The following is a 72089-nucleotide window of genomic DNA, read 5'->3' as shown; positions in this document are numbered from 1 at the left end:
ACAAAAGGAAGTCAGAGGATTTTTAGGGAGATTAAACTACATCGCCCGATTCATCGCTCAACTTACCAACCGATGCGGCCCAATTTTTTGGCTTCTTTGAAAACATAACCCGGGAGAATGGAATGAGGAATGCCAGGTGGCCTTTGATAAGATAAAACAATATTTGTCTAGTCCTCCAGTACTAGTACCGCCAACTCCGGGAAGACCATTAATTTTGTATCTGACAGTGTTCGAAAATTCAATGGGTTGCGTACTGGGGCAACATGACGAGTCAGGAAAGAAAGAAAAGGCAATCTACTACCTCAGTAAAAAGTTCACTGAATATGAGGCAAAGTATTCATCCATTGAAAAATATTGTTGCGCTCTGGTTTGGGTAGCTCGGAGACTCAGGCAATACATGTTGTATCATACGACATGGTTAATTTCAAAGCTAGATCCAATAAAGTACATGATGGAATCACCTGCACTCTCAGGAAGAATGGCACGGTGGCAGATCTTACTATCAGAGTACGACATCGTCTATGTGAGTCAAAAGTCAATAAAAGGAAGCGCAATAGCTGACTTTTTGGCGACCCGAACAATGGATGAATATGAGGCATTGAGATTTGGATTCCCGGACGAAGATTTGATGTGCATTACAGAAAAAGAATGCGAATCACCAAAAGAGAAGTCATGGAAGATGAGCTTTGATGGTGCATCAAACGCATTGGGGCACGGGGTTGGAGCAGTCTTAGTATCACTAGAAGGGAACCATTACCCACTCACTGCCAGGTTGAACTTCTTCTGTACTAATAACATAGTGGAATATGAGGCATGTATCATGGGACTTCGTGCAGCTATTGAACGAAACGTCAAAACTTTAGAGGTATACGGAGACTCAGCCTTGGTGATTTACCAAATCCGTAGAGATTGGGAAGTGAGAGACTTGAAATTGATTAAGTACAGTAATTTAGTAGCTGAATTGATCAAAGAATTCAAAGAAATAACTTTTCATTACTTCCCGCGAGAAGAAAACCAATTGGCTGATGCCCTGACCACCTTGGCTTCAATGTTCAAAGCAAGTAAAGAAGCAGAAATAATGCCCCTCAAAATGAGCATATACGAGGTCCCTGCACACTGTTGTAGCATTGAGAAAGAGGCAGACGGACGGCCATGGTTCCATGATATCTTAGAATATATCAAGAATCAAAGCTATCCCGAACAAGCAAATGAGAATGATAAAAGAACAATCAGAAGAATGGCAGCGGGATTTGTTCTTGATGGGGATATCCTGTACAAAAGAGGAAAGGATCAAGTACTTTTGAGATGCGTGGATGATGTTGAAGCCAGAAAGATACTTGAAGATGTCCATGAAGGAATCTGTAGGACACATGCCAATGGTTTCAGTATGGCCAGAAAGATTATGAGACTCGGTTACTACTGGTTGACGATGGAAAGCGACTGCATTAGTTTTGCCAGAAAATGCCACAAATGTCAAATCTACGGCGATAAAATTCATGCAGCCTCTTCGCCCCTTCACGTCATGATTTCTCCGTGGCCATTTTCTATGTGGGGCATGGATGTCATAGGGCCTATTTTCCCGAAAGCTTCTAATGGACATCGATTCATTTTTGTGGTCATTGATTACTTCACAAAATGGATAGAAGCCGCTTCGTTTGCCAATGTGACGAAGACTGCAGTTTGCAGGTTTTTGAAGAAGGAAATCATTTGTCGATATGGTTTGCCTGAAAGAATCATTTCAGATAACGCCATGAATCTGAATAACAAGATGATGAAGGAAGTATGCGAGCAATTCCAAATAAAGCATCATAACTCCTCGCCCTATCGCCCAAAGATGAATGGGGCTGTTGAAGCAGCCAATAAAAATATTAAGAGGATCATTGGGAAAATGACTGAGACGTTTAAAGATTGGCACGAGAAGCTTCCATTTGCTTTGTTTGCATATCGCACATCTGTACGAACATCTACGGGAGCAACTCCTTTCTCTCTGGTTTATAGAATGGAAGCTGTGCTACCTATCGAGGTTGAGATCCCTTCTCTACGAGTCTTAATGGAATCAAAGTTAGAAGAAGCAGAATGGGTACAAGCTCGATATGATCAGCTGAACCTCATTGAAGAAAAGCGTCTCAGGGCAATTTGTCACGGGCAGATGTACCAAAAAAGAATGATAGCAGCCCATGACAAGAAGGTACGACCAAGAGAATTCCATGAAGGAGAACTCGTGCTGTAAAAATTCTCCCAATACAAAAAGATCTGCGAGGGAAATGGGCACCAAACTGGGAAGGACCGTACATCGTAAAGAAGGCATTCTCAGGAGGAGCTTTGATCTTTACCGAGATGGATGAGAAAGAGTTTTCGAATCTAGTGAACTCAGTGCTGTGAAGAAATATTATGTTTAAGATGAAAACCCGAAAAGGGCATCTTAAAAAAAAAAGGGATCAAGACGAAAACCCGAAAAGGGCATCTTGATTAGTACAAAAATATTTGGATGAAAACCCGAGAGGGCGTCCTAATGAAACAAACCTGGCGGTCGAACGATAGGTCAAGCAATGAGGCTACAGTATTTGAAGCATTTCTGAAAGCTCGAAATCTTCTACGCAAGAAGCCGCACTCGAAAAGATTTTTGATTGAGGAACGAGGAAGAGTTCATGTGTTGAATATCTAGAGCATTTGTATCCGTTGAATACGATCCTTTCTTTCTTTTTGACATTTTTTACTCTCATTGGTTAACTTGCTTTGTTTGCCACATTTGAAATAGATGAATATGAAATATCATTTTTGTCCCTATCTGACCTTTTTCATGCATCTCATTTTGTGTTTATTTACATGATAAATGGTGAAATGACATACTCTAAACAAAAGAAATGTTAAGCATTACCTGGATGAAAATTTGATAAGCACAAGAGTCTCAAAGTAAGAACAAAGTTCAATCGGGGGCAGAAGAGTGATATCTGAGAAACGTCGATTACTCATGAAGCTTGAAGACAGGTATAAAGCCTGAAGAGAAAGTCGAGAATCAAAGCAATGAACACAGATCCTCAACAATCGTGGCTAAATGGACATCCGACAAACATGCTTAAGGAGCACTGCATAATCATGTAGGCATAAAAGCATTTAAGACAAACATGTGCATATCATGATAACATCATACATGGCATATACAGGCACCCTAGCAGAGCAAGAAATCTTGAATGAGAGTCGCACTGAATCAAAGGAAAAGACACCTGAGTTCTACCAAAGGACAGGTTTTGGTATTTTGATGTTTTTAATTCATGCTTTTCAAGGGAAATCAACTCATATTGCGAGAGATGAGTTGAGCCTTAAGAAACGTTAAGGTATTTTTAATTTTTGTTTTCAAAATCAACTCATATTGCGAGAAGTGAGTTGAGCATCGGGGCACGCTGAGGTATTTTTAGTTTATGTTTTAAATTGACTCATATTGCGAGAGGTGAGTTAAGCCTTTTAATTTTTGTTTTTCAAAATCAACTCATATTGCTAGAGGTGAGTTGAGCCTCGGGGTACGCTGAGGTATTTTCAATTTTTGTGTTTTAATTTCAACATATATTCCGAGAGGTGAGTTGAGCCTCAGGTCACGCTGAGGTATTTTCAATTTCTGTTTTCAATTTACGTTGTTCAAGAATCAACTCATATTGCGAGAGATGGGTTGAACCTTTTAATTTCTACTTTTTCAAAATCAGCTCATATTGCGAGAGTTGAGTTGAGCCTCAGGTCACGCTGAGGTATTTTCAATTTTTGTTTTCAATTTACGTTGTTCAAGAATCAACTCATATTGCGAGAGGTGGGTTGAACCTTTTAATTTCTACTTTTTCAAAATCAGCTCATATTGCGAGAGGTGAGTTGAGCCTCAGGTCACGCTGAGGTATTTTCAATTTCTGTTTTCAATTTACGTTGTTCAAGAATCAACTCATATTGCGAGAGGTGGGTTGAACCTTTTAATTTCTACTTTTTCAAAATCAGCTCATATTGCGAGAGGTGAGTTGAGCCTCGGGACACGCTGAGGTATTGTCAATTTTCTATATGTTCAACTCATATTGCGAGAGGTGAGCTGAGCCTCAGGACGCGCTGAGGTATTTTTAAGAAAATCAACTCATATTGCGAGAGGTGAGTTGAGCCTCAGGACACGCTGAGGTAATTTCAATTTCTGTTGTCAAAAAAATCAACTCACTTTGCGAGAGATGAGTTGAGCTTCGGGACACGCTGAGGTAATTTCAATTTCTGTTTTCAAAAATCAACTCATATTAAGAGAGGTGAGTTGAGCCTCGGGACACGCTGAGGTAATTTCAATTTCTGTTTTCAAAATTCAACTCATATTGCAAGAAATGAGTTGAGCCTCAAGACACGTTGAGGTATTTTCAATTTTTGTCTTTCAAAAAAATCAACTCATACTGCGAGAGGTGAGTTGAGCCTCAGGACACGCTGAGGTAATTTCAATTTCTGTTGTTAAAAAAAATCAACTCATATTGTGAGAAATGAGTTGAGCCTCAGGACACGCTGAGGTAATTTCAATTTCTGTTTTCAAAATTCAACTCATATTGCGAGAAATGAGTTGAGCCTCAAGACATGCTAAGGTATTTTCAATTTTTGTCTTTCAAAAAAATTAACTCATATTGCGAGAGGTGAGTTGAGCCTCGGGACACGCTGAGGTAATTTCAATTTCTGTTTTCAAAATTCAACTTATATTGCGAGAAATGAGTTGAGCCTCAAGACACGTTGAGGTATTTTCAATTTCTGTTTTCAAAAAAAAAATCAACTTATATTGCGAGAGGTGAGTTGAGCCTCGGTTCACATGCTGAGGTATTTTCAATTTCTGTCTTTGAAAAAAAAAATCAACTCATATTGCGAGAGGTGAGTTGAGCTTCAGATCACACACTGTGGTGTTTTTTTCAATTTATATTGCGAAAGGTGAGTTGAGCTTTTTAATTTCTGCGAGAGGTGAGTTGAGCCTCGAGTCACATGTCGAGGTATTTTCAAAATCTGCTTTTCAAGATAAGTTTCAAAAATCAACTCATATTGCGAGAGGATCACATGCCGAGTAGAGAATAAAGATTGAAGCTGATTGAAGACGTCAGATTCTGTCTCCTTAAAGTTGCAGTAGAGTTGATCAAGGGCATCAGATCTTGCCTTTCTGAAGTCGCAGAAGAAAAGACCACAAACCTTATCTCACTGAAGCGATAGAAGAGAAGATTGAAGTTGTAAATCTCACCTTTCTGAAGTTACAGTTAAGTAGATCGAAGCCATAAATTTCATATCCTTGAAGTTACATTGGAATAGATTGAAGCTACAAGGCGTATATCATAAGATGCAGTGGAGTGAACCAAAGCTACAAGATACGGTGGACTGAAAAGGGACTAACTAAACAAGAAGAGTTCTAAAGCAAGTCAAGACCTAGCAAGACCGGGCAAATTTGGTCTTCCTTGAAAGTCTTTGCTCTATTCCTGTTGCACGACAATGAGCAAAGAGGGGCAGCTGTAGAAGCCCAAATTGCCCGGGCCCGATTTCATCAAAACCCAACCGAACCTCTAAACCCACTAAAACCCTTAACCCATGACCCATTTACATCTACCCAAACCCATTACAAAACCCAAATATTAAACCCAATTCAAAAGCCCATTAAGCCCCCCCAAAAAAAACCTAACCAAAAAAAAAAAAAAAAAGAAAAACCTAACCCCCCCCAAAAAAAACTAAGAAACCCTAGCCACCTAGCCACTTTCCCACTTGCCCCATTTTTCCTCCCATTTTTTATATCCATTGTCTACCACCACCACCTACAAAATAGAAAAAGAAATAATAGAAAATCATGTAAAAGATGGCTATAAAAAGCCATTCAAAAATCATGTAAAAGAGGAGGGGGATTTTACAAAGATTGAAAAAAAAAACACAAAAATCCCTTCAAATTTTGAACACAAAAGAAACATCAATAAAAAGGTTACATCTTTTTCTTTTTTCCTCTTCTTTCGAATCTTTTTTTTCTTTTTTTGTGTTATTTTTTTCTTTCTTTATATATACATATATTGTTAAAAAAATTTTACCTTTTTCGGCCACCGTGGGCGGTGGCCGGCTGTGGCCGACGACGGGCGGCGACCGACGATCGACCGGTGACCGACCCCCCTTGGCCGGATTTCCTTTCCCCCCTCCTTTCTCTCTTCTTTCCCCCTTCTTTTTTTTAGGTATTTTATATATATTATGTATATATTTTTTAATGCCATTAGTTATATATTTCTTATGTATATATTCTTAAATACTATTATATACATATATATATTAAATACCATATTGTGTATATATTATCATTACAAATTATTACTATTGCTAGTATTATTATAACTATTATTATATTGGTGTATATTTTATGTACATATGTATATATATATATTTTTGCACATATCATTATTTTATATTATTGTTGTAAATTTTTATGTATATATTTTTTATGTACGTTTCCTAATATTTTCTTTTATTGTAGATATTATTATTACATACTTTTATTATATGCATATATATATATGTATTTTTATGTACATATTATTATTTTATATTATTATTATCAAATATATCATTTTTCCTATTTTATTATTAGTACATGATTTGTTTTTATTTTGTAAATATCATTATTATTGTTATTCTAATATTCTAGTATTCCATGTTAATATTTTTCATTAATGATATCATTTTTTTGCGTCCTTTATCTATTTTTAATTTCTCACTTTAGGAATATTTTTTCTCATGTTTTAATTAATTTCAAAAATAAGGCAATGTACCGATTTAATATTAAGCCATCGATTTCATCGCTATGTTGGGTGAAATTCGTCGGCTTGTGTTAAAAAACGGGACACCCTTTCTAAAATCGAAAACTAAAAATTCTCATTTTTCAATCGGATCACGATTAAATATTATATTGAACTCGTATTTTTGAAAATCAAATCAACAAATGTTTATGAGATACCAATTTTGGGCGTCGCGAGGTTGCTAATACCTTCCTCGCCATTAGTTATATATTTCTTATGTATATATTCTTAAATACTATTATATACATATATATATTAAATACCATATTGTGTATATATTATCATTACAAATTATTACTATTGCTAGTATTATTATAACTATTATTATATTGGTGTATATTTTATGTACATATGTATATATATATATTTTTGCACATATCATTATTTTATATTATTGTTGTAAATTTTTTATGTATATATTTTTTATGTACGTTTCCTAATATTTTCTTTTATTGTAGATATTATTATTACATACTTTTATTATATGCATATATATATATGTATTTTTATGTACATATTATTATTTTATATTATTATTATCAAATATATCATTTTTCCTATTTTATTATTAGTACATGATTTGTTTTTATTTTGTAAATATCATTATTATTGTTATTCTAATATTCTAGTATTCCATGTTAATATTTTTCATTAATGATATCATTTTTTTGCGTCCTTTATCTATTTTTAATTTCTCACTTTAGGAATATTTTTCTCATGTTTTAATTAATTTCAAAAATAAGGCAATGTACCGATTTAATATTAAGCCATCGATTTCATCGCTATGTTGGGTGAAATTCGTCGGCTTGTGTTAAAAAACGGGACACCCTTTCTAAAATCGAAAACTAAAAATTCTCATTTTTCAATCGGATCACGATTAAATATTATATTGAACTCGTATTTTTGAAAATCAAGTCAACAAATGTTTATGAGATACCAATTTTGGGCGTCGCGAGGTTGCTAATACCTTCCTCGCGCGTAACTGACTCCCGAACCCCAATTTTTCTCTGAACTTTCACGTAGACCTAAATTTGGCCTTCTTTTTGTTTTAAAATAATTTTATTAGGTGTCCGATCACACTTATAAAAAAGGATCGGTGACGACTCCCTTTGCTAATAAAATCAAAAGTTGGTTTTCAAATGTTTAATAAATCGCCACAATTAGCGACCAAGCGAAACTAAATTTTTTTTACGCCGCTACACCAATAATTATGCTTAAGAGAAATGTTTTTATTTAAAATAACTATCAAATTATTATTTAAAATTTTAAATAACTCACATTCCTAATGGTTTTTATCCAAAATAATTCATGTTCTGTTCAAAACAACTAATTTGTTTCGAATATCTTAGTTCATAACTACTCTCGTTAAGACAATTCCTTTTAAAAAATAGCACCATCACGAAAACACACATCTTTACGGAACAATACCTTTATGGAAAGCCCCTCCACCCAAAATTATTTTGCATATTTTCATTATCGTAATGTTTGTCAAGAGTTTGACTGGAAGGGCAACATCATGACTAGTACATAGGTCGATCTAGGGTAGCATTTGATGTCCAATATGGAGACATGAAGCTGTTATTACATCCACAACTAAGACCAATAATGGGCCTAGGGAGAATTTTTCCATCATACAAGTTACATAACATTATTATCGCCATACATCAATAAAGGGTTGGACACAATAATAAAACATATTGTATTTTTAAATAAGAATATAAATTTAAATTTTAAAAATAATATTATTGTGAGAGATATCACTAACCTTAAATATAAACTATAAAATCCATAAAATAGACATAAAAAGTACCAAAAAAATTATCATTCATACTAGTTTTGCACTAAGCAACGGCAACAAGCAGACAACAAGCAAAAGAAGTGAGGTGATACCTAAGGTTAAAACATTCTTTGTTGATCCATGCATGAAAGTAGATAATATATGTACTGAAACTAGGGTTTCAGAGTCAAATTAGTGGTTGAATCCATTGTATCATTGTTTTGCTGGTCTAATCGGTTAGATTAAAAAATTATTAAAAATTTATAAAAAATAAAAAGTCATGTTCAACCAATTTTTAACCCAATTCAATCATTATGATGTCTCTCTCTGAATCGATACCCCAATTGATTTTTGGTCTAGCCAGTCCAATTCAATTCAAACAACCAAGATTAAAACCATCAATAAATTTGACATGATATAAAATGTTTATATTTTATACATAAGCATTATTGGACTTGTTGCCAATAAACTAGAACTACCAATATCCTAATAAAGTTTAGAATAAATCAGAAATAACAAACTGACACGGTATTACACATGTGATAATATGTTTAGTGCATCAAATTTTGAAATAGCAAAACTTAATAATTGAACAATATATTAGCTAGGATTGCAATTTTTAAAATTCAAAAAAATACAAGAATTAAAATTGATAAAATTAAAGTGTATTGATTAAATCTATAATTTATTCATAGTATCGAGACTAATAGTAAAGTTTAACATTTATATACAGACAGATAAGATCTGTTTGGACAGCACAAAGTAAGTAATTATACTCTCTTGTAATTACAAAAAAGTATAATTCCCTAGACATGTATGACTGACAAAATGTAATTATATCGTAATTCCCTATGTCATGTTTGGTAGTACAAATTGTAATTACACAATTACATAATTTATATTTTTAAAAAATATTAATTACTATAAGAAAAACTATTAGTATGATAAAAATAATTTCTAAACTAGTAACAAAAATTAAAATCAAATCAATATATGCATTATGTTAGTAAAAAAAAAGTAGATGATAATACAATTACTAATAAAAATAGTAAGAAAAAAAAACCATCATATGCAATTTTATCTAATTGTTGTAGTGCATAGTTGTTGGTTCATTCCATCTTTAATATTTAACATATACTTCTTATCATCATTTGTTAGTTCTTGACCAAGTTTATTATCATCTAAATTTAAATCTACATCATTAAGATTATAAAGATCTCCTTCTTTCATATACTTTGAGTGATGTCGTGACATGGAGAGATTTAATGTCATAACATAACTTACTGAATTACTACGTTGCGACGTGAAAAAACATGGTATCGTGATGTCGGCCCGAGATTTTTCAAACTTCACAATTTAATCCTATTTTATGTTTAGGTTAACGAAAGATCTTTCGTAAGCTTGTATGGAACTCAGAAATAATTGTAATATATATTTAGAATGAGAGCAACAGTTGTTTGCATATGTGATTGGTTGGATTATGCTAGATTGTCTAAAATTATTCCGATAATATTTATAACATCTTGTAACTTGAATCCGACGATCGAATCGGACAAAGAGTGTTACTTAAAATACTTAAATTATACACTCTATTACTTATGGGTTTTATAAAATTGAAAGAAATTAACAATTAAAAATTTCATATTGGTTAAAATTTAATTTTATAAAACTATTAAATCTTAGTTAACGCATATTGTCATCATTAAACGATTATTCTTTTAAATTATTGGTTATATATAAATTATTTATTTTAATCACAAACATAATACTCATTTAAATGAACAAACTTGCTTCTAACCTTTTTTTTTCTAATTAAAATAATAATTTTAAAAATAAATAAACAAAAAAAATTCATTCATTCAATTAGAATAATCAATAGTGTATAAAATGGACTTAAAAAGACAAAATAGAGATTTATAACTTTTGTGAATGGGTACATTCCTTTTTAAACCCATCCATGTTTTATTAAATTATTTAAATTAAAGGTGTTCAACATTCTTGAATCACAATTTAAACCCTCTAAGAAATTCCTTTATTAAAATTACAAAATTAGATCCTAACATTTTTTATTTGTTCTAAAAAAGTCAACTTTCAATCAAAAATCAAATAAATTATTTAAGTAACTATAAATTTTACTTTTTGAAAATAATTACAAAGAACAATAATTTATTATTGTTATGTTCTGTAGTTTGATTTCATAAATAGATATGATCATAGAAAATATTTTTTTATTTTTATTACAATATTAGAAAATTTATATATATTACAATTTTTTTAAAATTAAAGACATACACGTGCGTGGAAAAAAAAACTAATAAAACTAATACACATTTTGGGAAATGTTATTTTGGGCTAAATTTTGAGTTCGAATTTCAAAACCCACCTATACCGAGTAGACTAGGCCTAATTGTCGAGTTAATGTGTTTTCAATGTCGGCTAAGCCCATTTTTACTCAACATTTTGGGCCAATTTATTTGAATAGTGAATGGATTGAATATTTATGTCTGGATTTCAAGTTTTTGGTTTCTAATTAGGTTTATTGCCCCATTAATTAGGTTTATTGCCCCATTAACATTCAATATAAGTAAGAAAATGTAATATTAATAATATTTTTGTAAAAAAATTAATTAATAATTAAATTATAAGGAAATTTTCAAAGTATTTGAGATCTCACAATCATTGAATATTTTATTTTTAATTTTTTTATTTAAACATTTCTTATAAAAATAGTAAAAGAAAAAAAAGGGCTTTTAAATAATTATTTTAATTGAGCTATTGTCAAGTTGATTTATGATATCAACTCATTTACGCATATCAAAAGGAAAAAAATAATAGAGTAAACTACACCATTAATCTCCCAACTATTAAGAAGTATTTGGTTCATCGAATGTAACATTACGATCCATAATGTTACATTCTAGAATAAGATTATAGTTTTTGGATTATTAACATTCTAGTCATCCCATAATCTCACATTACGTGTGTAATCTAAAATAATGTTTAGACCAATTTGCGGCTCATTCCTTAAGTTATTTTAGATTACAGTCAGTCAATTCCTTAGATAATTTAAAATTTTGGACCAATTTACACTTTATTTAGATCAATTTAAACTTTTTCCTAAAATAAAGTTTAAAACTAAATAAAAACAAAACAAAAATTCTTAATAATGAATCAGTAAATGTCATGCATTAAAATTAAAATTAAAATTATTGATTTTATTTATTAATATATTAATTATGATTATAATTATAATTATGGTTGATGTTGCAATCAATTTTTATGAATTCTTATAATTATGATTTATAAATTTATTTCTAACATCATATATTTATTTAATAATATATAATATTTAATAAAAAGTAAAAATTGTAATACTTTATCATGATTTTATGGAATTTGATACTAAAAATTATTAAAACTAAACTGATTAAAAAAACAAACTCTATAACAAAGGCATTTAAGTAAAATGTACTTCTAGTTAATTTTATATTCCATTAACCAAACACTTGAATTTTACATTCCACCCAAATGAACCAATAAGTTAATCTCATATTATGTCATAATCTTACATTCTCGTAATCCTATTACGGAATGTAATTTAAGATTCTGTAAACTAGATGCACCCTTAGCGTGTTTCTATTTTGGTCACCACCCAACAAAAAGTTCCAATTTTGTCACTAAAGTTTTTTATCGTTTTTGTTTCAATCACCATCTATTAAATAGTTAACAAAAATATCACGTGGCTTTTTTAATTAGTATAATAACACATTTAGTCCTTAGCATTTATACATTCTATCAATTTAATTCTAGTTCTAAATAATTTAACAAATTTAACTCTCCACAATTATAAATTCTATCACTTTAATCCTCAAACACATATTTCTCATAAATCGAAATTATAAGTCAGATTCAAAAGCTTTGGATTGAAGCAGAGACAACGAGATTGGAACATGGAGATTAGTTGTATATTTGAGAAAATCGAGTTTGCAATTAAACACCATTAGGTTAAGAACACTTCTAGAAGAAATTTTTATGAAACAATTAATTAAAATAAATTTAAAAGAATTAAAAAATTTAGAATAGAATTAACATTTACTATTTTAAAAAATAATTCACTCTTTAATTGAATTAATATTTTTAAAATTTTTATGGTTCTATAAATAAAATTTTTTTGTTTGGAATTAACCTGCGATTAAAACAAATAATTTTCAAGATATTTTTAATATGGTAAATGTTAACTCTATTACAATTTGGACTTATTTGATTCTTTTTAATAGTATAGGGACTAATTTGATTCACGAATAATAAAGGGATTAATTTGATCTAGTCCTTATAATACAAGGACCTTCTAGGTACTTTAATCGGTAAACATACTATCATGTGTATAATCCCATGTCAACTTATTATTTTCATATAGTAGTCACAAAAAATCACGTCATTTTAATTCATGGATCTAACTATCATTTGAGTCGTGATTGATATTTTAAAATTCGAAGAGTATAGATATTAATAAAGATTAAATTTACAAGGAAATTAATAGCAAATTTTGAAGTAATGAACTTAAGTCAAAATTAAAATGTAAAAATTTGATTAGTAGGGAAATTAATATATATATTAAATTTACAATTTATATAGAGTAGAAGAACCATTTTGTTAAATAGATTGGGATAAACTATTACAATAGTTATTTTTGGTTACCTTAACAGAAATTTTAGGTTAAATTCTACAATTAGTCCCTATATTTTTTTATTTTGAGTAATTTTTTATTTATTTATTTTCTATTATATTCTACTTCTCCCTCTATTTTCCTCCTCCTCATTTCTTTTAACGTAATTTTTTTATGTTTTCCATTTGTTAAAACTAGTCCACAAGCTCATCTTACTCAAAAAAATTAAATTGTTCAAAAAAATAAAAATATAAAGATTAGTTTTATCAAATGGAAAATATAGAAAATCACGTTAAAAGAAATGGAGAAGAGAGGAAGACAGATGGAGAAGCAGAAGAGAATAAAAAATTAAAAGAATATAAGAGGAAAAAAATTAAATTGCTCAAAATAAAAAAAAAATATAGGGACTATTGTATAAATTAACCTAAAATTTTTATTTGAAATGATGATTTAACTTGTTATGTAAACTTACCGTTAACAGTAATTAACGGCTCAGTAACTAAAATGTAACATTTCAAACATAACTATTAAAATATAATTTAAGGTAAACAAAAGCGACTATTTTGGAAAATTTACCTAAAGATTGCTTTAAACTTTGTGGAGCTTCGCCTACATTTGCGCGCGTAATCATTTACTCAGATTTGATTTATTTATCTATTTATTTAACTTAATTTCAGAATCTTTATTGGTTGTTTAATCACACGCGAAAATAACAACGCCAAACCCAAAGAAAGAGGATCGAAGGTCGCCGTTCCTTTCACACGCGGGAAAAATCTCTTGATTTTTCACCGCCGGCGCACTCTGAAATTCATTCGTCCGATGATATTTATTATTACTAGGGTTCCAGTTCATGTTGTTATAGGTCGTTGCTGGATTTATTATTTAAAATTTAACGGGGGAAAGAGAAGAATCAAAAAGGGAAATTCTGTCCTTGTCGGAACTTCAAATGTCATTTTGTTGTTAAAGATTTTGTATCCATAAAGAGTAAAAGGACGTAAACCAAGATTATTGTCAAAATTGTGTCTTATTTCGATTTTATGGTAATTATTGTTCAAAAAAATCTTTTATTTTTCCAGAAAATCACAATCACGGACATGTTGAGCTGTTACACCATTTCCCCAATTCTCTCTTTTTCATTTTTTGGGTTTTTAAACCCGTGATTCAATGAAGAGAGCTTTTTTGGAACCGTGAAGCTCATCTTCAAAACCCAAAGCTTTTATTTTTTCGTTTGATTTCTTCCCGGGCTTCTGTTTTTTCCCCTGATAAATTAATAATGTTGTTAATTTTTTAGTTTTTTTTTTTTACCATATTTTGTTTTTTCAATTCGTTCGCCGTCAAGATCGAACCAACAGCCAAGTTTCAAGGACGAGAAAGAACCAACAATGGCGCCATCGTCTGATTGGTGGGCAAAAGGTGTTCATAAAGGAACCCCAGTGGTTGTCAAAATGGACAACCCAGAATGGTCGATGGTCGAGCTGGAAGGTCCATCGGAAGACGATTTCCTCATCGGAAACAACCCAACCGATACGCGAGCCAAAGCGCGTGGTAAAAACGCCAAGCAACTCACGTGGGTCCTCCTCTTAAAGGCCCACCGCGCCGCCGGTTGCTTAACCTCCGTTGCCTCCACATTGGCCAGTATCGGTCCAGCCATCCGCCGTCGAGTCGCCTCCGGTCGAACCGACACCGAAAGCGCTTCCTCCTTCGAGAACAAAACCGTTAAAACCAGGTTTTATAATTGCATCAAAGTGTTCCTTTGGTTATCTTTGTTGTTACTCGGTTTCGAGATTGCTGCGTATTATAAAGGCTGGCATTTCCGTGCTTCAAATCTTCAATTACAGTACATTTTCACGGCCCCATTTGGTGTTAGAGATTTCTTCGACTGGCTATATTCTAATTGGGTCTTGATTCGGGTCGGGTTCGTTGCTCCCCCGCTTCAGTTCCTCGTGAATGTCTGCATTGTCCTTTTCTTAATCCAAAGCTTAGATAGGTTAATCCTCTGTTTATGTTGTTTTTGGATCCGTGTCAAAAAAATCAAGCCAATTCCCAAAGAAGACGCTGTTGCGGATCTTGAAACCGGCGAAAATGGCTTCTTCCCCATGGTTCTCGTTCAAATCCCTATGTGTAATGAAAGAGAGGTAAAAACCATGAAAAAATATTTATCATTTAAAAACAACCCATTGTTTTGTTTATGATTGGGATTTGATTTTGATTTTTGCAGGTTTACCAACACTCCATTGCTGCAGTGTGTAAATTGGATTGGCCAAAGTCGAAAATTTTGATTCAAGTTTTGGATGATTCTGATGATCCAATAACTCAACTGCTTATTGAAGAAGAAGTGCATAAATGGCAGCAAGTAGGTGCCAACATTGTGTATCGACATCGAATAATCCGAGATGGTTACAAAGCTGGTAATCTTAAGTCTGCCATGAGTTGTAGTTATGTCAAAGACTATGAATTTGTTGCCATTTTCGATGCCGATTTCCAGCCGGCCCATGATTTCCTCAAACGAACCATCCCCCATTTTAAGGTAACTAAAATTAACTGCCTCTACCTTGAGTTGAGTGCAATTTGGTTAAGTCAAGAACAAGTTAGTATGTTTTAGGATTAGTTGAAGTGATGGATTTTGGTTGTATTCTTACAGGACAATGAGGATGTAGGGTTAGTTCAAGCAAGGTGGTCCTTTGTGAATAAGGATGAGAATCTGCTAACAAGATTGCAAAACATAAATTTGTCATTTCACTTTGAGGTTGAGCAACAAGTGAATGGTGTTCTGATTAATTTCTTTGGTTTTAACGGAACTGCCGGGGTTTGGAGGATTAAGGCTTTGGAGGATTCCGGTGGATGGCTTGAGAGGACAACAGTTGAGGACATGGATATCGCCGTCCGTGCTCATCTTCAAGGATGGAAATTTGTTTTTCTCAATGATGTCGAGGTATAGCTTGAGTTTAATATGTAATATTGCCAATTGAATTTAGCAGTTATTCACTTTGTTGAGAGTTAATGTTTATTGTTTTCTTATTATCTGTTCAGTGTCAGTGTGAACTTCCTGAATCTTATGAAGCTTATAGAAAGCAACAGCATAGATGGCACTCCGGACCAATGCAATTATTCCGTCTCTGTTTGCCTGATATTATCCATGCTAAGGTGAATACATTTTTGAAGCACTCTTTGGTTAATGCAACAATGATCCTATTTTGTCAAATTCAATAGTTCCTGTGTTGATTCCAAGTTTCCGATTCCTAACTTTGTTCTTGTTCCGTATTTTAACCGATGCAGATTAGCTTCTGGAAGAAATTCAATATGATATTTCTGTTCTTTCTGCTAAGAAAACTGATCCTACCGTTTTACTCTTTCACTCTTTTCTGCATAATTCTCCCCATGACGATGTTTATTCCTGAGGCTGAGCTTCCAGCATGGGTTGTCTGTTACGTCCCTGCTTTAATGTCATTCCTCAACATCCTTCCGGCCCCGAAATCCTTCCCATTCATTGTACCTTACCTTCTTTTTGAGAACACCATGTCAGTGACCAAGTTCAACGCTATGATCTCTGGTCTATTCCAACTTGGTAATGCATACGAGTGGGTTGTTACAAAAAAATTGGGTCGATCATCGGAGGGTGACCTTGTGTCGTTGATTGAGAAAGACCCGAAACATCAGCTTCGGGGACCAGAACCTGATCTTGATGAAATTAAAGCCGAAATCCTGCAAGAACAAAAGGCTAGGAAAAAGAAGCATAATCGGATATATACAAAGGAATTAGCACTAGCATTCCTTCTTCTAACGGCATCAGCTAGGAGCCTACTGTCTGCACAGGGAATCCATTTCTATTTCTTGCTGTTTCAAGGTATATCCTTCCTTTTGGTTGGTTTAGACTTGATTGGTGAGCAGGTTATGTAAAGGACAGATTAGAGATTTTAGTAGGAAAATCTCGATACAGTTGGACGACACAGAATCCAAGTACCGTTCCAAATGGACTTTTTACTGTAGATTCGAAGAAGTCCCAAGTATTCTTTTATGTCACCATCTACCCTTGGACTGGTTCATATTCCAGCCACAAGATGAAAACCTCTTTACTTGGAGACGGGGACACTCTTTCAGTAAATGTGAGAATTTTTGTTTGGGTTTTCTGTCGATTCTTTTGTAAGAAAAGAAATAATGGTAGTTACAGTTATAATGCAGGGTAGCGTATTGGATCTCTTCTTGTAGGTTTGAGACATGATAAATGTCATTGTGATAAATATCCGTGTTTTGGTTATGTTGTTTTGAATCTGTGTAAAAAAAATCCGCAAATTTCATGAACAGAAATCACCATTTCCGGTCATGTCTGGGATAAGTTGATGAGGAGGTAGCGAAGCAGCTCGAAGAACGGATACCGTTTCGGCTTGCATGTTTGTAACACCTCCATTTTAAGGATTAAATTGAAGTCTTCGTGGAGTAGAGTGGGTTGGGGGGTGGGCTTTTCACAATTTTATGGTGGGCTTGGGATGCAATGTAATGCAGTTGGTTCACATTCCAATATATGTGCACATTTTTCTTAAAAAGCTACGAAAATGAAATCAGAAATCCATGGTGTTCTGCAACTAAGACAGGCATCAACTCATCTGTTAAGTTGAAAGGCGCACGTGGAATATGTTTTTTTTTTTTTTTCCTCCTTATTTTGGGTTTATCTTTTAACAGCAGATTTTTTGTTCATTGAATTCGGCTTGGCCCCAAGAAGTAATCTCTCCTCCATTTTGATAATTATAAATTGTGTAAGAGTAATTCAGTTAGAAAATGATATTATTATTTTATAAAATATAATAAATATTATTATGGGTTGTTTTTATTTTTTTAATACTTTTATATAAAGTCTATAAAATTCAAAATAAATATGAAGAAACCCAACCTGATTTGTGTTTTATAATTTTCTTTTTTACTTAATATATTCTTTGTATCATAATCTAATATTTGATAGTAAGTATGTGTTTAGACGCCATAAAGTAATTGAAAGTGAGTATAACTATAAAGAATTATAATTTTGTAGATATTATATCATATTTAATAATATAAACTGTCATTACAACACATAATTTTAAATTCTACAAGATATTTATTTATAGTGGTACCCAAGATTTATGTATTACAATTATACATAATTAAAATCAAATTACTGATTCAAGATCACTAACTTTTATTAAATAACAAAAAAGTGAAGTTTTTTCTTTTTAAAAAAATTACATTTGATTTTCTTAGCAAATCTATTCCAATTGGAGGTAATAATCTTAATAAAATTAAGGTTCACAAATGAATGTAAAAAGAAGTGGAAAAGAAGGTAACGAAAACTGTTATTTATGGGTTAGCACATGCCTTGATGCTTTTTGTCACTTCTGATGTCGATGTGAAACATTCCAACTGGACTTTCTTTTTTCACTATAATTATTTTTTTAATATATATATAGTCTGGATTCTTTTATCTCTATTTTATTATTTATGTTGGAGTTTTTTTTTAATAATATTGTCTCTAAAATTATTTTTTTTATGAAGATACAGTGGTTTCGGCCAAAATAAAATGAACATGACTAATTGTTTTATTCAAAATATTTTAAAAAAAATTAATGCATCGACTTTTTAAGAATCATTTATAAATAAGATGGCAATTGTGGACAGTTTAGCATATTGTATTCGTGATTTGAAGCGGACATAAATGGCTTTATGAATATTTATTAGGGATTAAAATATGTTGTTTGTACGTGTATTTCGAAAAAAAATTGAGATTTAGTCTCTATATTTAAATATTTGAAATTAAATCTTAAAATTGTCTAGATTTTAATTATTAAAATTGTAATTTTTTTTATTAAAATTGGTCAAATTGACATTTTGGTTAAGCTACCCTCATGTGACATGTCCTATAATTGACAGGAAATAATAATGTTATAATTTAAAAAAGTTTAGCAGAAACTAATAACAATGATAATGATAGACTAAGAGTTTTAAATTAAAAAAAGTAAGACAGACTTTAAAAATGCAATGACTAAATCTCAATTTCTATAAAAGTGTAGGGACTAATAGCACATTTCAACTTATTTATTATCTAAATTCATTTTGATAAAAATAGTAATAATTTAAAAGAAAATTATGAAGATGGTAATGCTGGTGCAGAGGGATTCAATCCCGAGATTTGGTCACATGTAAAAGCAAACAAATAATGAAGAAAGTCTTATGCGTGCGAATATTCGGTAATTGCGCCACTAGTTCAAAATTATTATTTTTTATTTCAATTAAGGACAAGAATGCTTATTAATCATTTATATATTTTACCAATTTTCTTAATGCTTTAGCATGTGACATAGAGCTTTGAACAAGCTCTTGGGGAAAAATAAAGTTATCTGTTGTTCACGTAGAATTTTGTTGTAGTAGACCTAACCATTTTACCAACTTCTTTTTTATTCTTTAGGTTCTATGCTAATCCATCTTCAACAATTATTATTTATTAGTTTGAGTTTTCGAGGAATTGTCGGAAATAAAATACTTTAATATATTATTAAAAAATAAAAATATTTTCTAAAATAAATTTATTTTGAAGTAAAATTATAAGTATAAACATAATCAACTATTATGATAAAAGAGATAGTTGAAATACATTTGAATCCAAATCATAATAAATACGAATAAAATTCAAAGAATCTAACACCATGTTTGGTTGCATTCCCCCTTATTCATTGAATGGTAAATCATTCTTTTGTTTGGTTGGACGTAATACTCATTTAATAAAATGTTATTATTTTCTTATTACTTCTCTTTTTGTAATACCTATTATTTGTTATCACCAAATAATTATTATTCCATTCAACCTTGAATAATAAAATAAAATTAATTTTCAGATTAGTCCTTTAAAACTTGGACTCAGGAAATATAAAAATAAAATATTTGAAATATTTTAATATAATTTAATATAAAAACAATTATATTTAATAATAATTATATTAAAATATGATTAAATTATTTATTATTTTATTAAATTATATTTAATAATAATCTTATTAAAATTTAATAACAATAATCACCTACCTAAAGAAAATTCTACTAAGGGTACTCTAGTCATTTCTTTTTTTTCCTTATGCTATTACATTGTCTATTTCATTCAACCAAACACAAGAATATTAATACAATTTTATTCTATTCCCTTCAACCAAATAATTGAATTACTAATTACAATTTTATTCCATTACAACCCTATTCAATTTTAATGAACCAAACTGTCCCAAGAGTTTAACGTAATATGCTGAGGTGGATGGGTATTCAGAGTCAAGGTGCCTTAGCTCTGAAAAAATTCTCAAAAAAAATTTGAAAAATAAATCTACTCGAAACCTAAAATTTTGAAAATTGTAATTAAACATTAACACTACGTTTGGTTTACTGTAATATAATAGAGTTGTAATGTAATAGGACTATAATCTGTAATTTAACTATTTGGTTGAATGGAATGGAATAGAACGTAATAATCTTATTGTGTTTGGTTGAATGGAACGATGATGTTGTATTAGCACAAGGAAAAAATTTGAAATGACTAGAGTACCCTTAGTATAATTTTTTAAGTAGATGATTATTTTATTGTTATTAAATTTTAATAGGATAATTATTAAAAATAATTTAATAAAAATAAATAATTTATTTTAAATTATATTTTGAAATTAAATATTTTATATTAAATTATATTAAAATATTTCAAATATTTTATTTTTTTATTTTTTAAATCCAAATTTTAAAGGACTAATTTGGAATTTTTTTTGTTGGTATTTAATGTTGCATGGAATAACCATTCTTTAATGATATTAAAAAATAGCTATTATGTGAAGACAATGAATAAAAATGGAATGCTCATTCTATTGAATGAGTATACGTTCAACCAAACAAATGAATGATTTATCATTCAATGAATAAGGGGGAATGTTATTTCATTAAATATGGTGTAAATTTAAAATTTGAGAAAAGTTTTTAAAAAAAATTTGAAAAATAAATTTACCAAAGATTGAAAATTTTCATTTAAACTCTCAAAAGTTTTGAAATAAACCCCTTGGTTAAATAAGGTTGGATTTAGTAAAGTCGGAATTGGCTAAAAGACCTTAGGAGTAAAAGAAAAAAAAAATGAAGATGAAGATGTGCACTGCATCTCTAGGTGTTATTGAATTAAAATCCTTTATAGGATTTATCAATCTCATTTGCACTACTTAAATCTTTATTATTATGATTATCTTCTCGTTACCATAACCTATTCATTTTAGTAAAAGCTTTTTTTTATCCCTTTTTCTTGGGTCTTGAGCTATTCCAATTCAATTGCTAATGGAACCCATGATGAACCCCCAAACTCCAATGGGATTACAATGTATCAATCCTACATACATTTTTTATTTGTGGTGTTGGGGTGAAACCAAGCTGTTTCAAACCCTTGGTGTTCATTGGCTATGTTGATGCTTCATGTTTGCGCTTCACATGGAAAGCCTTAGCAGGTTAGCTACGTTGATCGAGATGTACATGGGAAAAGACTATGACATGGGGAATTGGATATAAATAATATGTTAGTTAGGGTGTAAATTTTTTCATATGCTTCTAAACAATTACTTTTTACACTTATTAAATAATGTTATTTATCAATTTAATCTTACTTTGATTAATATCGATATCATTTAACCAAAATTATTAGTGTTTAAATTTTAATTTTTTTTTCTTTTACTTATTAATTAGTGTTTAGGGTATAAAATTTACTGTTTACTAATCAAGGTGTGACAAGAGAGTTAATTTTGATGCTTTTTAAAAAATATAAATGTCATGAACAAATTCAAAACAAATAAAGAAACACGATTTTGGATTTACTTGTTCTATTTTGATTTATTCACAAATTATATCCATTTTACGTATTAAAAAAATAATTTCTTTACCCCAATATTAAAATAAATTTCTTAATAATTTTAAATATTTGAAATAATTAAATTTAAAAATCTTAAGGTATAATTTATTTGGATTTTCATCAACAATAAATTTGAAAAAAGAAATGGTAGGGCTCATCCTTGAATGGGGAATAGGTGGGGGGTCTGAGTTAAAGGCTGTCGGCAATGGGGAGGCGAACCTCTCCGAACCCCAACAGCACAACATTTACCCACTTGTCTTTCGCCTTTCGTTTTTATTTGATTAGACATAACGCCAGCAAATTGATAAGTTACCTTTCCAATAAAATTAAATTAAAATTTGAAAATAGATAGTTATTATATTTAATTAAATATTTCTAACCATTAAAACTTTTTTAAAGCAATTAAAACTCTTAAATGAATTTTTACTAAAAATCAATACATATTTATATAATCTTATAAACATAAGCGGAGTGGAGTGACAAACTTGAGCTGCGAGTTGATTTCTATAAAACTTCAAATCTAAGTTTAGCTACACCCATTTGTGTGGACATGAAAAGAAATTAAAATGAATTGTGGAATCCAAGATGATATGATGGGGATAATATTTGCTCTGCTCTTGCAGTCTTTGCTTTCTTTCCTCTCAACTTTTCGTTTTTGTTTCTTTCTTTCTTTTACCCAACCTTTTCTCTTCCCTCTTTTATTTCAATTCAATCATTGAATTATCTTTCCAACCTAATTTCCATGGATATAATATAAATATTTATCAGCTAAATCTTTCATCTTTAAACTGTACAACTTTTTTTAGTTTCATCTTTGAATTTATTTGTTCAGATGAGTGCTCAAATTTTACAGTTTTTTTATTTTTTTTATTTTTATATTGGGATTTTTTTAATGTGACAGTATCGCTATTTAAAATATAATTTTTATATAAAAATTTAAATAAGTATAAAAAATATAACAAAATTATATTCTTTTTTTAAACCTTTAAAATTTTTCAAGTGATGATATGACATAATTTTAAAGTGTCGCATAATGGAAACCATGTTCTTAGATTAAATTTAAAAAAAAAACTGTTAATTTTCGAAACTAATGTAAACTAAAAAGATTATAAATACTAAAATAGGAGAAATTGTCAAGTTGAAGAATTAAATGTTATTTTATCTCATTTCTAATGTCCTAATATCATTATAATGTAACAACAATATAATTATGATGCAAATTTGATGGGTTCGATGAATCATTGAAAAAATGAATTGAAAACATTTAATTTTTTAAATGTGTTAAATGTTAAATTGGTTTTATTTTAAAAAATAAATTATTTCTTTTTTTTTAATGAGATATCCAAATTATTGTATTAAACTTTTTTATATATTGAACAACATGGTTACATTCGATGTTAATTTTCTTAATATATCAAATAACTTTATGTTGGCAAAATGTACCGATAGTTGCTGTGTGGCACTCAATAGTGCCAACTACACACTGCCAATGAGGCAATTTTAATACTTGTTTGTTGTTTTATTGAAGATATTTTGCTTTATGTATGAAAATCAATCCTTGGTAATTTGAAGATTGAATTGGATTCAAGTGAATCAAATCAACCCTTATAACATGGAGAATCGATGAAGGCTATGTAGTTGTTTTGGAAATCAAATCTTTGATTAATTGTACTTTGATTATTGATATTGTAATAGCTATTTCAAGTAGTTATTTTGTGTTCAATTAAATTCTATGATAGCAAGCCGAATTAAATATATGTTATATGGCTTGTCTAGGTTTTGTAAGAGAGCTTATTGAGATCACTTAAATTTGAGCATTTGAACTTGTTCATTAAGGAACTTTTTTTTTTAGAGAGTGCTAATGTTGAAATGTAAACGCTGTTGAGAGTGTTTATTGCCCAAGTTTTCAAGGGGAGGATTTGAATGCAAGAGTTCTAGTCTTTAGGTATAAAGGTGAGGTATTTATACTTAGAGAGCGACGGAGTGTGGGTCGCTTGTTATATTATTAACTAAAGGTATTGAAATTTCTCACCAAGTTAGGCTCCGTGGACATGAGAAAACCGATCTATATAAACAAATTTTGGTATTTTTTGTTAGCATAGTTTATCATAGTGCCAAACCATAGTGGCTATTGTAGTCTAGCACTTCATTGCACTTGTTGTGTTAAGCAAATAAGCAACTTAAGCTAATAACAATATTTAATATAAAATTAACATTTATATTTATATGTGAACTTTTTTTTAGATGAATTCATTAAATTATTTTTTATATAAAACAAATTAGAATGTCTTAATGAAAAGAAATTGATTAAAATATTTTATAAATTAAGTCTTAAATATTTGACATGTATTTATGTAAAAAAATATTAAAAAAAGAAACAAAAGACTAAAAACAAACAACATTATATAATTACCATCGATAATTATTTTTTAAAAAATAAGTTTACAATCAACAAGTTATTAGTTTAATGGCAAGGTTAATATTTTGAAAACTTTAAGATGTCAGGGTTTAAATTTTACTTTGGGTAAAATATGTATAGATTGTCAATCTGTATTTATTTTGATTTATGTTCGTCCTATTATATGTAAAATAAGTATAAATTTATTATAGTTTAAGTTTAAAAATATTTGGTTATCAGTATGATTGTATTCTATAATAATTAATTCAAATATATTAATTGAAAATATATATATTTTTTATTTAACAAAGAATTGTACCATAATAAAATACAAATTATAATTTAATTTAATAATAATTAAAAAAATTAAAACTCATTAGAAAAAATAAAATAATAATTAGTTAATAAAGAGTAATGTTATCATTTAATTTAAAATAAATAAGTTTGTAGAGTAAATAAATTTGTGATGGGGTTTAAGACTTTAAATATTATTCCCTAATAAATTATTTTATCCAAATTTAATTTTAAAAATATATTAATATTTTAAGTAATAAAATAAATTGTAGGTTGAATCCAAAAACAAATCAACCCAGTGCGGGACACCTTTTGAGACAATAATTAAGATTTTGTTTTCATATTTTCTCCGGGAAAAGGAAAAAAGCAAAGAGCCAAATACCCAATAAAAAAAAAATCATTGAGTCAACTGAAAAGTCATATTCACTTTGAAAATTGGTCTTTTCGTTTTGTAGGGTGGTATCAACTACAAAATATCTATAGCACAAGTTATGGTATATCCAATTATTTTTACTAAAAAAATTATTAGTTATAAAAATATTTTAATTTTTATTAAATTATAATTTGTAATTATAAAAAAATTTAATTAACTATAATTAAAATTAATCATTATAAAGCACAATCAAATTGATAATTAAAATATATCTAAACTTATACCAAGATAAATTTATATAAATTCCACGTACAATAGAATATAATCATAATAAATATAGACATTGAGTGAGACTCGAATCTAAGACTTTGAAGTTAACCCCGTCACAAGAAGACTATGAAATGTTGCCTGTCAAAAGATCACATACCTTTTAACGAGTGAGTATCATCTTTTGGAAAATTTATTTCTCGACTTTAGTAAAAATCTAAGTGCTCAAAGAGACGATAATTTCACAAAAAAACATCATCGTATTAAGTGGTTAACAAAAGTGAACCATGCAATCACATGGCCACTTAAGCTAGCAATGGTACCTCTTTTACTTTTTTTTATTTTATTTTATTTATTGTTTAATAATTTTTATACAAATACATTTAAGTATATTAACTTTAATATAAAATTTTACTTTTATAAATAAAAGATTTCATCAAAAACTGCTTAATAATGACAACTAATTAATTTTATATGAAATAATTTAAGGAATCCATCTTAATCTATCACACTAAAATTCCATTATATTGTGATTAAAAATAGTTAAATGAATAGATAAATAATAACAAAGGTATGATTGTCTTTTTAATTTATTTAACATTTGCTTACTAAATAGTTTATTTGATTTTCTTTTTTAAACTCGGGAGGAGAATTGGGTAATTTTAAAAGAGTTTAACTTGAATTAAGATAATAACATGTCCCACTAAATTTTTTAGAGTGCATGAATAATAGAATACATTAAGAAATATCAAATTAATTCTTGTTACTATTTTTATTCTAAAATTAACAAAATTAATCTATATTTTTTATAAATTTTTAAAACTTTAAACTTTAACCACTAAAATCTTAGACTCTAAAACTATAAACCATATAGTTTTTTTTAGACCCATAAATGCTAATTTAATTTTTTCCCTAAGACCATAAATCATAAAATTCTAAGTTATAACTCACCACACCATAAGTCATAAATCTAGTTAAATAAAAAATTTCATAAACCTTGTTTTACTATTATTATTTGTTGATTTATTTAATTAATCAAACACTAATTAGGGTTAAAGTGTTATTAAGTAGAATTAATCTAGTATTAGAAAGTGTATGATATTAATCATAAATTTTTTTAAAAAAATTTGAAGTGTCACATCTTTGTTGGAAGCTTAAAAAATGATTTTTTAGGATTGTCCTAATATAATTTAAGGTTAAGTATTTAGTTGGTCATCCAATTTTAGGGCGCTTTGTTTTGGTCACTCAAAAAAATTCGTGCAATTTTGTCACCAAACTTTTAGGACGTTTTCATTTTAGTCATCAAGCGTTAAATTATCGACGGTGGCTGATTGTACACGCCAAATCATGTCCACATAATCTGTATACTTTCATTTTGAAAGGAGATTAATTTTAGAAGGAAATCAATTTAATTAATTTTGGAAACATAAAATAAAATTTTAAATTTTAGGAGGAGATTAATTTAATTAATTTTAACATTATAGTAACAAATCACTTGACACTAGCAAGGGATAAAAATTTTCAATGATTTATTTAATTGATTTTGATGTCTTAAAATTTAAAATTTCAATTTTGGAAAAAAATAGAATTTTTAGCATTGGGGTAAACAAGTAAAATACCACAAAATTTTTAATGAGTTATTTTAGTTTCTGCCTTTTTTTCACTTTAATTTTTAATTTTTTTACCTATATAAAGACTTAAAATTAGATTTTTTTCAGTGACCAAAATAAAAGTATAAACATGATATGGACACGATTTGACATGTATAGTAAGCTGCCATTAATGATTTAATGTTTGGGTGACTAAAATGAAAATGTCTTAAAATTTGGGTGACGAAATTGAAAGGATTTTTTTGAGTGACCAAATTAAAGCGCATTGAATATTAAGTGACCAACTAGATAATTTATCCTCTAATTTAAATTCTTTTTAAAATTATTTTAAATATATTTTATTGCACGAATAGGCATATTTAGGCTAATTAAAGATATACATCGTTTTTTTTAATTGGCCTTTTTAGGCCTTTTTTAAAATTAGGGAAATGGGCTAGTTTTGGATAAAGTGTAAAAGCACGCGCAGCTCGGCTTTTTTAAAAAAAATTAATAGAGTTAGAGTTTTTTTTAATTTTGTTAGGGTTAGGGTTTTTTTAAGAATTAGGGTTAGGATTTTAGGGGTGAAACCTCGAACACTTATAGGTAGAATTGATAGGCCGGGGATGCGATAATGTGTCTCACAACACATACATTTCATATGCCTTGTCAGGATTAGATCATTACATTAGAAACTCATCTTATGGAAGTTAGGTTTTTGGATGGCAGTGCTTGATACGGTTAAGGGTTGAAGTCTAAGTGGAGGTTCCGGTCAGTAACTGTGATGCGATCACGGTTCAAGTGTGATGTTGATTAAGGTTATACTTTTATTTTGGGTAGCAGCGAGTTGAGGGAATCATGGTTCTACTCTTGCGGGTTAGTGGTTAATCTTTCAGAGTGTCGGAGGAGCGGTAAGTACTTGTTTTCTGTTGTAGTTGGTTTGGGGTTTTCGGTATAATCGTACGTAAATACTGAAATTGAGTATGGTTTTGTCGTGTTTTTAGGTTTTAATAGGCTCGAGTGTGATTTTACATCAATTCGATATCATGTGTGTACCTGAAAATGCAAAAAACGAGATTCAGCGAAAGCCAAAATTATAAATTGTCAACACCACAGGAGCGGTGGTCACCCATGTGGTAGGCCGTGTGCGACAACATGGCTGTGTGGTCGACGAAGGCCAGGTCGTGTGCTAGACACAGCCGTGTGATGGCCAGGTAGGTCGTGTGTGACACACGGGCTTGACCGAATTGGGCTGTGTGGGCCACACGGGCTTATGGGTCCATACGGATAATCCACATGGGCGTGTGGAATTTGGGCCAGGCCGTGTGATCCACACGGCAAGGTCAATCTGAGCGTGTAGGCCCATTTAGCTAAAATGTTTCCTAGGGTTGCACGGGTTGCCCAAGTCAACTATAAACCTACTATAGGATCGGTAAGCGCTACGTAAACCCTAAATTGTGTGATCTAAACATACAATGTATGTATTGAGCATGTTAAATTTATGCATGTTTACTGATCTGTATGTATGACTAATAACTGAATATTAACATGTAAGCATGCATTTTTGTATATATGGATTGAGAATGTTTAGTTGCATCTGCATTGGGGTGAAATGATTGATTATTGGAGAAAGTGTACTAAAAGGTTTCCATGCCTATTATCTGGCAGCTCAGCTGCAATATTACTGATATGTGTTGCATTTGGTACAACTTGGTGTGTAGGGGTGGGTGGGTGTTTTAAACTCCACATGGTATGTAGGGATGGTCAAAGATGATGTGTAGAGGCTGATGGGTAGGATATTGATTTCTGTTACAGTATGTAAACTGTATATGAATGGGCTAAGACCTAAACTGTATCTGAATCTGTAATGGGCTTAGGCCCAGACTACATTTGACTGATATCTGTTGTTTGACTGTATGTATGTCTTCTGTGAGGATTACACATTGAGTTTACGTAAATTCACCCATTCCTATTTTATCTGCACAGGTTAGATGGATCGGTATGGCGGAGGGCTCAACGGTGACCACATGATTATTGAACTGTTTTAATTTCAGTTACGTTATTTATTTCCTATTTATTTTCTAGGGTATTTTTGATGTAATTTGGTATTGTTGGATTATTTGCCTTTGTTTTGGATTTTAACTATTTTCATGAACTTTAGAACTGCAATGAAAACTCGGTTTTATTAAATACAACGTTTTTTTCTAAACGCGAACGGTTTTCTTTAAATATCATGGTTTTAAAAGCTTCCGTTACAGAATATGTTTTTAAACGAATCAAATTAACGAGAAAATATTTTTGAAATTGACGAAAGATAAATAAAAACTAATAAACGGAAACGATTTTAACTTGATAAATTCGATTTCAAATTCCATTCCATGTGATATCGCCTGATTCGGCCATAACGTCTAGGCCGGGTTTGGGGTGTTATAGATGGTATCTTTAATCTTTCATTCTTATCCAAAGGCTGAAAATGAGGTGGACACAAGAGAGCTCTCAGGCGGGGAGCGGATGTTTCGGCACAGTAGATGTCAAACTCAGGTCGGCGCGATAGTAGTTGTAGTTATTAATGGGTTGTTTAATAGCAACAACCGTTGTCACCCCGAAAGGAGCATCACATTTACTGCATCGCAACCGCCACTGTCTACTTAAGAGTCCACTTGTGTCCATGACGGTGTCAGTATTTGGATAAAAAGAAAGATTAAAGATACAGACTGCATGGAAATTGAGAAAAAAATTATGCCGATTATAGCAGGAAGCCCCACTGTTTTTCCTTATGATTATGCTCTCAAACTTCTATATGATATTTATAAGGCAACATTTTCGAGTACCCAAAAAGTTTGAGCTTGTGCCTGCTTAACAACCATCAATAGGTTGCCTTGGTATACTTCGATTCATGACCGTATGACGATCGTCAATTGAAACATCTACATAGACTTTCACTTATGATTGTACAAAGTAAAATAACCCTGAAACTCGACTTCCACAAGATAGGTTTCGAAGGTAATAGTCCAATCTCGGTAGGATATATGAAATGTGTGTACCTCGGAGTGATATTGCATCATCGACGACTTAAAAATACCTTAAACTGGGAATTTTATTAAAGACAAAAATTTTTAACATTAAAGCGGGGAAGAAAACAAAAAAGAGAGAAATATTGTAAAGTGGAGGGATCGAGGTCAGGAGAGGTGATGTTCTAAGAATGATAGAGTATGAAGGGGAAGCCCTATTTTATAGGCATGGGCAAAAGGTGAGATTGCAAAGAAAAAATCCCAGTGGTCGAAAATGTTGTCTCGCAAGACTAATGTTTTCATTGAATATTTTCAAAACATGCATTTACAATGCTTCCTTTTTTGTGTAAAAAAATGTTCTTTCTTTTTAACTTGTATTTCAACTGTATTTGTCATCATTAACTATCATTTACATAATGTAAAAATTACTACTTTAAGTACCAATTACAATTTCTCGGGGAATTGTTACTAGTTCAATAAATGCTCCTATCCGAAGTTATATATTTCATATCAAATATTATATATGAAAATTTATGTATAATTTATATTAGAATTTAACAAAGGCAAATATGAGTTGCAATAGAAATATACAAAAAATAAATTATATATAGTTTTTTTTATTGATGTCATTTATATTTAGATCGCAATAAGTAAATAAAAAGTACATCATCGGTGTCGTTGGGCTGGATGTGTGTCGTAAGGTGGGGGCTGATGGGTACGCATAGGATTTCTGCGCACAACTAGTAGTGTCGGCTCCTCCATTTAATCATGACAACCATCCTAATCTTCTTCGTCTTTACCTCCATCGTCATCTTTATATTCATTTCCACTGTCGTCTTTATCTTCATCTCCATCTTTAGCTTTGTCTTCGTTTCCATCGCCTTCATTTGTGCTTGAATGCGGTGTCGTCCTAGCGTCCCATCGTGTGTCTTCCATTTTAAGAGAATTGGTTGTGCCGATGACCCACGTTGATAAAATAATGACGCTGTGGGTGTTTTTGACACTATTGGTGAATAACCGTACGATGTTGTAAAATTTAGATACGTTGATATTAACCTAGGCATTGATACTAGCATCAATGATGGCATTGGTGTCAACATCAGTGTCGTCATTGATGACGGTACATGCGTCAGTATTTGACTTGGCATTTGCTTCGGCATCAATTTTGGCATGGAGGCGTAGAATGCTGGGGACGGATGTGTCCCAAAATATGTACTTATAGGAAAGGTAGAAATAGGGTGCTACAGTGGTACATAGTGTGTTGCTTGTGAAAAATACAAGGTTAATGGAATGAACAATAATAAGTGGAGTGAACTGACTAAGATGTGGTGTAGTTATCAATGCGCTTGTTGGGTTAAAACCGATAACGAATCTATTGTGACACTTCTTTTGGACCTAGCTGTTGGGGCGCTCAGCGTGGCTTCTTTTGATGAAGTTTCCTACTCCTCTCCTACACCGGTAGCAAATATGATTTACCAGTGACTCTAAACCAGGTAATGTACTCCAAGCTGGCCGCGGTGTTTGATAAGAAAAAATAGTTTGCAGAGGGGTAAGAATTCCATCCTACGATCCCAAACGTCAATGAACTTCTTATGGTAATCTTGACAATTTTCGTCGGTTTTCCCTCGTAGATCCAATTTGTGCAGTGCTTCCATGTCTCGCTGTAGTGGTGAAATTTGTTACCTTTATTCGAACTGTCGCATCATTTGATCTGATTCATACATCTCCACCGCTACGTACACTATCAACGACATAATCGCGTCCCATATATTTCGAATGACCAAAAAAATTGGCAGGACACATTTTATGATATCCGACTCAGCGTATGACATCCATTCAAACTGTAGTGCACTATTGTAAATTTTGTTATGTACAGAATTTTATTTTACAAACCATTATTTAATTATTATATGTTTGAAAAAAATAAGTAATTAACCTTGACTTCCAAGCTTTGATCTAACAATATTTGGATATCTTTGAGCTGTTCCGGTAGTCCCATATAACTCAGCTTATGATTCCACCTATTCAAGCGATATGTTAATTCAAATATATAATAAATAAAAAAAATATTTACTATAAAAACTACATATTTATTATCAAATAATTTTTACCTTGTCACCAATGGAAACGTATATGGGGTCGTTCACTTGAGGACATGGAAGCTGCCACCAGGCCTATGACTACAACAGGAGCAAATAATCACTGATTAACATCTTATCCAATTTTGTTGCTCGACACAACTTCTAGTACAATGTGGCCAACACAGTTGATCCCCGACTCAGTCGTCCGTTTTCTTTGAAGTCGATTAGGTGTAGTAATCACCTTATGTGTACCAAATTTCGAGATTTATCAAGCATTAGAATGCCCCCGATTAACCTTAGGATGAATGCTCAGGCATATAGTTCTTTGATGCTGTCAGGCACATCATTAGAAAGATATTTGAAATTGATTTCCAACCACTTCATATCTATCCGACCATCGTAAAACTTATTCGACACCTTACCCAAAAATGTCTCGCAAATGTCCTCTTTACCAAGAACGATCGCTGACCTCGTAACGATTGACCCATCCACTAGAAAACTGAGTTGTAAAGCTAAGTCATTGAGTGTAATTGTAAACTCACTGTATGGAAGATAAAAAGTATGTGTCTTGGGCCTCTATCTTTCTATCAACGCGCTAATGAGTGTAGGGTCGAGTTTGCAGCCCCTGAGCATATGAGACGCATGTAAGAATCTTGTATCTTGCAAGTAACCACAAATTTAGATATTTGAGCTCATTGACAAGTTATATTTGAACCCCTTCAAAACACGATCATCCACCTACTTATATCGACAAAATAAATTCATTTAAAATATTTAAAAAATAAAAAACTTTAAATTTAAATTAGTTGAAAATAAACAAATTTAAAATTTCGTTTTACCATAATCGCTTCAGCAGCGGAAATGTGCTTGTCGTTGAAACAAATCAGAGAAGTTGTCATTCATGAAAATTTAATCGAAACAAATAATATACAAAAAAATTAAATAAAACTATAATATTTTTAAACAAAGGTATTAGAAAATTTAGAGCAAAACTTGAGAGAATTGAGAGAGTTGAGAATTTAGAAAGAATTGAGAGTTGGATTTGAGTGAAAAGAATGGAAAATGGCCTAGTATTTATAAGAAAAAAATTACTATTGGAGCCCTTAAAAAATTTTACGGTTGCCAACGTTCAAAAAGCCATTGGGGAAATGACCGTTGGTGCTCTCTCTCCAAAAACGACCTATTTCCCTAATTAAAAAAAAAACCTAAAAGGCCAATTAAAAAAGATGACATTATTCTAAATTAGCCTATATTGTACCTTTTTTTTTAGGAACTTGATATGTATTGATGGAAGTATCAAGATCCAAATTTTTTTACTAAATTACATTGGTTATTATCCTTCGAATTTGGTTTTTATCAATGTTTTCTAAATCAGATCGATAGTTGAACTAGTTAAAATACTGATTCGTCAGTTTCACCGATCCAATTTACAAATTATTAGGTCCTATTTAACAGTTGGCTGATAGCTGATTGTTGATTGTATGGCTGGTTTGACCAACTGATTCTATTTGTTTATTTAGAAGTGTTTGGAAAAACTTAGTTGCTAGTTGAAAGTTGATATGCGTAAAATGACAAATAATGACATGACATATTTTATTGTTAAGTATTTATTTGTTTATAATACTTTAGTTTTTATTAGGTGAAAGTATTGAAATAAAATGCTATTACCAAGGAATTAAAACATCCATTATGAAAATTAATTAATGCATATTTTTTAAAATTTAAATAAAAAATTTTCTTAAGTTCCTTATTTGCAAATATTAACCATGTGGAAATTGATGAATATTAATAGTATATCAATATAATTGTAAACTATATTATTAGTGATAATTATATCATGTTCTTAGTATGTGAATTAGTGATAATTATATCTTACTCTAAATAAATTTATCAAGTAGCATATTTCAATTAATATAAAGTTGCATAAAGAAATCATTTTACACAAGTAAATTTAAAATAAATTAAGAATGCATAAATATTCAATGATGAAAGGGCTCGATTGAAAATTTCTTGCGACAATGTTGATTTTTGTAAATTCATAGTGAATGTTTTTTTTTTATTTACTTTGAATTTTCGGGGTAAAAGTGAAAATAGGAGAATAGAGACTACTGATATCTTGGCACCCTTATTAAGTTTGAGAACATGTGACAAATGGAGTAACTTTTGAGCAAGTATGGTCAGATATGTCATTCGACATATCTCATCCCAATAAACTATTGAAAAAAGTTGTCCATCCCAATATTTTTTGTTTTGGAGGTTTTGAGCTCAACAAGCTCTTGCAAACCTCCATTCACTAAACACTATAATTAGAGGGTTTGACTACCTAGTATTCTATTTGTGCTAAAATCAGCTAAAAAAGGCTTAAAACTCTATTTACCAAACACCCCCTAAAAATTTAAAAGATCAGGTTCAATGAGTTTTTATTTGGTTCGCATTGGTTCCTTATCTAATCGGTTCAAAATCACATTTTGGATCAATTCCCTGATCGGTTCTCGGTCCGCCGGTCCAAACAACACTAGTTTTGATTAATATTGAATGACAATAATTTGTACCCAAAAAAGGACAAGAATGTTATGGGTAATAAATCATAAATCCTTATACTATTCTTAAATTCAAAATTTAGTCTTTATATATATTTTTTAGTAATTTAATTTCTTTACTTTCATATTTCAAAATTTAAGTCAAATTGTTAACATTATTAAACTTTTTTTTGTCAAATTTGTTAGCCTGTCTTTTTAAAATAAAAAATAAAAAAATATTCATTTAGTAACAACGTAATTAAAAAAAAATTATAATAAACTTGAATTTTTCATAGTAATTTTAACAATATTAACTATTTGACCTAAATTTTAAAATATGAAAAAAGGTATAAAAACGAAATTTATTATTATATTTCACCCAACATGTTTGGAAAAAAAATAAATTTACCGGATACAATGAACTTCATAGTTGTCGAAAAAAATCACAAGGCGCATGTCTTAATGACTGTAATTTATTGCAATTACCAAACAGAAGAGGTTATCTATTATAGGCTAAGATCACCCCTTAATTCTTGGTTTCGAAATGACAGTTTTTGTTACTTGCTACTAATATTTTTCTATCTCCACCAATTTAATTTAGACGGTTTAGATTATTTTGGACTTTTTTAATTCACTTCAAATTATTTGGGTTTAGGTTGTTATTATTATGTTGTCAGTGGTAATAATCTTTGGTGCAATGCAAGCACAGAAGCTGGTATTAACCAACAAGACAGCCGATAAGCAATGGGGAACAGTATAAGTTTATGGGAACAAGGAATATATGTAGTAATATATAGTTTATGGCAAGGAATTATGTTTTTTTTTTAAATAAGGAAATGTTGTTTAAATATTATACATTGATTTTAGGTGTGATACAAATTCATTTGCTATCTGAATTTAAACATGCTTTAAATTTCCATGAAAGAGATTGTAGTGAATGTACAGTATGAACAGAAGGAGGGAGAGAATTTAGTTATGGCGACTATCACGTGCTAGTTTATCTCTATATTATGACTTCATGCACCCCACCATTTTTTTCACAGTTCAAAGACTCAGAATTAAAGAAAAGATGAAGTTAGAAATGGGAAAGTCTCCAAACTTTTGCAAATGGCAGATTTTTTAATCAAACATGAACCAAAATCAAATTTATTTTTAACTTTTCAAGTAGATTTTGATGTAAGAAATTAAGAAGCTAATAATAACTCATCTATATAGGCATATTAGGGACTGATATTTTGTTAGTTAAATATATAATATATACACATGTGGTAGTATTTACTGCTAGCTTTGTCCAGTCAGTCTACTCATTGCCTCTCTTTCTCTCTCTATCTCTTTATCTCCAATTATTTAATATTTTCTTTTTTTTCTCTTAAAATATATAAAATCTTTGAAAGAGAACTTGTTTTAATATGAACTACTTTCAAGCTGCTGTGCTTTGTATGAATGAAAATAACCCAATGCTTCATTTTCTTGAGTGTAGAGTTTTGGTAGTTTGATTTTTCTTTGTTGGCCATATGGATTTTGGGGTAGTGGGTTTTGAGGGGTTTATAGGTTCAGAGACTGCAACTGGTTTTTCCTCTCTTGGTTCAGATCATCAAGAGACAAGCCAAAAGTGGTACGGATCTGGGGGTTTGTTCAAGCAAGAGAGATCTTGCAACAATGAAGATGAGTTGAGGAGTTCAAAACTGGCCAAAATTCATGATGATTTTTCAGGCTCTTCTAAGCCATTGATGTTCCACCACAGAAATACTTCATTGAGATCCAATGCCTCTATCTTCTTTGATGAACAAGAAGAGCAACAAATGCTGAGCTTCTCAGCCCCAAAACCAGATGCTCTTTCAGTGGATAGAAGCTCCAAAAATGTCACATTTCCTCACATTTACCTCACAGGTACTTACATATTGAAGGCATTTGAAGCAATGCAGAGGTTCCAACATTATTTGTGAATTTGTATGAAAGATTAGACATGTTTTTTTTTTTTTTTGGTTATTGGTTCCCTGGTTTAGGGTCTTTTCTTGGAGAATCTAATGGTCTTTCCTTTAAAGTCATATCAATAAAAGTGAAGTTTTCTATTTTTCTTCCCCTTAAAAGATTATCCTTTTTTTTTTGTCTTGTTTACCATTTTCCCCAACATCCTTTTTATGTTATGTTTTCTTGTTGTATCCTCCCTAAGTTTAGTAGACAAGTTATGGTTTCTGGGTTATCCTGCCACAACTTTTGTGTGCCCCCTTTTCCCCCTTTTTTACATTTAGAGTAAAAATGAGAAACACCTAAGTTTTTCTTGGTATTATATTTTCAGGGTACAACAACGGAGGATTTAATGGTGCAAACATGCATGGAGTGTGTAAAGGTCCATTCACTCCATGTCAATGGATGGAGCTTGAACACCAGGCTTTGATCTTAAAGTACATACTTGCAAATGTGCCTGTACCTTCTAATCTTCTCCTCCCTATAAGAAAATCCCTTGATTCTACCGATTTCTCGAGCTTTTCTGGTGGACACTTCAGATCCAATACATGTATGTTCCTCACTTGTTTGGGTACCAAGAAAAGAACTGTTGAGCTAAGTGAAAACAATGCAATGATAAAGCTGAAAAGTTAAAAACTTGTATCAAATATGGATTAGCTGACTGAAAAAGACATTGGCATGCATGATTAGGCCAACATCTACCAGTTTAAGTTTTCGTTTTTCAAGTTACAATTTGGAATTTGTTGTCTGTTTTATGTTATGGGTGTTTCATGTTATTGTTTATGATGTTCCAGCGATGGGATGGGAAGCTTTTCAATTTGGGTTCTCAAACAACACTGATCCAGAGCCAGGAAGGTGTCGCAGAACCGATGGAAAGAAATGGCGGTGCTCGAGAGATGCTGTTGCTGGCCAGAAGTACTGCGAGCGGCACATGAACAGAGGTCGCCATCGTTCAAGAAAGCCTGTGGAAGGCCAACCCGGCCATTCCGTCACAGCCACTGCCGCCATTACTTCCAAGCTGATGCCTAATGTCTCATCCTCTTCAGCATCAGCGGTAGGGCCAGTTGGTGGTAGCGGTGAGCCCAACATCCTCACCAGTGCTCGGCAGAAGTATGAGAATTTGCAGCCTGGTGGCACATCTAATCTTTCTGCTGCAGCTTCACTGAACAGGTGATAGAACTATCCTCTACATATATTCGTGTCGGAGATATACTATATCCGAGATAGAAGTTAGTTATTACATAATATTACTTTCATATTAATGAATTCTGTTCTTGCAGGTCGATTCTGAATAAAGACACTGTAGGTGAAAAAATGCCTTATACTGCAGCAGGACTCTCCATGATATCCCCCAATGGTGACTTAAAATCTAAAGAAAACCCTTTCTTGATTCCAAAGCAACCAATCTCATACGAAGAGAACTTGAGAAATGGGTTTGGAGTTGTTTCCTCTGGCGAGCTCAATCCTTCCCATAAAAGCTCTTCCATGATTAACAGCAGAAATTTTGGTTCATCTCAAGATCTTACTAGCCAAGAAACTGATTCCCAGCAATCCTTTCGTCGGTTCATTGATGATCGGCCTAAAAGTCAGTCTCATTGCTCTGCCATTTCCTGGCCCGAACTTGATGTTCAATCATACAGGACTCAACTTTCCGTATCAATCCCCATGGCTGCCTCAGATTTTACGTCCACAACTTCCTCTCCCAACAACGAAAATTTAACTTCGTCACCTCTCCGATTATCTCGTGAGTTTGACCCAATAAACATTGGATTGGGAGTGGGTAATGTAGTTAATGAATCAAACCAGAAGCAAGCAAACTGGATTCCAGTCTCTTGGGGGACTTCTATTGGTGGCCCTCTTGGTGAGGCTCTGCACAGTAACGGCAACACCATGGTGGACTTAAAGAACTCATCACTATTGAACCTAATGACTGAGGGCTCGGAAAATAGTCCTCTGGTCGGATCATCTCCAACTGGGGTCTTACAAAAGACAACCTTTGCTTCCCTTTCGAATAGCAGTGCTGGAAGCAGTCCAGAGAATAACAAGACTCCTGAAGGCGTTAGCCATTGCAATGATCTCCTTGGTTCAAACCTTGTTGAATCTTCCTCTTTGCCTGCTACATAGACATTGCAACTATTGGTAAGCCCCTAGGCTGTTGCAGAAGAAGGAACAGAAGCACGAGTTTCATCTGCCGACAAACATGTAACCAATTAGTTATGAAAGTTTATATTATTATGTTAATCTCTTAATTTTCGTACTTTTGTACTTGTCAGCCATGGTTTGTTCCTAAATATTATAGATTAAACTAGGTTATATCGGAAAAAGAAAGTGGTTGCAGATGCTGGATATTGCATCTTACACTTGCTTAATGTTATTTCCTGAGAGGTAGAAAATGATTGTGGATGTTGAATTTTGAATTTTGAACATGTTGCATGAACCAAATTATGTTAAGTTCATGATTTACAAGCTTATAATTTCAATATACAGTGAACTGTAAATTCTTTAGATAAACTGAAGGTAACAATATTGAACCTAGCTCAATCAAGCAGAAACTTATAACTATCCAACATTAACATAAAAACAATTTTAAATTGACGAGTGCGATTTGAACTCTAAACCCAAGGTGCTCATGTTTCCCCTTTCATAGTAAGAAATGGAGTAAAAACCTTCTTTCAGTTGCACTCATGCAGATGGAGAAGATAATGATGATGATGCAAGAATTATCCTATTGTTTATTCTATAATTGCTTCTGAGGTGACTTATTCCCATGGTTTTGTCCTTTGAGAAAAAAGATAGGTATCGTCTGCTTCGTGTGACCTTAAGCAATCTAAATATTGGGTTTTGATTTCAATCAACAATGACTAATGATAATTCAAGTATGTGACATTAAGCTTGCTCAAATGGTCGAACCGGCCATATGTGGTACTTGCTCAAATGGTCAATCAAGTAAATGGATAATGAAGCTCGAGTAGTCAAGTGAGATATTAAGCCTACTCAAATGATCAAACATTCCTTTTCTATGGCAAAGGGGTGAGTGTGCATCGCTTGTGAATCACGATTAATCATGAAAACAAAAGTGTCAGACATTTGCTATGTCCAAAATATGTATCAGACATGAGTGTCGGATATGGGTTTTTCAAGAAAAATAAAGAGTCAGAGTAACATAGCAACTCCCCCACTAAGCTCATTATAAGTGTTTGAAGTTAGAGTTCTCTCTTGTGGATTGAGCAACAAAGCAACCAATGGCGCAGACAGATTGAATCACAACCTTGCTGGGAATTATTGGAAATTATAGACAGAAAGTTGAGCTTATAAACAGCAGATTGATAACTACACAACTTTCAGTTTAGCTCAAATTCACATTATGCTACTACTTGAAATGAAAAAAAAAGTTTAGTATGGACAAGAGAGTAAAGGGTACCTCAGAAACCCTGAATGACCCAAATCCAAGTTCTCCAAAGCTGGTTGCTCATCAACCCCATTTGTTATATTGGACAAGGGAACCAAACCAGAAAGTTCATTCAATAGTTCGTGTAAGCTTACACTTGGAAATAAAGATGTTATCAGTGAAATTTAGGCTACACAGTTTCAATAACTCGGCCGACCGTTGCTTCAACACGGGATCATAACCACTCTGTATAACTAGAAGGAGCTTTGCAGCTAGACCAGCATCAACAGCAAGTGAAGCGCATTCCTCTGGTGCAAACTTGCATATGGACCAGAGTATTGACAATGCAAGCTGAGTACAGTTTTCAGAAGCTTTCATCAATAATTTCACCACATTTGGTATGGTATTTGGACAATCTTTTAGAGCCAATCTTCCTTCTGTAATACTTGACAAAAGTTCCAATATACAAAGGACTAATTCCAAACATTCATTGTTCAAACCAGGCATCAATTCAACCAATTGAGGGACTGCCCCAACATTGACAAAAGAGTTCCTAACTGATTCATTAGAACAAACTGTTTTGAGTAAAATGAGTCCAGATAAAACCCCACTTTGGTGCTTTTTATCTTTCACTAACCTCAACAAACCAACTAAAAGACTCAAACTTGCAACATTTTGGGATGCAAAATCATTCCCTTCCATCAACATTCCAATCAACCTAGTACAGTTAATCTTGGTCTCAATCGACCCTTCATTTAAAATATCAACTATCAAAGATATTTTAGCAGGTTGCAACAAATCAGACTTGGAATCTAAATCAAGATTGAAGTTCACAAGAATACCAATCACCTCTGAGCCAACAGCATGGGTTGTAAAAGGACCAAGCAAAGATGAAATGAAAGCAATGCCTCCATTTTCCGCTACAGTCTTCAAAGCTGTCCCATGAGCTTGAACCACTTGCCTAAGCTGTTTAAGTGCTTGAACTCTAGCTTGACCCTTAACTTTCTTCAAATTCTCCAAAACCTCTTTGACCCTTCCTTGCACATCCTCTGACCTCTTCTTCATAGCCAAATACTTCCGTGAAAACCAACTATAAATTAGCTGCTGAAGGGTTTTATTTGGAGTCACCGAATCATCCCAAAGCTCTTGCATTGTGGTGGGACATGTGTAATGGCCTAATGAGAACCATTTAACAATGTTGGATCTCTCGTAGGTTTGACCAGTGCAAAGGGTCACAGGGTCTCGCATTGGCTCCAAAGAAATTGGACATATGAAAACCGTAGGCATATCAATGGACTCAAGCTCTTCGACCATTAACTTCAGATCCAATTTCTTTAAACCAAAACCAGTGGATATCACCCCACAATTTCCTCCCAAAATCCCATCTTTTACAGCCGTTTCTAGATCTAGAACTTGGCTATCAAGCCTCATGTCAGCTTCTTTTCGACTGGAAGGTTGATACATTAGCTTTCTTTAAACACCCTTTTGGAGATGCTAAAGAATCTAACAAGGACCCTTTTTCTTTTTGTTTCCAAGAGAGAGAGAGAGAGAGAGAGAGAGAGAGAGAGAGAGAGCTAATTTACAAGAGAACTAGCCTTGAAGAAGACAAAAACCACACCCAGTAATACAAGAAGCCACAATGCCAATCAAAGGGGACATATTTTCTTCCCCATTCTTTTACTTTTCATTGTCGTTTGCTTTATTTGATCCCTTTGTCTGGTCAAAAACGAAACCTCCTCCTTCACCACTAAAACCATCACCATCATTAAAGAAATAATAGTACAAAAAATGCAATCTTCTAATACTATAGCTCTTTATCACTACTGAAATCAAGAATCTTAAACAAAAAAGGGAGCTGAAATCATCACAATCCCAGACCCATATCAGCTAAAAAGGAGAAAATGGTAAAGAACAATCAAAAGCAAAACAAGGACATGGAATTTGTTTATAAAAAGAAAAGAAGAGATTATTGGAGAATTTAACAATCTAACTTGTACAATGGCACAGTTCCTCTCCTCTAATACTGCGCAAAAAATAAAAAAATAAATAAATAAATTTGGGATAATTGTGCTATTAGTGACTCGCGGATTTCGTATTTTTCAATTTTATATCTTATATCTTATATTTTTGAATTTTGAATTTGTTTTAGCAGAGGAAATAATGCGTCTGGAAAGCATTGCAACAATGAATTATGAGTCAATTAGGTGATTATCTTAGCAATTAATCTATTTTTATAGTTGTATTTTTTACTGTTTATCTTGATTTCACATTTATGTCTATTTTTATATTTAAAATTAAATTCCATCAAGGTGTAATGATTTGGCACTTTGAGTTTGTGTTATATTATCACTTGAAATTTTAGAAATAAATAAATATTTTAGATAATTATTTAGTACACTAGTGGTAGAATTTTTAACTCTACATGGATGAGATTTTTAATTACTATTTAAGAACATATAATAAAATCTCAATCCCAAAGTTAAAAAATTCCACCACCAATTTACTAAATAGTTGTCTTTTTATTTTTATTTTTTAGATATTATATATTTTTTCAACTTTTAGATGTTAACATGACAAAATATCAAAAGTACAAGTTCAAGTACTAAAATGGACTTAATTGTCTAGGTTAGTGACAAAAAATACATAAATAATTTAGTGTATAATGCTCATAAAAAAGTTGTGTTATTTTAATTAATGAATTTAATCGTTGAATTAGTAGTAAAATTTCCAAAAAAGAAAAGACATAAAATTAAAATTATCAAATTAGAAAAGAATGATTAAACCTACAACAAGCGTGCATGTTACATGATGAATCACTGAATTTTATTGGGTTAGAATTGAAATTTTAAAATTTGAAATTAGGATAATTAAAATTGATCAACTTAATGTGTATGGATTAAATATGCAATTTAGACATAATATGGAGACTAACATACGAGTTCGACCATAAAATTACGTGTAGTGGCCCTTGGTGACTGTGCGCGCACGTGCTTACATCTGTTTATTCACCATCACCACCATATCCTGTTTTAGCTTTTTTTTCTTTTTCTCTTGAACTTTGAAAAGAAAATATTATATTATAAATATGAAAACAATTCAATGAACGTTTGCTTATTTTCCCATAGTAATCTTATTATAAGTTTTAACATAATGTTTAAAATTACTTATTGATTCGAATTTACGTTTTTTTACATTGAATTAAAATTGAAAATAAGTTTTATTTATGAATCATTGCATATTCAAGTTTATTAACTAAATTGTTTAAATATAAATCTATAAAAAAGGTTTTATATAAGATATTAAATTTTCTTTTTAGTTTTATAAATTTGTTTGATTTGATTTTTATATTTCTATTCATTGTCAAATGATTTTGACACCAAAATCAATAAAACCCTTTATTAATGGTACATGTCGATAATTTGATATACTAAAAAAACAATTTACTATAAATTACGTAAAATAAAATAAAAATTACAGTTCCAATAATCGTAATAACTACTGTAAAATTAGTTACGTCCGTGAGGCTGCTTCCACATATTTTGTTTGCCCAAAACCTCTGCTTGCTTTAGAAAAACAACTCCAAATCCAAATCCAACCCCAATCTCTTCCTATTCATAGTCTTATTTTCAACCAACCTCAACTCTTTCCCTCAATAAAACCCTAAATCTTCTTCAACATATTCGTTGTTTTCATCAATCTCCCATTTTCATCATGCGCTCCATTTCCCATCATACAATCACCGAATCCCCAGCATTTCCATCTTCACAATTACAATGAAGAGCAAGGGGCATAACCCAAAACCTGGAACTCGTAACAAGTTCATCCGGTACCTCAAAGTTCCTTTCAAAGCTTTGGGGAAAGCCAGGGATTTTTATGTTAGAAGTTTGACAAGTTGTGCTTCAAGAATCGGCCATGGACATTGCCCCAGTCATTTCCCGGTGGAATACTATGAGTTGCCGAGGAGCTTTTGCGAAAGCTCATCCCCAATGCGTAATGTCAACAAAGATGATGATAAAACAGAGCTTATTAGGGCCGCATCTGTTAGGAGCTCCAGTTATGGAAATGAAATGGACATGTTTTCGCCAAAGCAACTGAGGTTGAAGATGAGATCAAGAGGGTTGCCAAAGAACATGGGCAGAATTGATGAAGACAAGACTTGTGTATTTGAAGATAACGATGTTGTTTTTGAAATGAAAAGAAAGTGTCGTATCAAATCCCAGCATCAGCAACCTATGTCCAAATACAAACGTAAGGTGTGATTTCATTTATATGTATATGTATGTGTGTATACATAAAGAAAAGGCAAACGTTCGGCCAAATGCTTCCACTACCCAAAATACTCAATAAATTGTACTAGGGTATCAAATGCGTGAAAGAACCTTGCATTTCATCAGAAATGAAAAATCCAGAATGAAATTTTCATCAGCAACTTGAGCTTTGGATTCTAAATCAGCTGAAAGCAACACATTACCAAAACATTGCATAGTTCGTGCAATCTTTCGGTAAATCTATTCATGATACATTTTTCTGAATCATCTACTTCAAAGTATGAACTTAATGGAAATGCTTCCACTAACCAAAATGCCTAGCAAAACATACTAAAATTTCACAGTTTCATCATGAAAAAGATAGCTAGTGCACGGAAGAATCTTGCATTCATCAGAAATGAAAATACAATAAGTTTTCCTCAGTAATTACTAGATTAAAATCCCATACATTACCAAAACATTGCATAGTTCATACAATCTTTCGCTAAATCCATTCATAATACATTGTTTCTGAATCATCTACTTCAAAAGTATGAACTTAATGGCAATGCTTCCACTAACCAAAATGCCGAGCAAAATATACTACAATTTCACAGTTTCATCATGAAAAAGATAGCTAGTGCATGGAAGAACCTTGCATTCATCAGAAATGAAAATACAATAAGTTTGCATCAGTAATTACCAGATTAAAACTCCCATCAATGTCAATCCTTAGAAGAGCAACCCGAGCTTTGAATTGCACTGACATTTTGATCTTTAACTTCCCCTTTCCTGACCCAAGCCATCCCTTCATTCCTCTGATTCCCTTCTCCACGCCTATCAAACTTTACGCCATTATATCTCCTATTCCGCTCCGACTTGCCACCACGATAGTTGAGATGAACATTTTGCCCACCATATCTACGATGATCCCCTCTTCTAATCTCACCGTTCATCGACATTGCTTGAAATTTCCGTCCAATCTCCTCCGTACGGTCATGGGTTCTTGGAATGGAACTCAGTCCTAACTCACTTCTCGCCTCAATATTCTCTTCCTCAACACTCGTCAGCTCCGGAGCCTGGAGTTCATCTCCGATCAGCTTCTCCTCCCCTTTACTATGCTCCACACCAGTAGGTAGCGGCGCCTTACTAGTACCTCCCGTCAGTTCCTCCCCCTCGTTAGCTGCCCTAGCTTTTTCCTTCATCTCGTTCCTTTTCTTGTTCTTCGATTTCCACCTTTTCTTCAATTCCTTGCCTTCATTCTCATTGTCGAAATCTTTGGCCGCGGCGGTTTTCTCATCCCTGGGCTTCCCTTCCGCTACATGCTTCCCGTTACCCCGATCAAATCGAGGAATCTGCCTATTCTTACGGCTCTCTCTTCCAGAAACCTCGTCATTCACTCGCTCTTCAAAATTTGTTTCCTTTTCCTCGTGTTGCTGCTGAGTCTCTTGTTTCTCTTCCTTTCCCTTCTGCTTTCCTTCTTTCTCTTTGATCCATCGTTCTTGTAGTTGAAGGAGAGTAACATAATTTGACGGAATTCAAGGCAACCTCTTTTTCCCATTGATTTTTTGGGACACCTCCATTGAAGAACCAACCCAAGAACAACAAGAAATTCAAGCAATAATTAAAAAAAGAAGAAGAAAATTATAAACAAAGAGAACCAGACAGGAGGATTTGAATCAGACAGGAAAAGACCTGAACATCACTCTTACTGACGATAAAACATCTCATTAATTGCGAAATAGCCACAGTTGTTTGGGGCCTAAGTAGCTTAGTTGGGCCCAATGCTGATGACCAATCAGCAAAAATGTATATTTTTTTAAACGACTACACTCCTAATTAAAAATAATTAATAAATTGTATTATTTTTAATTTTTAAAATTTAATATTATCTCTATTAAGAGAAAATCTATTCAAAAAGTTTTGTTTATATTATTATGATATATTATATTTTAAGAATATTTAAATATATTATATATTATTGTATATTTTTTAGGCATATGTTTAGGATCATATTATATATCTTTTCTATAAATATTATATATATTTAAACCTGTTCATGAGTCGGGTTATTCGCCTGGGCTTAAAGGTCTACTCGAAATTTGAGAGGGTTTGAGTAAAAATATTAGGCCAAACAAAATGGGCTTAAGTAAAAAAATTAGACCCGTTTAAAATATGAGCTAGGCTTGAACTTGAACTTGAACATTCAATGCTCGAGCTCGACCTAGTCTATTTTTAAGTTTATAATACTTTATATTATATTATTTTTATATATTATGTAATTTAGAACACATTAAAAAAAACCTATACAATATGTTAATACAACTCTAATGTAAATATTAAAATAATGATATAAAAAAAGTTCAATAAATAAAAAATGTATAAATTTATTATATATTAAAATAATATAATATAAATATTTTAAAAAAATACTCTTAGTACTGTTTAGAGGTGTGCATGGGCCGGGCTACCTGGCCGGGCTCGAAAGCCCGCCCGAAATGTGGGAGGGTTTGAGCAAAAATATAGGCTCGAAAAATGGGCTTGAACAAAAAAATAAGGCCCGTTTAAAAAATAGGCTGGGACTCGGGCAAGGTATTTTTAGCCCGGGCCTGGCCGGGCCCGGCCCAGCCCGAATTCACTAAAGGACAAAAAAATCTGCATATTTTTTTTTATTTTTAAATGTTATTTTCTTGTTGTTTTCTCCATATTTTGCTACCATTTTACTATTATATTACTATTATTTTGTTGTTATTGTTTGGATATTGTATAAAATTTATTTTATTGTTAATTTTTTATTATTTTAAAGGCATTTGTTAATTTTTTTATTATTTTAGAATCATTTGCTTGTTAAGTTGCATTTATTTTTGTATTATTTAAGTCTACATATTTTTCAAAATTTATTTTCAATTTGTTGGGAAATATTTATTTTGATATTTTTAGTATTTTTGATGTATTATATATATTTAAAAATTTATTTTCAATTTGTTGGGAAATATTTATTTTGATATTTTTAGTATTTTTGATGTATTATATATATTTAAAAATAATATAAAATAATATAAAAAATTAATACGGGCGGGCCGGGCCGGGCTCGGGTTTTAGTATTTTTATCTGGGTCGGGTTTGGGCAAAATTTTAGGCCCATTTTTTAGGCCCGGCCTGGCCCGAGCCTAATAAATAGGCATGATTTTTTAGTTGAGCCCGACCCGAACCCGGCCCGGCCTGGCCCATGAACACCTCTAGTACTGTTGGTGTATGGGGATAAAAATAAACTTCTGAGAAATTAACGAATGCTTCAAGACACCTATTAATGCCACTTTCTTTAAAGTTCAATTTGTCCCACCTATATTATGGTGTGCAAAAGAGTTATTGGCAAATGAAACTCGATGATACAATGAAGCTCAGTGACTACCTACGTTTTGCACTGATGGAAACAATTCACTGAGCATTGAGTGGAACATAGTAAGGATATCGATTTCTATAAAGAGTATAGAAATTCTTTATAGAACAATCTAGACATATAAAAGATGGTGGGAGAATAAAAAGAAACTTTATTTTTATTCTTTTGTGTGTTACACAAATGAAAGCCCATTCCTATTTAAAGAAAGTCTCATGTTTATTCATAAGGATATAAATACCAAAAAATGAATAGTCGTATTTTTAGCAATAAGCATAATTATTCGACAGATATCTATTTGGATAATTATGATATTTTGTTATTAATTAAGTGATATAATTCTGTCACTTTAAATAATGACAACTTTTGATTTCTTGCAACTATTTAATTTTTGCTACTTTTAAATTTTTTTTTAGTTCATTCTAATGCCTCTTGTTTACTTTTAATGTCATAATATTGATTTACAGACAATCAATTTAACATTTCATATAATGTTTGCCCATATACTTTAATTTTAAAATTTTAATAACAATTAAATAACATACATTCCTAAACTAAAAGTAAACATAAAAATGCCCTTACTATTTTCTCCTCTAAATACATAAACATAAAAATGCCCTTACTATTTTCTCCTCTAAATACCTTTAAGAAACACACTTATTGTTAGGATCGTCCCGAATAAGCAACGAACAAGTAAAAATAGTAGAAGAAATTGAGAAGATGAACACACAAATTTAACGTGGAAAAACCCCTCAAAAGAGGATAAAAAACCACGGGCAAAGATAAATTTACTATAATGGCAAAAGAATGAAGAGTACAAAAGATGGAGATAAAAACTAAACCCCGAAAACCCGAAAACAAAGAACCCTCAAACGTAAACACAAAATTCTCTGAATGTGTTATGAGTTCTAATCTAATGGGTGTCTCTTGATTCTAAGATTGTAAAGGAGCCTATTTATAGGCTAAATTAGTAAGTCAAATAAACTATACTAATAAATGCTAAATATATTATACTAATAAATACTAAATCTTCTAGAAAGAAAATATATTTTTGTTTAACTTGACTTGCAAGCAATCTCTTAGAATTTGGGTCACACAATTCTAACAATTTCCACCTTGACACGAATTCTTTCAATGCCATCTTTGCCAAAACCCGCCACGGGCCTATCTTGAACTATGCAGGGAATTAAATGAGTCGAATCTATGCTTAGAAGCTGGAAGACTTCTAGCCTTCGACTTGTGCACTGCCAAATCAAAACTAACCCGGGTCTGATTTTCACGAATACAGTGCCCTAACTTTTCAAAACCTGCATCCAAAAGAGAACCTCTCTTCAACGAAACGGTCATACCTTTTTCCCTCCTATGACCAAGTTGCCTCCGCTTCAAATGAGTTGACTTTGACTCCGTAACGGACGAGGGACGTCCGATTTCACCGGTCACTGTAGAACCTTCTAGAATATAAAGACTGCCGGTTCTTTTACCTTTTAACAAAACGAGAGCTCCACGAGATACTTTAATGTCGCTCGACTCGATGTTGATTCTGCATCCTTTCAAGTCTAAAATACTCAAGGAGATGAGATTCTTTCGTAAATCAGGTACATACCTGACATCTGAGAGTGTCCTAATCGTCCCATCGTGTATCCTAATATTAACAGTACCAATACCGATTATTTTACTAGATGAATCGTTTCCCATGTGCACAACTCCACCTTCAACTGAACTGTATGTGGAGAACCATTCTCTATTGGGACACATGTGGAAAGAACATCCTGAATCTAGGATCCACTCAGACGTAAGCTTGGAGTTATCTCTCGTTGACACTAACAAGAAATCATCACCTCCTTCATCGACCAAATTAGCACCAGCTACATCTTCCTCGTTACTCTCAGCAGCTCTTTTATTTCGCAGTTTATAACAATCTGCTTTGACGTGACCTAACTTTTTGCAATAGCGACACCTTTTGTCTCGTTTCTTTGATGCTACCAAAACGGAAGCTTGTCTATCTGCTTTGCTATTCAAATCAAACTTATTGTCGAGTTTGTCTCTACTCAACAAATGACCATTCACATCTTCGAACGAGAGTTTGTCTCTGCCATAAATCAGGGTCTCCCTGAAAGACTTGTATGAAGAGGGTAAAGAGCACAATAATAGCATAGCTTGATCTTCATCGTCAATATGAACCTCAACGTTCTTTAAATCATTTAAAAGAGTAATGAATTGACTGATGTGATCTTTAAGAAGCTCACCTTCGTTCATGCGAAACGTAAATAGACGTTGTTTCAACACTAAACGGTTAGCCAGAGACTTAGTCGCATAAAGAGTTTCTAACCTTTTCCACAAGGCGAATGAGGTCTTCTCCATCAATACCTCCTGCAATACTGTATTCGCGAGGCACAACTGGATTGCAGATAAGGCCTTTTCATCAAGCTCTTCCCATTCTATTTGATTTAGATTCTCAGGCTTTTTCTCTGTAACAACCTTTTTCAAGCCATTTTGAACTAGAATTGCCATCATCCGAACTTGCCACAGATTGAAATTTGTCTCACCATCGAACTTCTCAATTTCAAACCTTGTTGCTGCCATCTCTGATCGGGCTGATCTATGAAAGTTAAACTAGCTCTGATACCACTTGTTAGGATCGTCCCGAATAAGCAACGAACAAGTAAAAATAGTAGAAGAAATTGAGAAGATGAACACACAAATTTAACGTGGAAAAACCCCTCAAAAGAGGATAAAAAACCACGGGCAAAGATAAATTTACTATAATGGCAAAAGAATGAAGAGTACAAAAGATGGAGATAAAAACTAAACCCCGAAAACCCGAAAACAAAGAACCCTCAAACGTAAACACAAAATTCTCTGAATGTGTTATGAGTTCTAATCTAATGGGTGTCTCTTGATTCTAAGATTGTAAAGGAGCCTATTTATAGGCTAAATTAGTAAGTCAAATAAACTATACTAATAAATGCTAATACTAATAAATACTAAATCTTCTAGAAAGAAAATATATTTTTGTTTAACTTGACTTGCAAGCAATCTCTTAGAATTTGGGTCACACAATTCTAACACTTATCAAGGTGGAGTACTGGTAGAAAGCTTTGTACATGCATACTCCCAATGTATAAACCTCCACTAGAATCCAGCCAAACCCCAAACATGCAACACCCGCCTCATAGCCCACTTGGCGCCTGAAATCAACGACTCCTATGTTTGTCAAATTCACAAATTTTTTTTTATAATAGATGGTATCAGTTAATGCCGCTAAACCCAAACCTAACCCCTTTTTTTTTCCTTAGTAGTTAGAACAAGTACAAAAAAAGATAAGAAATAAAAAGGATGCTCTAAATTTTGCATCCTCTTTGTTCTCCTCCAAACAAAATTATTTAGTTTATTTATATATAAACAAGGAAATCCATTTCAATGGTTACATTGTTTTTTCTATTCACTTTTGTTGTCGTCGTCGTCTTCTAAATTTCTAAGCCATTTCATTGTATCCTTCAAATAGCTATCACCAACATGGGAAGACGTAAGAATCTTCTTCCGTTATTTTGTTTTTTATTTTTGGGTTACTTTTTCCTTTAATTTGTTTTGGGGGTTTGTTTGACTTGTTTATTTTCGCTAAATAAAAGAAATTATTTGAATCTGGCAGGTAAAATCCAACGTAAGAATGTGGCGATATTAGATAGCGACGATGATAATAGTAGTGAAACTTCATCGTCGATCGTTTGTTCCGATCAAATGTCTGTTTTTGGTACCGAAGAAGTAGAGTTCAATAAGGAAGTTTAGTAGATGAAGCGATCGATGCTTTATTTGAGAAGAGGTTAGAATTTAGTTATTTTCTTATTTAATAAATTTTTTTGATTAAAATGTGAAGCACTTGAATGGTTTCATCATTTATTAGGGTGAATGTAACATCATTAAAATGTTGGAGATTTTATTTTTATACAATTTCTAAACTATTATTAGAAAAATAAATAATAGAAAAACTGGAAGAAGAAAAATAAATTAATGTTACTAACATATAAGGGTTTTTTATATAGACATCTAATATTTGTATCTTTCCATATCTTTTATAGACATATATCTTTTAATAAAATATCCTTTCAACAAGATTGTGATGTTTTACAAGATAATTTTATATAAAAACGTGTTTTTATAAGATAAGTTTGCATGCAAAAGTTATGTCTTTACGACACAACTATTTGATCAATAATTTGCTGGGTACTTTCTTAAATAACAACATATTATTATCTACCAACATTGACACTCGCAATTATTAAGGGGTTCGACCCGGGAAAAGGCTTTGGAAGTGATTAATGCTGCATTCAATTTCAACTTGCAGTGTCAATTTGTGGAGAATAAGTAAGTGCATGCTCGATTTCATTTATATTGATTTGCAAGAGTTGCTGAATGGATTATGATATACAAGCATACTTCCTTATGGTTCATACTATATGGTTGAATACTTGAATCTATCATATTGTTATTTCATTTTAGCTTGTAGCATCAGTTTGTGGAGAATAAGTGCGTGCTATTTTAAATCCTTCTAGCAATTGCTGAATGGATTACTAGCATGTTTACAGTCGTAGCTAGAAATGATCTATAATATATGGTTGAATACTTGAATCTGTCATATTGTTATTCGGCTTGTTCTTCAGATTTGCCACATTACTTCATCAGTGTTTGAACTGTATCAAGAAAGGGTCCAGCAAAGAGATATCTTTAGCATCCCGTACTATTGGTTAGTTTAAATTCTTAATGTTGACAACCCACATATGCACGCCTCAATGGTCAAGCTGACAATGTCTCTTGGTAGGTTTGTTGGCTTTAACTGTTGGTCCGGGAGTTCATGCGCAGGAAATATTGGAAGAATCAATTACTTCTCTTTCACAAGCTTTTAACTCCGGTTCAGAATCTTCTAAGATCATTTCGGTATGAAGAAATTGAATAAGGATTGGAATTCTTTCTTCCTCTAGTACATTGTTCCAGTTGTTTTTTAAATGCTTTGGTTTCTTATTGTAGATACCGAACTGTTTGGCTGTCATCACTTTTGTCGGGGCAAATGGTCCTGAGGAAATAGAAAAATCAATGCAAATTATGTGGCAAATAATTCATCCAAAACTAGGTTCTAATGTAAGTATACATTTTTGATTTTCACTAATTGAAAAGCATATTATATATGTATTAGTTATTGCTAACAACTGAGGATTAATTAGTTTTGCTTGACTTGTAGGTTATTGCTATCAAACCTTCTGCACCTATAATAACAACAGCTGTGTCTTCCTGGTCGTTTCTCTTGACTACCATGGATGGCTGGAGACCTAGCCCCAAACTTTGGCAAGAGTGAGTTAACTCTCTAGTTCATATGCTGTTTATTCTTTTCATCCAGAAATTTAGTTTCTTTACAATCCCTTTGTTCATATGTAGCGTAGACAAATTATTTAAACCTCAAAAATGCGAGTCAATGAGCTTCGTTGATTTGAATTATGGTCCTACAATAATATACCAACACAAACCTGGCTAACAAGTAACTCCCATGGCCAAGAGACTGACTGCCTTGGGGAAATTATGCAGGTCCGTTACCTATTTGTCTAGTTTGCTAGATAATGATGACCGATCCATGCGGATCGCTGCTGGTGAAGTATTGTCTCTTATTTTTGAGATGGGAAGCTTAGAGAAGTTTGTAGCTGAAACTAAAGGTTACATTGATGGTTCAGCTTTAGAAGGAAATAAAACTAAAGACAGGTTCTCACATATACAAGGACTGAAGGGGAAAATTCTAAATCAAGCTCGAGACCTCTCCGTGGAAGCTGGTGGTAAAGGTTCTTCCAAGAAAGATCTTAATAACCAGAATCCAATTGAGTACATACCTAATTATATAATTTAAACATTCGAATACTTAAATTTGACTTACTGAAGTGGATATGGATAAATTGAGTTCGAATTTCATTTATTAAACCCCCAATGACTTCCTACTGTGGTTTAAACCTACAATTAGACTTGATCATGGGTCGGGTTACTCGGTCCGACCCGAAAGCTCGTTTGAAATGTAAGAGGGTTTAGGTAAAAATATAAGTCCGAAAAATGAGCTTAGATAAAAAAAAGAAGACCCGTTTAAAAAACAGGCCGGGCCGGGCCGGTCCTCGAGTAAGACATTTTGACTCGGGCCAGACCCGGCTTGGTCTGAATTCACTAAAGGACAAAAAAATTTGCTATTTTTTTAAATATTATTTTCTCTCTATTTTGCTATTATTTTACTATTATTTGTTACTATTTTGTTGTTATTGTTTGGATATTGTATAAAACTTATTTTATTGTTAATTCTGTTATTATTTTAAAGGCATTTGTTATTTTTTAATTATTTTAGAGGTATTCGTTTGTTAAGTTGCATTTGTCTTAGGGTTATTTAAGTCTACATATTTTTTAAAATTTATTTCTAATTTATTGAAAAATATTTATTTTCATATTTTTAATATTTTTGATGTATTATATATATTTAAAAATTATATAAAAAATTAATACAGATGAATTAGGTCACACTTAGGAAAAATTTTAATTTTATTTTTCGGGCGAAGTCCAAAGTAAACAGACATCAATTTTTATTTGGGCCTGGCCATGGGCTTTAGTATAGGCCTCCTATAGTCTATATAAGCTAAGGAACAACGTCGGTAGACGCTTTCCTTGGTTTCTCGATTCACTGTATACAACTACTCTTTCACCTTTTGTGAAGTTCTCAAATATTTTTTTCTTCTCAGTATCCTTTTTTTTTTTGAAATACTGTACTTAATTATAATCCTGTAAGCTGAACGATTCCCGCTGAGCAGCCGGCGAGGCAGAACGGCAGCCGGTTGCAGGTATAACTTGTGATGGACCCTTCCATAGTGAAGCTCCTTGAAGAAGAAGAGGTTTTTCTTTGTTCTGGAATTTTTTTTTTACTCTCCGCTATTTTTCTAGAATTCGTAATAAGTGAAGGTTATTTAATCTGATTTTCCAATTTCTGTCTTAAAAAACTGTTAATAGGACGAGTCTATGCATTCTGGAGCTGACGTTGAGGCTTTCCAGGCGGCGTTGAATCGAGACATTGAAGGCGATGCGTCGAATTCTCAGCAGTCTGGTTCAAATATCGGTATCATCCTTTTCTTATTTTTTTGGTTTTCGTTTTTATTTGGCTTCTAATTTTCCAGACTAAGAGACTAGATTTGGTTTTATAAATAGTACCTTTAGAGTGGAATTTAGTAATTTTTGTTTATTAAGGGTTAAAATTTCTTAATTGAGAGTATAATTAGCTTACTTTTGTGTTAATTGTTGGTTATGAATTGGTTCTCCTCGGAATTTCATCCGTGTCTACGTTTTAAAAAATACAGCAGTTCTGTCTCAAGGAAGCAATCCAGCTTCCAGTCAATCGGTTGCGCAATGGCCGGCCTCGGGGCAAGACGGAAACTCCAACTTTCAAAATCAACAAGTCCTTCAAAGTGCACAGCAACAGCAGCAGACTTTGTCTGAATCAGAGCAAAAGCAGCACGGAGCTGTTGTCACTGGAAGTCAGCAACAAGTGCAACAGCCAAATGATGTTCCAAAAGAACATAGTCGTCTACCACCACAACAAAAACAACCCCAAGAGGACCATCCACAAGGAGTGACCGAACAAATTCCTGCCCCAGTTCCTCAAACTACTGGGATTCAGAGCCAGACTACTGAAAAAAGTCCCATCTCGCGTGAACCTGAGAGAACCAATAATCAAGACAGTGAATCACAATATGCGAAATTACAGAAGCTGAGTAATCATCAGGCCAGCGGAGCAGAGCAGCCAAATAGTCCTATGAATCGAGGAAAACAAGTTCCATTTGCCGTGTTGTTGCCTGCTTTACTGCCTCAACTTGATAAAGATAGAGCCATGCAGCTTCATACTCTGTATGGTAAACTAAAGGTCGATTTTTAATATAAACCAATATGCTACGATTCTCCTGTTTATTTAGTAATGGATGAAATAGAAGGAATGGAAAATTTTTTGCCCTTATTTCTGATTTTTCTATTGGATTTATCTGATAGAAAAATGAAATTGCAAAAGACGGATTTGTTAGGCACATGAGAGATATTGTAGGAGATCAGATGCTGAGGTTGGCGGTTAACAAGTTACAAGTTCAGGTGAACACAAATGTCCCATGTTATTAAAGTGAAAACTGATGCTTTAGTTGATTGCATGTTAATTTTGGAAACGAGCTAAAGCTCATATTGATACTTTCAGATGAGTTCCAATCAATTCCCATTACAGTCCCCAGCAGGATTACGGCAGAATACTCCTCGGATGCCCTCTGTTGGCAGTGCCACACAGTTCGCTGGCCCACATTCATTAGCTCAGCTGCACCAAAAGGGTCCTAATTCTCCTGCCAATTCATCTCATGCCCCCTCTACACCAGTCCCCATGCAGACTAATTCAAGTTATTTATCTGGTGAAAACAAGGCTCAAAAATCTCAAGACATGGATTGCCAATCAGATTCTCGCTTTGGAATGCTAGGTAGTCAAATTTCTTCCACTGGTTCAACCACTGTGAATCAAGAAAGAGGTCGTCCTTCAATTCCGGCACAAGGAATTAACAAGCAACAGCAACAACATTTGAATTTCCCACAAACTTCATTCGCCATGTATGGGAGTAATAATTATCATACATATTCTGGGCCAAATGTTAATACTTCGGGTTCCTCTTTAAAGCCTCAACCTCATGATTCACAAATGAGGCCAACTGCACATCAAAGCATGGGATCAAATCCTGCTGTAGGAGGATCAACCCAGGCAATGAACATGATGAGTGGGCCTAAGCTTGAGAGGCAAAACTCTAGTAATGACCCAAATAGATTGCAGGGCACATCACTTTCTCACTTTTCTAGTGGTTCAGTTCCTTGGCAAGCCTCTCCGAGTAAGGAGCTGAATCCTGGCCCTTTTTCATCAGCGACATATGTGAAACAGGAATCTGCTGATCAAGGTGCTGACCAGCACAGATCTCATTTGCCTGCAACCCAGGGAGTCTCGACTACACTAGCTGAACAAGGGAAGGCAGTTACAACTACTGCAAAGGATGAGCCTGGAGAGAAGCAGTCTTCTAGAGTTGCCTTCACAACAACACCCTCCATCACAGCACAATTGGATTCTAATGTCCTGGTAATCTCATCTTACTCTATGTTTTCTCATTGTGATATCTTGATGGATGATTTGGATGCTCTTGCCGATGCCGACCACTTCGTTTTAAAAGTTTACATGATTTTTTTTTTTTGCACCAAGCATTTACCATCTTCGAGCGATACCTTGTTTTACATGAATTGCTAGGTATGATCAATTTGATGTCAAGGCCATGTTGTTTCTAGGACAAGTGCCCTTGACCTATGTAAATGGATCAATTGCTCTCCTGCTGACTTGTTGGATTTAGCTCTTCAGTTGTTCCAACTTTATAGTAGAGTAGGCAAACTTTCCAAAATCTGTGCTACAAAACAGTGTTTACCATGCAATAATATAAATGCCATTATTCTTGATTTCACTTTCTATTCAGTTAACATATTTGACACTTGTATAGTTTAGTGTTTTCCCCAGTGAAGTGCATGCGTATGACTTTTTTTTTCTTTTGTTGAATTTCACATTCTTGTTTTTTATCAGTTGGGCTCTAGGAATCCATCTGTGCCTGCTCCAACTGGGATGAATGCAAGAACTCCTCAAAAAAAGCCTTCTATTGGCCAGAAGAAACCACTGGAAGCTCTTGGTTCATCACCACCACCATCAAGGTTAAATAACTCTCTCTGTCACTTCATTGCCTGGAATTATTATCTAGGATCAACTGAGACTCCTTGATGTTTAACTTTTATTAAATCATTTTTCACCCATATTCAATGGGGTTTCCTACAGTAAGAAGCAAAAAGTGTCTGGAGCATTTTCAGATCAGAGCATTGAACAACTAAATGATGTCACTGCTGTCAGTGGAGTCAATCTCAGGGTATGATACTTTATGGTCATCTTATTAAGTTGTTATGAAAAGAAATAGAAGCCCTTAATTGACATCCTGCTATTAAATAGGAAGAAGAGGAGCAACTATTGTCTGGTCCCAAGGATGAGAGTCGAGTTTCAGAAGCATCCAGAAGGGTTGTGCAAGAGGAAGAAGAAAGACTATTTTTGAAGAAAACCCCTTTGCAGAAGAAATTGGCTGAAATTAGTTAATGTTCTTTATATCTCCCTGGTCCAAAGTTCGTTAATGCATCATACATTTACATTCTACATTTCATTATAAGCCATAATCATGTCTGCTTTTACGGGTCTTCTTGCAGTGGCCAAAAGTGGTTTGAAGAATATAAGCAATGATGTTGAACGATGCTTGTCCCTGGTGAGATGCTAACTTCTTGGCCCTTTCCTTTATATTGAGTTTATACATTTCCTCATGTATCTGAATCTCCAGAGCGTGGAGGAAAGAATGCGTGGGCTCATATGCAATTTAATCAGACTGTCGAAACAGGTCAGTCTCTGTTCCTCTCAGTTAACATGAATTTTCTTTAAGTTTCTCTTATTTGAATGGATCCCTTGTAGCGTGTTGATATTGAGAAGCCTAGGCACCGGACAGTTATCACCTCGGATGTTCGGCAGCAAATTATGATGATGAACCAGAATGCTAGGGGAGAATGGGAGAAAAAGCAGGCTGAGGCAGAGAAGCTCCAGAAACTTAATGAAGTGGGTGCTGTTTTTATTTACATGATATGATTATCTGTAATGCATTAAAAATGAGGGTGTCAAGGAGGAAAATGAGACTGCCGTTTATTCCTTAACATTGTATATGTTCAATTTTGTGGATGCAGCCTGAGGCTGAGACTGCCTTTGATGGTGACAAGGAGAAAGATGACAGTCGAGTAAAAGCAGTAAAGGTATTATGAATGAGTGATTTTCCATGCATTATATGTGCCTTAGTAATCCAAATAAGAGGAGTAACTAACTTTCCATTTATGTTTAGGTAAATAAGGAGGAGGATGACAAGATGAGGACCACTGCTGCAAATGTTGCTGCTCGTGCTGCTGTTGGAGGGGATGACATGCTGTCAAAATGGCAGCTTATGGCTGAGCAAGCTCGCCAGAAACGTGAGGGAGGAACGGATGCGGCATCTGGTTCACAGGCAAGTAAAGATGCAAACCGCAGGCCTTTATCTGCATCTGGGAAAAGTACAAAGGACAATCAAGAATCTGAAAAGAGGGGCCCTCTCAATCCTCATGGATCTGGTAAGCTTGGCTCTTGTCTAGATCTATTATTGTTTTAATTTTGATGCTTTTATTTAACTGGTTAATATTGTTGTAAGGTTCATCATGTGTACTGTAGCATCCGAGCAATTCAGAATTGGTTCCTATTATGTTTTTTCAGTGAAACTGTTTCTTGTATTGAACCATGAAAGCAATGCATGGTCATAAACCTGAACCTGATGGTACTATGCACTTTCATATACTAAAAATTAGGAAATTAGACTGTTGATTTGTACAAATTATTTTTGAGCATGTGTAGAGCAATTGTACTGTTATGAAATTGCTCAAACATCTAGCTATATCAACGTTGTGTAAGGTATTAATGCATTGACAAAACCCTAAAAATTGTGTATTATGACTATTATATATGCTTGCCTTAAGAGCTCAGAGTTGGTTTCTTTTCAGATCAAGTCGTTCCTCCACTGCTTGTTCCAAATGTATCATAACACAACTCGTAATTTCTGCGGAATATGTTCCGTTACCAAGTTGTTATCGTATATTTACTTTGGTTTCCACTCTACTTCCTTCCAACAGGGACAAGCAAGAAATTTGGCCGGAACCAAGGTACGACACTCACGGCCCATGCTAGAGTGGCTCGTACTATTTCCATTAAGGATGTGATTGCAGTTCTGGAAAGAGAGCCCCAAATGTCAAAGTCTACACTTATTTATGGCTTGTACAAAAAAACCTGCTCCGAATCTAAAGCGGAGTGATTATAGTGCACCTTTTATACATTTGGTGTTTCGTGTTTGCCATTACATAAAATGGGATTTGAGATGTCCATGACTGTATCTTTAGAATTAATGGAAGAAAAAACAGGTAGATAATTGAATTTTCAGGTTTTTAAGTGCAGTATCAACCTGATCTTACTACATTCTGTGGAATCTTTTATTTATTTATTTTAGTGTGTCCATTATCATCTTATCCAATTTTTACTACGATAGATAATTCTTGTTTTCATTTTATTAGGGTACAAATATCGCCCCCTTTTTTAATGAATAAAATGCGTCTTCTTTTTGAATCCCATCCGGGTTTCAATTTTCTTTCTTATTGAATGAATTCAAAATAAAGTGATTTTTTAAAAAAAAAAAATCAAAATGTCCTAATTTTTAAATTAAAAAAAAGTAAATGAGTTAAATTTTTAAAATTAAAAGTAGGGAATAAGTGTTAAATGTACAATAGAGATTTGTAATATATTTTAATATTTAAATTTTTACCCTTGGTTTGACAACCTTACATTAAGTGGGGGAAGCATATTGTATTAATTTAAAGTTTTGATAAAATTTGGTGATATTATTCATAAAAGAATTAAATAAAAATAATCAAAGTGTTATATAAATATATATATAATTATGAAGAGATTTATGCTTTTTTTTAATGATGAATATTTTAAAAAAGAAAACAGTAGTCAATTTTTTTAAAGAGGAAGGTATTGTCCATGATGAACAATCTTCATTCACATTATGAATAAACCAATTTTAATTAGTTCTAATACTTTTCTCTTATTATAAAGAATTAAAAAAGAAAAGGTTGCTTTGAAAACTATAATAGTTAGAGCTTTTTTTTTATGCAAATAAAATTTAATTAAGCTAGCCCCTCTATTGGGGTCTTCCAAAATGTGTATACCAGCTATTCTATTACAAACTATCTTGGCTAGAGCATTTGTGATCTTATTCTCTTTTTTAGGAATGTGTTGAATATGATAATGGGACACTTTTGTTATAAGTTGTTGGATTCTCCTAATCAAAGTTGACTTGTGACATTTTACAGGATCTTCTTGAATGGCAACAATAGTTTCGAGATTATTAATTTGAATTAAATTGCATTGAAAATCTCTATCCAAAGAGAGTTGTGAGCCATTCAAGATACCCCACAATTCAACATACATAACAAAACAATTGCCTAAGTATCTGTAGAACCCAAAGATCCAAGCACAGTTAGAGTCTCGTAGTAGGCCCACAGCTGCGGCAAAATCATCCTCAATTTTAACCGATTCATCAGTACTCAAACAAACCCAATTGCAAGCCAAAGGAGAAGAAGCGAGGGGAGTGCGGGAGTTATGAGAGTGTGTCTTTGAAGCGGTAACATATCGCCTGGTACAACTGTAGAAAACCTTGATGATAGTCTCCGTTCCAGGTAATATCTTGGAACACAAAGCAATTTTGATTCTTCCAAATGCACCAAGATATCATCCTAAAAATGCAAGCCCAATCAATTGCATCCAAATCAAGAGATAACTTATTTTGGAGGTTATCACACATCCATTCATGAACGAATCTGGAGAAAAAACGAGTTCTCTTTTCGACTGGAAGAAGTTTATCTCAAAAATCTTTGGTCCAAAACAATCTTTAAGTACATGTGGTAGCTCTTCAGAATCATAACCACAAAATTTACAGGAGCTATCATTTCCTATGCCTCTCCTTACCCTTTCCACATTTGTGAGTAATTTGGCTTTAAGAACGAGCCAAATGAAGACTTGGATATGCTGAGTTCCTTGGAACTTCCACGGTAACTCCCAAATGGCCTCTTTTGAATTCTGTGTTCCCTCCCTAATCTAGCCATAAGCGCTTTTCAGTGTTCCCTTTTTATACAAAGAAAGTCAAAGTTTAAGTTAGAGGGTTCATCTCAGTGCATCTTCGCTGCATTTGTGACACTTGAAGTCTAGTTTTCTTGAATTTGATTCCGAGTAGTACAAATAAACAAACAAGAAAGAGTAGAGATCAAAGTCGTATTAAACTGGAAATCCAAAACACCCTGAATGTAGAACATGGATGTATGTAAAATCTATATGACTGTTATTTACAGGGATTAAGGTGGCATTTTAAAAAAAAACTAATTTAATTAATTAATTACGAAAATAATCCAAATAAAAATTATATACAAAAATAATCTGAAATCCAGAGAATCTACTTGTGCCACTTAACACACCAATGGCACCAGCCTCCAATGATAAGCCGACGACCGATTTTTTTCTTTTAGAAAGAATTTTTTTGGGTGCACCACTATGTCAAGCGGCATCAGTATGTATTTTTCACAATACTCGTGAAAAATATGGCTGCGTTTTAGGGGGGAAAAGCCAAGAAATCGCTCCCTTGAGGAAGCGTTTTTTGCCACGTCAGCCAAAAATGCTCTTACGTGGAAGCGTTGTGCAAACGTGGCAAAAAAGGCTTCCTCAAGGGTGCAATTTGCTCATTACTTTTAGATGTTAGGGCTATTCGCATGTTTAGTCCCTATGGTTTTTTTTGTTTTTAGGGTTAGGGTTTTGGTAAAATAAGTTAGGGTTTTAGAGTTTTAGTATTTTTTAAAAATAAATCACGATTTAGTGTTATTTTCTAAAAATTATTTAAATTAGGGTTAATGGTTTTTAAATAAATTAAGTTAGGGTTTTAAACAAATTAGGGCTTAGGGTTTGTGGTTTTAAATAGTTAAGTAAATTAGGGTTCTAGGATTTTAAATAAATTAAGTTAGTGTTTAAAATAAATTAAATTAGGGTTTAGTGTTTATTAAATTAGGATTTATGTTTTTAAATAGATTAAGTAAATTAGGGTTTTAAGGTTTAAAATAAATTAAGTTAGGGTTTTAAATAAATTAAATTAGCAGTTATATTTTTTGGTTAAAATTAATTAAATTAGGGTTTTAGGGTTTTAAATAAATTAAGTTAGGTTTTAAAATAAATTAAATTAGGGTTTTGGGTTTATTAAATTAGGGTTTATATTTATAGGTTGAAATTAATTAAATTAAGGTTCTAGGGTTTTAAATAAATTAAGTTAGGGTTTAAAATAAATTAAATTAGGGTTTAGGGTTAAAATAAATTAAATTATGGTTTAGGGTTTTTTAAAATAACATTGTGTTTATTCTTTTTAACAAAATTGACTATTTTTACCCTTAAAAATTTTTTTTAAGAAGACATTTTTGAATAAATAGTGTCAAAAAGCTTCAAGCAAGATGCACTGTAAGCAAAAATCCAGAAAAAAGCTGTAATAGCCCTAATTTGACCCTAGTCGGGAAGTGGTTTCGGGACCACAAAACTGAGTCATGAAAATAATTAAATGTTAAATTTCATGTCTATTATATGAGATAATGCATGTGTGAAAAGTTTCGTGCTTTAATTATGTCATTTGTATGTGAAATTTATTAAATAGGACTTATGTGAGACAATTGTGAAATGTGATAGGTTAATTTTAAAGTGGTCTATTAATGCATGTCATAAAGAGGATGGACTTGCATGTCAAATATCCATTTTTTTAGTAGTGGCCGGCCATGATAGTGGTTTATATAAAATATATGTATTATTTATTAGTTAAGTGGCTTTATATTTTATAATATAGATGAATAAAATCATAATAATAATAGAAATAATGGTGAAGAAAACAAAGTCTCATCTTTGTTCTTCTTAGCCGAACTTAAAGAAAGAAAAAGAGGAGCAAGACATTCGGCCATTTGAAACATAAGGAAGGTTAGTAAATTATGTTAAATTTTTGAAATTGTAGCTTGTTTTAAGTTAATTATCATGTTTCTTATTTAGCCCATGCCAAAACTTTGAATTTTGAGTGATGAATTGAGCATTAGGTTATGGTAGATAAGGAAGGAATTTGATTATTGCCTTTAAGTTTTGATGAAGAATTGTTGATGAAAGAAGTTGATCTTGTTAAAAATATAAATTGCTAATACTCATATGTGTAATAGCCGAACATGGGTTTGCTTAATGTCTTGAACAAATGCTGTTTGGGGTGTTTTGAAATGAATAAATTAAATGTTTGATCATCTAAGTGTTCGGCATTGTACATGATTTTTTTTAGAGTATGATTTTGAATAATATGAGTATTGGAATATGAGTAGTGTTATGCATAGGTAAAATTTTAATGTTCGGCTTTGGTAGTATATATGTATAATTAATCCATTTATCTAATAATATATAAGATGTTAAATAATAAGATTTTGATGACTTGTGTTTAATGACATTCGGCCAAGGATCATATGTGCTTGCTAATTCGGTATAAGTGTATAGGTGCTAAATACCTTGTATTTGAGGTTTTGGAAGAATAAGTAGTAGTTAATTAAAGTGATGAAAGCTAAATTTTGAGATTAATTAAGTTTGGGCATTCGGCATTACCTATAATTTTGAATATGAAGGTTAAATTGAGTAGTTAGGGTTGAATGGGATATATATTAATCAAAAATGGGCTGCATGCATATGAGTATGTATGTATTTGTGTGTGTGCGGCATTATTGATAAATAGCAAGTGGAAATGTGATAAATGTTTAATAAGTTGATATTCGTATATATGGTTGAATTCATGTATAAGGTAGCATGGTAAGTTATGTGAATCTTTGTTTATGTATACGAATTAGCTATTGATATAATAAACATGAAATCGAGTCATGGCATATTTTATAAAACATAATATGCATTGAAATTATATGATTGTCAAATGTGACTATTATAGAATTAAAGTTGAGTAAGTAATTAAACAAATTCATTTGTTTAAATTTAAAGCTCAAGAGCAAAGAGGAACTAAATCAGATAGGGGAAAGGAGAAAGCAATCGAGTAGCCTATCCACAACTGTTCAAAATATCCGAGGTAGGTATTTGAGTAATGAAACTTAGCTTATGATTTGATAAAATCATGGTATATAAGCATAATAAATAAATTGTGACCTATTGGTTCTACTTGAATTACGTAGTGGGATAAATAATTTGTGCATATGACTTGTAGACGAATGCTTATAGAAATCATGTTGGATAGCTAAACGAAATCGTGTTCTTTGTATGTGGCTATTGGGCCGAAAGTGAAATGGTTGATAAGCTTGTTGTGCTTGTGTTCAAGTAATGTAAATGAAATGCTAATGTGTTATGATATATATATGTGCATGATAATGGAGAATTATATTCGGGCTAAGTCCTGAAGGCATTCATGCTGGTGTTATATCTGGGCTAAGTCCTGAAGGCATTCGTGCTGGTGTTATATCCGGGCTAAGTCCCAAAGGCATTCGTGCTGGTGTTATATCCGGGTTAAGCCCCGAAGGCATTCGTGCTGGTGTTATATCCGGGCTAAAGTCCCGCAGGCTTTGTGCTGGCATTATATACGGGCTTAAAGTCCCGCATGCTTTGTGGTGGTGATTGGATTTGGGTTTTAAACCTAGCAGACTTAATGCCGATGATTGGAGTAAGATTTTGATTTCGAATGTTCGTAGTAAACTACCATTGAATATGTTCAATACATTAAGTTGGTCAGGTATGTATTATATACTTTTATATGTTAGATTGATCGAAATTGAATCATGAATGCGAAATGAGAAGTATATGTGAAAATCTCATATGTGTATGTGTGTATTCGGTTATGGTGAAAGGTTATATGAGATTGATTTGGTGATATACATGTTAAATAATATGAATGCAAAGAATGGGTAATAAATCTGCTTGGGACAGCAACAGTAACGTGATTTCGGAAAATCACCATAAATTGTGGAAGTTGAGTTAGAGGCTGAATAAATTATGTCACGAAATCTTAATGAGTCTAGTTTCTTATAAAAGAAACCATGTAAGCAAAAGAATTTCCAATAATGAGATATTTGAAGTGGCGTGGAATAGAGTCAAAATGACTTCGAGGTCCCCTGTTCTGTTTTCAGAAAATCATTATAAATGGTACAAAAATAGTTATAAGATAAAATTTATATTCTTAGACTCCTTAATGAGTCTAATTTCAAATGAAATAAACGATAACATATTTCGAATTCTGTATAATGAGAAAATTGATTTGTAGTGAAGAGTGGTCAGAATAGTCAAACAGTGAAACAGGGGAAACTTCAATAAAAATATGGTATTGATTGGTCAAACCAAAAATTGAAAATTTGATGGATGGAAGATATATGAGTCTATTTTCATGGAAAATTAACGGCACTTGATTTGGAGTTTCTTATCTCCAGTTATAAATAATTTAGTGACTGTTGCTCAGGAAGACAGCTTGTAGTGAATTTGTGATTTTGTTGCAAACATGGTTAAAACTTGTTAATGAGATGCTTTTCGAGTTCTCATGATCTTATTTGTGATTTCAATATTTGGTTTTAATTGAGTTCAGATTCAAGTGAGGTGAATTTGCTAAATATGCATTATGTTCATGGATACTTGGCCAAAATGGCAATTATCTAGGAATGATTTCTTGAAAATTTGAAATAATCGATCTATAAGTAAATTAATTGTTTGCATTGCTTAAAACTTACTAAGCATTGAAGCTTACTCCGTGTTCTCTTTTCCATTTCTTATAGGTTTATACTTTAGCTCGAGTTGGAAGGGCCGGAGATATCATCACACTATCGAGTCATTATGTGAGTTGAGAAGATTGTATATCATCATGGTTTAAGGCATGTATAGGATCGACTATAAGTAGAATGATATTTCGACTTTGTATACATTATAGCCATTCGAAGATGGCTTGCTCATTTTGTTTAGAGAAGCCTTATAATTGAACTAATGTGGTGAAATGTTTTAGTTATAACTTGACAGTAGTTAATTTGTTATTAGATATTCGGTTATGTTTTGATAGTAAGTCATTTTAGAAATTTATAAGAGCTCTTATGGAAAATTAATGAGATATGTTTGCATTATTGATAATTTATGTTTGGTAAGTATCTTTGACCTTATAGAAGTTTTGTTCAGTCAAGTAATACCTCATAACCTTATTCTGGCAATGGATACGGGTTAGGAGTGTTACATTTAGTGGTATCAGAGCTATGGTTTAGTCGGTTCTCGGACTAACATAGCAAGTGTAAGAGTCTAGCTATACATACCGTAAGTAAAGTGTGATAGCGTGAGGTCTCTCGGCTCTTATAAATTATTTTGCTTAGGTAATGATGTGTTCCAACCGGGTTATTATTAATTGATCTGAAATTGATATTGAACTGATTGTAATATATATGTGATATGATGGAATTAAAAAGGTATGAAAAGAATTTTATGATATGTGTGCATCAGTGTAAAGAGATGTATGAGATTGTATAAAGTAAATGGTAATGAAAGATCAAATTGGATAGAACGCAGGGAATGAGTACGATCGTTCAATAATGAATTGACGAAAAAGACCATGATTGGACCATGATAATACATGAGACAGATGAGCTAGTGTAAGACCTATTGGAAATAGGCATCAACATGGGCAGAGCAAAGTTAGTATAAGACCATGTTGGACTATGGCATCAAGTAAGCGACGTACTCAAAACCGTAAGACGTTTTTCAATGGGATAAATATTGACAAATGATCAAGACTAAATGTGGAAATTTGATAAGAAATTATTTGGTAATTTGAGTAATAGAAATGAAAGTTTGAATCGTGATAAATTCACTTATGTTTTGTTAATACTCACATGAAATAAAGTTGCATGTGAAACTGAGATATGTGAAAATGTGTTTGTAACAAGATGAAAAGTTGAAATGTTTGAATGAAGTGTTTGAATCAAGGATTTGGCAGAATATGAAACTCCCTTTCGAGGCTTAACGACCTCACCCCCTTACCAGTGATATGATTATAAGGTTTCAATGGAACGAAATAGAACGAGTTTGCAAAGAAAGATTAAAGAGTTAAATAGTGAGATAATGATAAAGTAAGCAAAGTTCAGAACGATTTGGCAATGAATTAAGGCTGGAAGGACTTGTACAATGTCCCGAAGGTTCTTCAGATTGAATATTGTCATTAGTAAAAGAAAGTTGGTCTGGTAATTTAATTCAATCAGATATGATGTCTAAGTATGTATCTGTTGGAAATTCTTCCTGAGTGGTTTTCATTAGTGAATGAAATAGAATGGAATTCGAAATGACGAATGAATAGTAAGAGTGTTTGAATTGGATAATTACAGTCAAGTGAATTTCGATGATTTCTTTTAAATATTCTGTATATTTCTTATTCTCAGAGACACATGTGTGATTGTTCCTTTTTCTGATGAAAATGCTATAAAGTGAGAATGTTATCTGACTCCTATGTTTAATAAAAGTATTGCCATTTTGATTGGTTTATAATCGGTATCATCGTATTCCTCTGTTTGAGAATTCATTGTAGTATGATCGGAATGAATTCGGGGATAAATTCATATGAGGTTATTCTTCTGTTTCTATTGATTGGTATTCCATCTTATAAAAATGTTGAAGAATGTGTTATTTCTGTTATAGAGGAAATTTCAGGGTTATTAATTATAATCTTCTTCTAGTAATTCTCTGAGGATTTATTTTGATCTTTATTTCTATGTTCTAGGAGATTCTATTCTAGGATTTCTGATACGACATTGTATTTTGGATTTCTGTATTCTGGTTTTCTTTTCATTTTTCTTATATGAATAATCAGATATGGCTCAGTTCTAAAGTGTATATATATATATTTATTTTTATCTGAAACAATTATGTTTATAATGATTATATATTTGGATTTCTCTGATTCTTATGAAAGGAATGTCCATAAATAAGGGTCTGAATGATAGAGAATTCAGCTCAGACCTATGGATTGGTTTTCACTTATATATCAGTGAGTTAAAGATTGAGTGTTATGTTCTTTCGAGTTATGCAGTGATAATGAATTTTGATTAGTTATCTGAAGAGATCTAATAGAATGTATATTTGAAGAGTTACGACATGCACAAAGAAAAGTAGTCTTGAAAAGTTATTATTTGTTAGACAAGACTGATTCAGTTGTGTGGTTTAACTCGGATTATATTTATGATTGAATTTGTTAAAGATTCAGAGACAAATGTTAAAGTTATTATAAAAAGAACTGTTCAGCTGATAATTAGAGATGATTATGGTTGTGTCAGTGTTGCATATCTGACAGTTTCGAGTATTCGAGGGAAAAAATTGAGTGTTTCTTGAACCAAGGAATAAAAGTATTGAACGTTAAGCAAGGTCTATTCTTCTAGTGAAATTGAGAAGTATAAAAGTATATTGAGATGTGATAGTTCAAAATGAGTTCAGAGTAACAGTTATTCGATTATGGATGTCTGGACATATGAAATTTCTATTAATGTTATTATTGTTCTTATATGGAATAAGTATTCAGATGGGTTAAAGGATTTTTATATGAGTTCTGACTGTGAAATGCTTGTTTATCTGAGTTAAAATAAATAATAAAGATATATGGATCAGGTGTATAAGTGACTGTGTATTGTAGCGTATTTCAGAACTATATTCAGATGACAAGTTGCTATCTGTTAGAGTTGAAATTTTGTGTATATGGAATAAAAGCAATAAGTGATGTTATAAAAGTGGTTATGAGACAGAATTGATATCCAAACCGAATAAAAAAAATTTATTTGTCTTCTGAAAAAGAAATGTCATTGGGTCATGATCGATCTTTTAACAAGGAAGAATCTTTGTCTTCAGTTTAGTATGTACAAAATTCCGATCGACAAAGTTGTTGAGATATTTATAATATAGTCCGCCAATGTGATCTGTCAGTGTGAATTAAAGTTTAGAGATTGTTGGTAAAAAGAGATACATCTGATGAATGGAAATTTGTGATTCCGAAATTTTTGAAAACGTTTTCAGAATGGAAACTATTTTTTTTTTGTTGATAAGATTTTCGGAGACGAAAATCCCTAAGGGGGGGAGAGTCGTAATAGCCCTAATTTGACCCTAGTCGGGAAGTGGTTTCAGGACCACAAAACTGAGTCATGAAAATAATTAAATGTTAAATTTCATGTCTATTATATGAGATAATGCATGTGTGAAAAGTTTCATGCTTTAATTTTGTCATTTGTATGTGAAATTTATTAAATAGGACTTATGTGAGACAATTGTGAAATGTGATAGGTTAATTTTAAAGTGGTCTATTAATGCATGTAATAAAGAGGATGGACTTGCATGTCAAATATCCATTTTTTTTAGTAGTGGCCGGCCATGATAGTGGTTTATATAAAATATATGTATTATTTATTAGTTAAGTGGCCTTATATTTTATAATATAGATGAATAAAATCATAATAATAGAAATAATGGTGAAGAAAACAAAGTCTCATCTTTGTTCTTCTTAGCCGAACTTAAAGAAAGAAAAAGAGGAGCAAGACATTCGGCCATTTGAAACATAAGGAAGGTTAGTAAATTATGTTAAATTTTTGAAATTGTAGCTTGTTTTAAGTTAATTATCATGTTTCTTATTTAGCCCATGCCAAAACTTTGAATTTTGAGTGATGAATTGAGCATTAGGTTATGGTAGATAAGGAAGGAATTTGATTATTGCCTTTAAGTTTTGATGAAGAATTGTTGATGAAAGAAGTTGATCTTGTTAAAAATATAAATTGCTAATACTCATATGTGTAATAGCCGAACATGGGTTTGCTTAATGTCTTGAACAAATGCCATTTGGGGTGTTTTGAAATGAATAAATTAAATGTTTGATCATCTAAGTGTTCGGCATTGTACATGATTTTTTTAGAGTACGATTTTGAATAATATGAGTATTGGAATATGAGTAATGTTATGCATAGGTAAAATTTTAATGTTCGGCTTTGGTAGTATATATGTATAATTAATCCATTTATCTAATAATATATAAGATGTTAAATAATAAGATTTTGATGACTTGTGTTTAATGACATTCGGCCAAGGATCATATGTGCTTGCTAATTCGGTATAAGTGTATAGGTGCTAAATACCTTGTATTTGAGGTTTTGGAAGAATAAGTAGTAGTTAATTAAAGTGATGAAAGCTAAATTTTGAGATTGATTAAGTTTAGGCATTCGGCATTACCTATAATTTTGAATATGAAGGTTAAATTGAGTAGTTAGGGTTGAATGGGATATATATTAATCAAAAATGGGTTGCATGCATATGAGTATGTATGTATTTGTGTGTGTGCGGCATTATTGATAAATAGCAAGTGGAAATGTGATAAATGTTTAATAAGTTGATTTTCGTATATATGGTTGAATTCATGTATAAGGTAGCATGGTAAGTTATGTGAATCTTTGTTTGTGTATGCGAATTAGCTATTGATATAATAAACATGAAATCGAGTCATGGCATATTTTATAAAACATAATAAGCATTGAAATTATATGATTGTCAAATGTGACTATTATAGAATTAAAGTTGAGTAAGTAATTAAACAAATTCATTTGTTTAAATTTAAAGCTCAAGAGCAAGGAGGAACTAAATCAGATAGGGGAAAGGAGAAAGCAATCGAGTAGCCTATCCACAACTGTTCAAAATATCCTAGGTAAGTCTTTGAGTAATGAAACTTAGCTTATGATTTGATAAAATCATGGTATATAAGCATAATAAATAAATTGTGACCTATTGGTTCTACTTGAATCACGTAGTGGGATAAATAATTTGTGCATATGACTTGTAGCCGAATGGTTATAGAAATCATGTTGGATAGCTAAACGAAATCGTGTTCTTTGTATGTGGCTATTGAGCCGAAAGTGGAATGGTTGATAAGCATGTTGTGCTTGTGTTCAAGTAATGTAAATGAAATGCTAATGTGTTATGATATATATATGTGCATGATAATGGAGAATTATATTCGGGCTAAGTCCTGAAAGCATTCGTGCTGGTGTTATATCCGGGCTAAATCCTGAAGGTATTCGTACTGGTGTTATATCCGGGCTAAGTCCCGAAGGCATTTGTGCTGGTGTTATATCCGGGTTAAGCCCCGAAGGCAATCGTGCTGGTGTTATATCCGGGCTAAAGTCCCACAGGCTTTATGCTGGCATTATATTCGGGCTTAAAGTCCCACATGCTTTGTGGTGGTGATTGGATTTGGGTTTTAAACCTGGCAGACTTAATGCCGATGATTGGAGTAAGATTTTGATTTCGAATGTTCGTAGTAAACTACCATTGAATATGTTCAATACATTAAGTTGGTCAGGTATGTATTATATACTTTTATATGTTAGATTGATCAGAATTGAATCATGAATGCGAAATGAGAAGTATATGTGAAAATCTCATATGTGTATGTGTGTATTCGGTTATGGTGAAAGGTTATATGAGATTGATTTGGTGATATACATGTTAAATAATATGAATGCAAAGAATGGGTAATAAATCTGCTTGGAACAGCAGCAGTAACGTGATTTCGGAAAATCACCATAAATTTTGGGAGTTGAGTTAGAGGCTGAATAAATTATGTCACGAAATCTTAATGAGTCTAGTTTCTTATAAAAGAAACCATGTAAGCAAAAGA

At 32.4% G+C, this 72089-nt stretch overlaps 6 protein-coding genes and 1 pseudogene across 7 annotated transcripts; 5 read left to right on the top strand and 2 right to left on the bottom strand.

Moving 5' to 3' along the window:
- Positions 1–13938: 13938 nt before the first annotated feature.
- On the top strand, positions 13939–17548 carry LOC121229028 (probable xyloglucan glycosyltransferase 12). The gene is made up of 5 exons (XM_041112145.1): positions 13939–15384; positions 15468–15776; positions 15891–16181; positions 16280–16393; positions 16526–17548. The coding sequence occupies exons 1-5, from the start codon at positions 14632–14634 to the stop codon at positions 17144–17146; spliced, it is 2088 nt and encodes a 695-aa protein (XP_040968079.1). The 5' UTR covers positions 13939–14631; the 3' UTR covers positions 17147–17548.
- An 18402-nt stretch (positions 17549–35950) lies between these two features.
- LOC107941922 (growth-regulating factor 1) lies at positions 35951–39096 on the top strand. The gene is made up of 4 exons (XM_016875548.2): positions 35951–36552; positions 36962–37180; positions 37425–37800; positions 37911–39096. The coding sequence occupies exons 1-4, from the start codon at positions 36177–36179 to the stop codon at positions 38752–38754; spliced, it is 1815 nt and encodes a 604-aa protein (XP_016731037.1). The 5' UTR covers positions 35951–36176; the 3' UTR covers positions 38755–39096.
- A 988-nt stretch (positions 39097–40084) lies between these two features.
- Positions 40085–42025, bottom strand: LOC107941923 (U-box domain-containing protein 30). Its single transcript, XM_016875549.2, has one exon. It carries the CDS (start codon positions 41480–41482, stop codon positions 40148–40150), a length of 1335 nt encoding a protein of 444 aa, XP_016731038.1. The 5' UTR covers positions 41483–42025; the 3' UTR covers positions 40085–40147.
- A 1361-nt stretch (positions 42026–43386) lies between these two features.
- On the bottom strand, positions 43387–46003 carry LOC107941916 (uncharacterized). Its single transcript, XM_016875542.2, has 2 exons — positions 44969–46003; positions 43387–44248 (listed from the first exon to the last, which is right to left on the bottom strand). Exon 1 carries the CDS (start codon positions 45468–45470, stop codon positions 44991–44993), a length of 480 nt encoding a protein of 159 aa, XP_016731031.1. The 5' UTR covers positions 45471–46003; the 3' UTR covers positions 43387–44248; positions 44969–44990.
- LOC107941915 (uncharacterized) lies at positions 43792–44277 on the top strand. The gene has a single exon (XM_016875541.2). It carries the CDS (start codon positions 43792–43794, stop codon positions 44275–44277), a length of 486 nt encoding a protein of 161 aa, XP_016731030.1.
- Positions 46004–51177: 5174 nt separating the features above from the next.
- On the top strand, positions 51178–53848 carry LOC107941917 (interferon-related developmental regulator 1-like; annotated as a pseudogene).
- A 484-nt stretch (positions 53849–54332) lies between these two features.
- Positions 54333–59761, top strand: LOC107941920 (transcription initiation factor TFIID subunit 4b). Of its 2 annotated transcripts, none has more exons than XM_016875546.2 (14): positions 54333–54566; positions 54682–54787; positions 55029–55588; positions 55711–55806; positions 55907–56818; positions 57308–57432; positions 57554–57641; positions 57722–57857; positions 57970–58025; positions 58098–58154; positions 58226–58366; positions 58492–58557; positions 58644–58905; positions 59458–59761. In XM_016875546.2, the coding sequence occupies exons 1-14, from the start codon at positions 54528–54530 to the stop codon at positions 59634–59636; spliced, it is 2823 nt and encodes a 940-aa protein (XP_016731035.1). In that variant the 5' UTR covers positions 54333–54527; the 3' UTR covers positions 59637–59761. The 2 variants fall into 2 exon arrangements, with proteins under 2 accessions (XP_016731035.1, XP_016731034.1); XM_016875545.2 differs by having other exon boundaries at positions 54334–54566; positions 55026–55588.
- The last annotated feature ends 12328 nt before the right edge of the window (positions 59762–72089 follow it).

The sequence above is a fragment of the Gossypium hirsutum genome, chromosome A05 (genome assembly GCF_007990345.1).
Source record: "Gossypium hirsutum isolate 1008001.06 chromosome A05, Gossypium_hirsutum_v2.1, whole genome shotgun sequence".
Lineage (NCBI taxonomy): Eukaryota > Viridiplantae > Streptophyta > Magnoliopsida > Malvales > Malvaceae > Gossypium > Gossypium hirsutum.
This window is presented reverse-complemented; position numbering and strand designations above follow the sequence as displayed.

Excerpts from the sequence above, each read along its gene's own strand:
- LOC121229028 (XM_041112145.1), top strand. The coding sequence starts at position 14,632 with ATGGCGCCATCGTCTGATTGGTGGGCAAAAGGTGTTCATAAAGGAACC. Across the intron at positions 15,385-15,467 it reads CTATGTGTAATGAAAGAGAG|GTTTACCAACACTCCATTGC; the intron begins GTAAAAACCATG and ends TGATTTTTGCAG. Across the intron at positions 15,777-15,890 it reads GAACCATCCCCCATTTTAAG|GACAATGAGGATGTAGGGTT; the intron begins GTAACTAAAATT and ends GTATTCTTACAG.
- LOC107941923 (XM_016875549.2), bottom strand. The coding sequence starts at position 41,482 with ATGTATCAACCTTCCAGTCGAAAAGAAGCTGACATGAGGCTTGATAGC.
- LOC107941920 (XM_016875545.2), top strand. The coding sequence starts at position 54,528 with ATGGACCCTTCCATAGTGAAGCTCCTTGAAGAAGAAGAG. Across the intron at positions 55,589-55,710 it reads CTCTGTATGGTAAACTAAAG|AAAAATGAAATTGCAAAAGA; the intron begins GTCGATTTTTAA and ends TTTATCTGATAG. Across the intron at positions 57,642-57,721 it reads TCAGTGGAGTCAATCTCAGG|GAAGAAGAGGAGCAACTATT; the intron begins GTATGATACTTT and ends GCTATTAAATAG.
- LOC107941916 (XM_016875542.2), bottom strand. The coding sequence starts at position 45,470 with ATGAAGGAAAAAGCTAGGGCAGCTAACGAGGGGGAGGAACTGACGGGA.
- LOC107941922 (XM_016875548.2), top strand. The coding sequence starts at position 36,177 with ATGGATTTTGGGGTAGTGGGTTTTGAGGGGTTTATAGGTTCAGAGACT. Across the intron at positions 37,181-37,424 it reads ACACTTCAGATCCAATACAT|CGATGGGATGGGAAGCTTTT; the intron begins GTATGTTCCTCA and ends ATGATGTTCCAG. Across the intron at positions 37,801-37,910 it reads GCTGCAGCTTCACTGAACAG|GTCGATTCTGAATAAAGACA; the intron begins GTGATAGAACTA and ends CTGTTCTTGCAG.
- LOC107941915 (XM_016875541.2), top strand. The coding sequence starts at position 43,792 with ATGAAGAGCAAGGGGCATAACCCAAAACCTGGAACTCGTAACAAGTTC.